The sequence below is a fragment of the Impatiens glandulifera genome, chromosome 6 (genome assembly GCF_907164915.1).
Source record: "Impatiens glandulifera chromosome 6, dImpGla2.1, whole genome shotgun sequence".
In the NCBI taxonomy this organism is placed as follows: Eukaryota; Viridiplantae; Streptophyta; class Magnoliopsida; order Ericales; family Balsaminaceae; genus Impatiens; species Impatiens glandulifera.
Genome location: NC_061867.1, coordinates 16468335 through 16540423, shown reverse-complemented (window position 1 = coordinate 16540423; position 72089 = coordinate 16468335). Strand labels below are relative to the sequence as shown.

Sequence of the window (72089 nt, the reverse complement as noted above, 5' to 3'; positions counted from 1 at the left end):
GTTCAATCAAGCTGAGAAATGAAGACGGATCCACCAGAATTATTAGAGATGTTCGGTACATACCGAATATGAAAAAGAATCTCATTTCTTTGGGGGCCTTGGAGTCGAAAGGCCTACATGTGAAATTGGAAAATGGAGTTCTTAGGGTAATATCTGGAGCGCTAGTGATGTTGAAAGCTATCAGGAAGAGTAATAATTTGTATTATTATCAAGGTAGTACAGTTAATGGGACATCATGTGTATCAACTTCCGGGAGCAGTAAGGAGTTAGAGGCAACAAAGCTATGGCATATGCGATTGGGGCATGCTGGTGAGAAATCTATGCAAACTCTTGTCAAGCAAGGATTGTTGAAAGGTACAAAAGTTTGTAAGTTAGATTTTTGTGAACATTGTATTCTGGGAAAACAAAGGCGAGTAAAATTTGGCACTGCTATTCATAACACCGAGGGTATTTTGGATTATGTGCACTCAGATGTCTGGGGACCTGCCAAGACTCCTTCTCTTGGAGGTAGACATTATTTTGTTACTTTTATTGATGATTTTTCCAGAAGAGTTTGGGTGTTTACTATGAAGAACAAAGATGAAGTGTTTGAGATTTTTCTTAAATGGAAAACTCAAGTTGAAGACGAGACGGGAAGAAAGATCAAAGTTCTCCGGACTGATAACGGTGGAGAATACAAGAATGATCCATTCCAGAAGTTATGCCAAGAGTGTGGCATAGTTCGACACTTCACAGTCAGAAAAACACCACAGCAGAATGGAGTATCGGAACGTATGAACAGGATATTGGTGGAGAAAGTTCGATGTATGTTGTCTAATGCTGGGTTAGACAGAAAATTTTGGGCAGAAGCTGTGTCATACGCTCAACATTTGGTAAATCGCCTACCATCATCTGCACTTGGTGGCAAGACTCCATTAGAGGTATGGTCTGGAAAACCTGCAACTGATTATGATTCTTTACATATTTTTGGTTCTACTGCATATTATCATGTAGTTGAATCAAAGTTGGATCCACGAGGAAAGAAGGCTCTTTTTATGGGATTTACTACGGGAGTTAAAGAGTATCGCCTCTGGTGTTTGGATGCAAAGAAAACCATTATCAGTAGAGATGTTACTTTTGATGATTATTCAATGTTGAATAAGGTAACACCAGACAAAATTGATTGTACTCCACGACAGGTGGAGTTTGAGCAGATAAAGATAAGCCCAATTAGAAGTGACTCTCCGACGACAGACGAAGAGTTAAATGAGGAAGAGGTTCTGACCCAAGAACCTTCAGAACAAAGTGAATCAATTGTTGTGAATAGGCCAAGACGAGTTATTCAAAAACCAGGTCGGTTTGTTGACATGGCGGCCTATGCACTTCTAGTCGTAGATGATGTTCCATCAACTTTTCCAGATGTTAGTCGAAATACTGAAAATGGAAAAAGGAGAGGTGTTATGGAAGATGAAATGCAATCTATTCAGAAGAATGAGACATGCAAGTTGAAGCATCTACGAAAAGAGAAGAAGGTTATTGGTTGTAAATGGATCTTTGCTAAGAAAGAAGAATTTCCTGAAAAATTTGATGTTCGCTACAAGGAAAAATTGGTAGTTAAAGACTACGCTCAGAAGGAAGGAGGTGATTATAATGAGGTACTTTCTCCTATTGTTAAACACTCTTCCATTAGAATTTTGTTGGCCTTGGTAGCGAAGATGAATTTGGAGCTAGCTCAACCAGATGTGAAGACCGCAGACATACACGGTCATTTGAATGAGGAAATCTACATTTATCAACCAGATGGATTCAAAGTTGCTGATAAAGAAAATCGGGTTTGCAAGTTGAACAGATCATTGTACAGGTTGAAGCAATCGTCGAGACAATGGTACAAGCGACTTGACAAGTTTATGATGGAGCACAGGTACACAAGAAGCAGATTCAGTTCATGTGTGTATCTGCGCAAGTTGCAAGATGAGTATTACATCTATCTACTCTTGTACGTTGATGATATGTTGATAGCATCAAAGAGCCAATATGAAGTTGACAAATTGAAGGCTCAATTGGGTAAAGAGTTCGAGATGAAAGACATGGGGAAAACCAAATCTAATTGTTTAGATTTGGTAAACAGCTTCCGCGTTTGAGTCGGCGCTGAAGAGCGCCAATTGGAAGCATTGAAGGTTTATTTTTAATATTGAAGATTAGTATTTGGATATTGTGCCAAGGTGGAGATTTGTTGGTTTTGGCACAATTAGAATCCCACATCGGAAGATGATGGGAGTGAAAGAAGTTTCTTAGTATATAAAAGAAACTATATTCACAATTAGCAGAAATCCCACATCGGAAGATGATGGGAGTTGGGGAAGTTTCTTAGTGTATAAAAGAAACTCTCCCCTCTTTGGTTTATTGCACCCAAATTTGTATCTCTTCTTCCTTATTAATTGATAGCCTTAGTGCTCGGAGACGTAGGCAATATTTTGGCCGAACTCCGTTATCAAATTCTGTTAGTGTTCTTTCGTTTGGTTTTTTCTTCTTTTGTGGTTCTGTCAGGGTTTTCCCCAACAGAACCTACCTAATAATCAAGATGAGGAGAAAGAAGCACTGAAAAGTTTTAGAGATCTCTACTCAAATGAAGAAAGTTTCTTCAAGCAGAAGTTTAGAGAAAGTTGGCTTTCTTTGGGAAACAAAAATACTTCCTTTTTCTACAGAAAATGCACTCGAAACTTCAGGAACTAAGTCTTAAGATTGAAAGATTGTAATGGAAAATTCTTCAAGGACAGGAAGCAATTCAAAAGGAAACTATCAGTTATTATAAGGGTATGATTGGAACAAAACTAAAGGGATGCTTGGTATGTGGTTTTTGTACTCAAAATGGGAAAGGGAATAAAATGAAGTAAATGAAGTGTGGAATAAAATGAAGTAAATAAAGTATTTGGTTGATGGGTTTCATTCCAGAATATTGATTTGATTCCCGGATACTCGGGAATCATCCATTCCTCCCTAAAGTTGGAGGAATGAATCTCATTCCCTTGTAATGAATTTTATCATTCATGATGTTCACTCTCTCACGTTTTCTTTCATAATTATAATTATAATATTATATATATATATTCTTTTATAATTATATTAGTCATTCTTTTACCATTAAAATAATAAGATTTTTTTAAAATTTATTTATTAAAATAGATTATTTCAATTATTTAAATAATATTGAGAAATTATTTAAAATAAAATATAAAGAATAAAATAAAAAAAAATTATAATAATTATAATAACTAATAATAATAAAATTATTTTTATATAATTAATTTATATTTTATATATTAATAATAAAATTATAATAAATTAATTAAAATATAAAAACTTAAAAATAAAATAACAATTTTTATATAAAATAAATATTTAAAAAATATTAGAAAAGTTAAATATAAAATATTTTAATAAAAAATGTTATTAAAAATATTATGCAATGTTATAATATATATTATTAAGTAAAATATTATATTTAATTTAATTATTTATTAATATATAATATTTTAAAATTTTTATTTTTTTGATAAATAATTTTATTTATAAATAAAAAAAATTGAATCATTCAATTATTTTTTTTATAAAATAATATAATAAAATATTATATGTTTATATTTTATTAAATTAGAATATATTTCAATATTTTATATATATTAAACAATTATAATATAAAATAATAATATTTTGTATTTTTAATTAAATAAAACATAATCATAAAAAATTAAAAATATTAATCTAATTCAATTACAAAAAATATATTAATAATTTTCTCTAATAAATCTAAACATTATCAATAAAATGGAAATATCCAAACACTATCAATGGGAGATTGAGATTGATTAATACTCATAATCAAATACTACACTTCTATTAATCATACTCATTCTCATTCCACACATCTATCAATCTCATTCCTATTCCGATTCCCTTATTTGAACCAAGCGCCCCCTAAGTAACAAAAGACTCGATGCCAGACTTGGGGTGTTGCAACAAATTTTTCTAAAAAGAGTCGACAATGAGGATGCTGATAAGTTGGTAGCAAGGGTTAGTCAAAAAGAGATCAAGAATGCTTTGTTTACGATGAAAGGAGGTAAAAGTCCAAAGCGAGATGAATACAATGCAAATTTCTTCAAGGAAAACTAGGATGTAGTTGGGAAAGATGTAAGTGAAGGGGTCCTGGAATTCTTTCAAAACAGAAAAATGCTTAAGCAATGGAACGTTACAGTATTGAATCTAATTCCCAAAATCTCACATCCGGAAAAAAAAATCAGGACTTTCGTCATATTTCATATTATAATGTAATTTATAAAATCATCTCTAAAATCCTTTTGCAAAGGTTTAAAACTGTTATTTCCAAATTAATGAGTTTAGGGCAATCAACTTTTATTCCGAATTTTTATATATTCCATAATATACTTCTTATGCAGAGTTTATTGAAAAGTTATAGGAAGAAAGCTGTATTTCCGAGAGTGGTTTTCAAAATTGACATTCGAAAAGCTTTTGACTCCATAAGATGAGAATCTAATCATGAATTCTTTTATGTTGTCGGTTTCCCTAACATTTTTATCGAGTGGTTAATGCAGTGTGTTTCGACCCCTCACTTCATTGTTAGCGTGAATGTCATGCATAGTGACTTTTTTAAGTGTGAAAGGGGAGTAAGTCAAGGAGATCCTCTCTCACCTTACCTCTTTGTTCTTATTATGGATATTTTAAAATGCTCTTAAGGAACCATAAATTCAAATTTCACCCCTACTACAAGGAACAAGCAATAACACATATTTGTTTCGCTGATTATCTATTCTTAGTGGCTCGCGTAGATGTTGAATCTGTTAGTACAATCAAGGAAGCACTAACAATGTTTTCTAGTATTACAGGTTTATTCATTAATGAAGACAAAAGTCATGATTTCTATGGAGGAGGAGTGAAAGAGAATTTGAAGTAGGATATATTTAATATCATGGGGATAAAAGAAGTAACGCTTCCAGTCAAATATCTTGGAGTCCCCTTCTCTACAAATCAACTTCAAAGCTCACATTTTCGCCCACTTATTGAAAAGGTCAAAAATTCTATCTTAGGCTAGGTACAAAAAAACTGTCTTACGAATGAAGAATAGAGCTTGTGAAAAGAGTGACTAGGGAAATCATTGGCTACTGGACACAACAAATAGTCATTCCCAAAAAGTTACGGTTGAACTAGATAAACTGATGAAAGACTTCATTTGGGGTACTCAAGGAAGAGGAGGAAAAAAGGTCAAATGATAAATTGTATGTACCCCAAAGGAAGTAGGAGAAATTGGCATTAAAAATTGTTCATATGAAATCGAGCGCTCACAATCAGGCATGTATGGGCCCTTAAGATGAAGGCAGATTCATTATGGGTCAAATGGGTTCATACGAGATTCATGAAAGGAGAAGCTAGCATATGGACATGCCAAATAAAAAATAAAATGGCATGGTCCTTGAAGAAAATCCTAAGAACCAGAGGAGAGGCATATCAGATGATGAAGTTCAGAATCAGGAATGGAAATGGAATATTATTCTAGCACGATCCATGGTTAGAGAATAATCCCATAATTTTTCGGGAGGAATTTCAATCTATTAGAGTCAGAATCAGAAGAAAATGTCTTTTGTACTCAATTAGAGATATTCAAAAAAGAAAATGCAACTTTATTCTTAGAAGTATTACAGAAGGAGTCAGAATTCTAAATCTGATCAATAATATACAATTCAATGAAAACATTGATACAAAGAGTTGGAATACTTTTATGAATGAAAAATTCGTGGCAGTAAAGCATGGGAGATCATTAGAACAAAGGAGGTGGTGGTCGATTGGCACAAAATAGTATGGTCTTCAAAGGTTATATCTCGAAACCAATTCATTCTTGGCTGACATTCAGGAAAAGATTGGCGACAAGGGACATAATTAAGAAGTATAGGAATATTTCAGATGTCAATTGCCCAATCTGCACAGAAAAAGAGGAAAGCATTGATCATTTGTTTGGGGAGTGCGCAATTGCATCTAAGTTGTGGATCAATTTTGCTCAGAACATGAAAATCACTAAATTTCCAGATACATGGAACGAAATCATAGAGCTTGTAAAGAAAAAGGCTAAGGGAGATAGCTTTTATGCGAATGTTTTCAAATGCTTCTTTGGAGTCTACAATACCTGGAGAGAAAGTAATACAAGAATTCATAGCACGAATAAGAGAACGGAAGGAAAAGTTTGGGATGATATTTTTCTGATGGCAACGCTCTCATACATACATGGAGGGGAATTTCGATTAATGAAGATAGTTGGAAGCTCAGTCAAAGATGGAATATCCCCTATAAAATCATTACAATGAAAGGAATGGTCAAATAGTTCTTGTTTGATGACTTGTTTGTAATTCAATTGTTTGTTGTTCTATTTATTCTGTAATTCAGTTGTTTGAAACTCATTTGGTTTATTCAACAAAGCTAGGGCCTGTCTAGCTTTATTTCTTGAAACTCATTTCCCCTCTTTTGGGTTTTTTAATGAAATGGCACTAAGCCGTTAAACCAAAAAAAAAAATCTTTTATGATCAAATCTGATTATGCTATTAAAAGAGATTTTTGCAAGTAAATTAAAAAAGTTGACTAAGTTTTCATTAAAATAAATTTAATTAATATTAATATTTAATAAAATTATTATATAATTTCTGCATTAATTAAAAAAGGTGAGTGTTCTTGAACCATAGGCTTGTACTGGTATTCAATACCAAGCGCTCCGAGAATTTCTTCGGAACCTGGGCCGAGTAATATCTCAGCCATTTTAGTTTATAACAAACCCGAATTCATTCATTTACGGGAAATGTTACAATAATCCTCCATTTCAACTATTCCATTAATTGAAATGGGTACACAAGCCCAAATTATCTTTTAAAATTAAGCAAGCACAAGTTCAGTCACCTTAATACTCCCAGCAACGGTTTACAGGCTTACACTACCAAGCCCAGCGAACTATTCATCACCGTGTTTAATCATATACACCTTTCTTCTATTTTGAAATCTCAATGTGGGATCACTAGACAGATATAATAAATACAACGAATAGTCTCCAAGTGAGAATTCTGTAGGTACATGCATGGGTATATTTGGGTTGTTATCCTTGAATACAAATTAACTGAGACATGGACAAGAACCAGACAGACAGACAGGTTATATTTTCATTATATATATATAAAGGTGACAAGAAATCTTCCAGAAAGCAAACTCAATGCTCTAGTTCAATATATATGAATTCCCCAACAATGGCCGCATTTTCAGATTACTGCATGCACTTTTTCACTGTTTTATATCTCCATCCTAACTAATTAATTGTTGTTTATATTGGTGACGAATATCATATTGAATTCAGATGATAACAATTTTGGTGGTGAAGATGTAATTGGAGAGCTGCCATATAGATAAAGAACCATTAGTAAAAGGTTTTTACTCGAATTATTTACTTTTGTAATTACTTAATTCATGTTAAGGTACGTAATTATCTATTTTATGTGTTGATGATTTGGCATTGCAGTGCCTATGGTTATCGAAACTGTCTCCAAATCCCACTACCCAATAGAACCGCTCAGGCTTGTGTTCAGGAATCGATTTGATTTTTTATTGTAGAGATTGGTTGCATCTTCTTCTTCTAATGTATATTTATTATCTCCGATTCTAGTTCTAACCATGGTTAAACTCATCTTTCTCCCCAACATACTATAACTTATGGCTACACAAAATTTCTTTAGTAAAAAAACCACTAAAAATATGGTAATGAAGTAATTAAACAAAAGTTCAATTTACTAAACAAAAGACAAAATAAAATATTGTATGGGAAGGCAAGCCAACAAAAAAATAAAAAGTTCCATATGGAATAGAAAGTCTACTTAGACTTGAAATGAGCGCATCAATATATATTGGCTCATAGTCAATTGGATGAATATTAATTTGGCTTATCGTGTACATGAAGTGTTTGCACAAAATAGTCTCATATGCCTATGATGACACTTTTTACAAGTTCAATTTTGCTTGTATAGGAGAGCCTTTTTGAAGCCAACTCTGAGACCGAATTCATCACGAATTCGCTTCATTGTGAGTGGGACTCTCGGGTATCGCATCGGGACTAGCCTTCATGTATGCCAATAATCCCATTGATGATCCTATTGGTTTCATTGTCAACTCCCCATAGAATGCTCGACTTTTTTAATTGTCAACTCCACACTAGAATCTTAAATTAAAGTCCTCTAAGACTATAAAAATGAAAGCTTATTTTAGGACACTAATCAATTCCATATCAACATAAGCCACAATAAACAAAATAAACATTAATAATTCATTACTCTCTCCAATATGGATGTATGAACTATTTCATCAACAATTTAAATAGTATACCATTAATAAACTTCCTGAAAAAGATAAGAATATATAATCTCGTTGCATAATCCAATCAATAAATTAAAAAAAGTTAGCATTAATAATAAAGAACATCAATGATATTAGTCAAAATTCTTCTTAAGATTAATTTTCAAGAGCACAAAAATTTATCCCAAAACTTGGATATAAATAAATAAAATATGTTTAGTTTTGTTTTTAATCACTATTTTATTTTATTGAGGCCTAGTTTGAATTTGATTATTTAAATAACCCATTTTGTTGAGATTAAAATTATGAAAAGTTGTGATATTTTGTAAAGATATTAATATATAATAAAAAAAATTAAATTGATTTTTTAATTTTTAAAATGGAGTTTTTTAATATTTTAATTAACAATTTAATTAATTAGAATATTAGAATATATTTAAAGATTTTACAAATACATTAATTTCTAAAATCAATGCATATTTCTCGTATAGAATAATGTCTTGTATTAAATTTTGGATTCTTTTGATTTATTTAATTTGTTTTTGTAACCTAACATCTCATTGTGTTTTATCTCACTTTTAATTTAGATATTTGTAATAAGAATAAAAAACTTGAGAGATCCACCATACTCTTTGATCTTGATCTTGATATGACCTCTTTAATGAATGATGTTGTTTTGACAAAAATAAAATAAAAATAAAAAACAGGTCCAATTTGCAACTAGGGTCTAAGATGGCTCTACATTTAATAACCCATTTGCAATAATGGTTTATGGGTCACAACACCGGACCAATATATAATGGTTTATGTGGTCAAAAACATAGGTTACACAAATGATAATAAAAGAGATATTTTACAGAAATACAAATATGCTATAATCTATGTTCCAACATAAAAAAAACAAAAATTATCATGTACGATTCTCACAAAAAAATCACTATGGTTTAAATCAATGTCATTGTAGCGACGGAAATTCTAGCTTCCCAAGAAATTTTTATTTTTAACAAATTGATTTTGATTTGGATGAGGTTAAATATAGTGGTGGGTTGTTTATAGAAAGAACTGGACATTAAAAGTGTTAAGTTAGTTTAGCAAAGATAAAAAATAAAAAAATAAAAAAATAGGTGTTTGGTAGGTATTACCCTGTTGGGATAGTATAATTATACCAATAGTAAAATTATATAGGTGTTTGGTTTGATTAATTTTATACTAACAATAAAATTATTGGTATACCTTAAACCTTAAAAAGGTATAATTTAGTAACACCAAATACTTGTTATAACAAGTATTAAATTCTTAATCTTTTTAATTGTATTTTTTTAATATTAACCTTATTAGATTGAAATTTAATCTTTCATTAAATTTTAATTATTAAAATTTAAATATTTTTTAATTTAAGTATTTATTATACTATTTTTTAAAAATCAAATTATTTTATATTTACTTTTATTTTTATTTTTAAAAAGAATTTTAATGTTTGTTTTATAATTAATAATATAAAAAATAATAATAATATAATTATTATATCTTATATTAAATACTTATTAATTTAATAATTAAAAAAAATTATCTTTCATATTTTAAACTAAATTATAAAATAATTATTATTATTTATTTTAAAATAATTTATCTCTACAGCAAACAAAATGGAAGGCTTAAACAAATTATTCATTTTCATTAATTTATTTGTGATTTTATTGTTATATATTTATTAATATTAATTATTAATAAATATTTATTTAATTATAGAAATTTAAATATATATATATTATATATAATTATATAGAATTATTATTCATTATTTAAAATATTTATACGATAATTAAATATATTTTTATTAATTTAAATATAATTAATAATAAAATTAAATAAGATATATATTAAAATATTTTACTATTTTTACTATTTTCTTATATTATTAACCAAACACAAAATTATATAATATATATAATTAATACTCATTTTTATCATTCTAACCAAACACTAATAATATATATAATTTATTCATTTATACAATTTATACTTATATTTATACAGTAACCACACCAAACGCCACCTAGTGTATTATATTATGAAAATATAATTAGTGTAGAATCACATCTTCTTGGTGTAGAGCGCACCATTTAGATAATAATAGAAATATGTCAATTGTTTTTTAAGGTATGAATTTGAACCGTTTTATTGAATGGAGTTTGAATTTTAAATTATGTCCTACGAGCTCAAACTATCACAATTTTATATATTTAAAATTTTCTCACGAACAAACGAATATTCGTCTTTTTATTTAAATCGTAGTATTTTATTTGTTTTAATTAATTTATTAAATTTATAAAAAAATAATTACTAATCTTTTTATTTTTCAACTATTTTTACACATTACACGTATTTTAATGCATAAAACTCGCATTCTAGAATTTGAAACGCGTATATTTAAAAAAAAAAATCTAAAATAAATACGTCCAAATTAATAAATCGTACACAACGTTAGGTCATTCCAAAGTTTTTTAAAAAATAAATATCAAATCTATTAATTATATTCAAAATTTTCAAAACTTTCCTTAAATCACACATTTTTTAGTTACCCAAATCAATTTCAACAAATTAGAATGTGTAAATTTTAAAAAAATACTCATTTTAAAAAAGTTAGGTCCAAACCATCCGTAAATATCATTTATTTTTAAATGTTGTACATAAATTAGAAAAATGAAAATGATACTTTAGAATAAGAAGACAGACATTTTGTCCATTCGAAAAAAACTCAAATTACTAAAAATGTGATAGTTCGAGTTTTATACAACACAAATCAAAGTTCGATTTTCATTTAATAAAACCGATCTAAGTTCGAACCTAAAATAGCATTATTTTTACCATACAAAAATATTAAAAAAATAATTCAATTAATTAAGTGATAATTTAGGTCATCATAGCCTAACTTAATACTCTATTAATAATATGTTAGGTAGGCCGATAACAAGAGTTCATTAAACAAATGCATGCTCTAGTTGACCATGAGAGAATAGTTAGTGAAAAACACAAGTATAAATCACAATAGTGAGTGTCATAACTCATAAGATTCGCTATAAAAGTCTTCCATGGATTTGTTTTTGAGTGGTCAATAAAATTTATACATACAAAAAAAATAGTCTATTCACATCTAAAATGTCTTAAATTAAAGTGAAAGTCATTCTTATGAGGTCATTCTAGTTTCTTTCGTTCGAAAAAACAAATATTTTAAAATTTTGTAAACAAATTATTTAAATTATTAATAAAATGGTTCCTTATTCCCCAAAAATAAATGTTACATTTTAAAAAATATATTAAAAAATAAAATAAAATAAAAGAGGAAAATAAGTTAAAAGATTATACTAACACCAATCAAGCAAAAACAAAATGCTCAACCCCATCGAGATTGCAAGAAACTTTCTTGCAATAAAGACAAGTTTCTTAGTAGTGATTCCTATCTTCATAGTGATTTCAATATACAAATTTAATTTTTTCTTAAACATTAACATAGCGATTTTCAATATCTTTACTGTCTCATCAAGACTCACAAAAACGTCTAAGTAGAAACAAAAAGGATGATCGTATCATTGATTTGGAAGACTAGATTAATTCAAATAAATTTGACATAATGATTAATTTTAAACAATAACCATAACCTAATACTTGAAATGTTAAATATGTAATTCATTTTTTTTTATCACTTCAAAATAATTATTCAACAAGTTTACCAAAAACTAAGTTGGAAATTAGTCTGGTAAGTTTATTAACCCATTTGGCACGATGAATTTATTTTTAATTTGATAGAAAATGTAAGTATATTTTTTTTCTCTTTTCCTTTCCTTTTAATTACGATTTCATTTAAATAATATATATTAATTTCACTAAATATAATCATGTAGAAGAGTAGTTGAGGATCCTATAAACTAATACTAAATCATTTTTCAATTAATATTATATGATACATTAGATCATGAGATTCATGACCTTATAACTTTTTTATAAAATCTAATTGTTAAAATCTACCAAACTATAATAATTAGGGGACAAACTTCTAATATTCAACAATAAACTAGCTGTGTGTACGGATGGATATATTAATTAATAGAGAGTTTAGAACAGCTATGATTTGAGCTTTTATTTTTAATAAAATTGAGTAAGAACATCTCTATTCAAAATTCTATTGAGGGGATTAATAAAATAATTGTAACCAATAATTTTATTAGATAAAGATTAATTAACCTTCAAAATGCAACAATATATATATATATATATATATATATAGCAAAACTAAGTCAGTCACAAAACAAAATAATTTAGATCAAAGTTCCTTATCATAATTGATCTACCCTAAGTTGGAATCAATAATTAATAAAACTTGGTTAATTTGAAAACTTAAGGTAGTAAGTATAAAGAATACCAATATCGACTATTAGGCATTGTTTGATGTGGATTAATTATTTGATCATATTTTTAAATAACCACTATTCAAACAACCAAGTGAGCCAATAAAAATATTATCACTGAATAAAATATATTTTTTTATTGTTTGTTATCTAGGTAATTACTGTGTAGATAAAAAATATTCTTGGTATTTTCATTTCAATAAGAAAATAGATTGAGAACGGTATCAACACAATTTTACATCGATTGAGGTCGTAACTCGTTTTGAGGAGAATCAATAATAAAAAGAAAGATACTCTACCTGTTACACGTCTGAATCTACGCGGATGACTCATAATTGGATGAATAAGATGGGGTGTCGCCACTAGATATCAAGCTTCGAGTACAAGTTGACAAAGAGGTTCTTATCTGTTATGAAATGAAACCCATGAATTGGTGGCACAGATGTTGAAGGCCGAAAAACTTACAACTTTAAGAAGTCGGATCACGTTATTCAAAATGGATGTTTCAGAAAATTACCCCAGTGAACAAGTTTAAATCATTAAAAAGATTGTGAAAAATAAAGAAGGGCTTAGAAAATTGAAAATCAAGGACGTAAATAAATGTATAAAATTTACAATAATTAGGCCTGCAATTAAAAGGGTAGGCAGGCATGCATACAAGAAATATGAAAATGACTTGGTAGATTTAATGATTTCTTTTGGTGAGTTAGGTTGTGTTTTGTATTGTGTTTTCTTCTCTATGATCATAAATGTTGGTAATTTATAACAATTTTGTAGATGTGACCGGATAATTTTGACATATCATATGACAATTGAAAATAATGGTCATTTCCGAGTTTTTAACTTTTATTTTATTGTGAGATTGGAAAAAAGAAAAATATACCTACAATTAAATGGTTTATCTTTTAAAAAAAAAATTAGAGATTAGTTTAGTCATTTTATCACAACAATGTATGTATTTTACCCTTCTAATAACTATTTCATTAGTCTAGCACTCTAGTCTTTTATTTTTACCAAAACTTAAAGGCTTTGTTTTCGGAATTTTTTAAATAATCCACAAAATTAAATCTCACTTCTCTTTCCCCCTCTCTCTCATCCATTAAATCTATTCATTCATTAACTAAAATATTAAAATACTCTTTATTATAAATTATTATTATTTATTTTATTTATATATATCAATACCTTTAAGTCTTTTTACCAAAAACAAAATATCATCGTTACATCAAAATCATCAGCAATGTATTTTTCTCTCTCCAACAAGGCCTTAAAAAGAATTGCAATATGTGGATGAACATTTAGAGGTTGTTAGATTTAGTGTTATTTAGGTTATTTTTAAATAATCTATTATCATTTCATATCAGATTATTTCAAAATTCAAAATATTTAATTAATTTCAAATTTTTATTATAAATAGTATTTTATTAAATTTAATTCAAATAATCAACTAGATGAAAAAAAATTATTGCATAACTCTTTTTTTCTTCATCAAATAACCCAAGATCAAACAAGTTCTTGATGTTTGGATTAGATTGTCACCAATATTGACGATTGCCTTAGAAAATTAAAACAAAACTTAAGAATGACAAGACAAAGGGCGTCAAAAAAACAATTATGCAATTAATGAGACCCCTACGGTAACAAGGAAATGTGATAGGCAAGAGAATTCGGAAAAAACGATAAAAACTAATATTTCATTTTAACTTAAGTCATTCTAAATAAGAATTGAACTCGTTATTTTTGTTCCCTCAGACACCGACTCTAACCTATAAGCGACTATTTTAAGCAACCCTAGTGAAGTATTAATTTTGATATTATTAAAATATTGACTATAAAAAAATATTTAGATTGATTTAAATATTACACTATATATATTACAATTTTGAATTCAATGTTTTGATCTTTACAAATTAGTTATATAATTATTATAATTTTATAAAACATTTTATTATTATTATTATTATTATTATTACTTAAAATCGAGATATTAACAATTTGTGTGAGTTGTATGGATATGCATTTCAGAAAATGGAATGGTATTAATGAAGCTAAGGCAGTTGGGCAGTAAAGGGCCCTGAAGAGAAGTCTAGAGAGAACCCTTCTTGAATGGATGACGTGGGCCCTAAGCTGATTTGGACAACAACCTCTCAATCTGATGTGGCAAACTCATCGCCTAATTTATTCATTTCTAAATTTCTAAAAAATCCCTTTTTATTATATCCAAGGGTAAAGTAGCAAGGCCATTCAATTTTATATTCATAAAAAATTATTTGATAAAATTTAATAGAATAATTATGACATGGATTGATAAGGCTGTCTACGTGTACCCATGTGCTCAACACTTTATCAATATCCATAGACAACTTATCTAATTTATTTGATGGATATACACTTGTAATGAAATACAAAATTGAATAAATTGAATAAATTGAGAATTTGTATCTTTCTTTTTAGGTAAAAAAAAAATAGCTATTCAAGTCACTATCATGTTTTCTTTTTTGATTTCGTGTTAAAATACCGTTATTTACATATAAATTAAATTATTAACCGAAAAAAATCAATTGTTGGGTGTGTTTGATTCAACGTTTTTGTTTAAAATTTGCGTAATAATATGTTATAATAATTTTGTGTGATAAGTTAACATAAACAAATTATAATCCAACTCATTTTATATTTAAACGCAATTTTCTCTACTTCCCTCGTCTGACGAATAAGTTAAGTATAAGCTCAATTCTATCGAAACGGAATCAAACTTACTCACTATGTTTTTAAATTTTGATAAGAGAATTATTATTCAAAACCAAATAAGGACTGGGTTGTCTTTGCTTTTGATGAAGGATAAGATTAGTAATACTTATGTGTCATCCTCATCTTCCAACTTGTTGGAAGGCTTACATTGATTGTTATCTTGATTCATTAAAGATTGATTTTTTATTTTTATTGTAATTTAACATATTTTTTATGAGATATTTGTTTGTGTTTAAAATTTTAATTGTGGGTGTCTATTTTTTTCACTTATATAGTCTAATTTAATAAGAATAAAATTTGAGACATGTGAATTTGTTTGGAAACGTCTGGATCGGGACCGGATTGAGGTTTGAACCAATAATTTATAAAGATTTTTTTTTAAATATTTTATTATATAAAACTATATATATATATATTAATAAATGTATTAAAAAAAATTCTTCAAATTCAGATAAACCCGGGAGCTTTAGGTGTTTTCAAATAGGCCCATTTTGTTAGTCAGAATTTATTATCATTACTTTATAATAAACAAATTAAACTAGGTTTATTCTAAAATAATTTATAATTATATGTTATCTTATGATTAAAATGAAACAGCTAGTCCTTCAAAAGAAAATTGATCTAATTTTTTTGCCACTAAACTCTATGTATGTATAAAATAATTAGTGATGTGCCTTAAATGTGTATTGATCCATGAATTAAATTTATTAGGTTGGGACTTGGGATTTGAAAATAATCTTTAATAGTTTTGTTTATCCAAATATGATTATATTATTATAAGAAATAAAAATGATTTTTTAATAATAAAAAGTTATTATATAAAGTAAATTAACAAGATCATTCATAATGTAATTTATCAACAAAATATAAACCTAAACAAACAAATTGTTATTTGTTTGTTTCCAAAATCATGTTTTGTGGCTAACTATTAATAATGATGACACTGACTTTAATTAGATGGAAGCAATTGATCTTATTATTATTGATTTAAGTTCAAGTTGCCATATTTTATTTATTTAATTTATAGCAAAGTTCCAAAGAACAGATGAATAATTGTATACATTCAAAAAATAAACTTTATCCATTGTTTCATTGTTATTATTTATTTTTAATCTATTTTTTTATTTAAATAATAATTGAGTGTTATGCTTATATGATTATAGTTATGAATTGGAGTTTTTTTTCAATAATATTATTTTAAAAAACATACGGTTAAAAAGTTGATATTTAATGATGAGTCAGCAGGTGAATAACACTTTGGGAGAAAACAGAGTATGATGGGGCGGGCCTTTTGCTTATGTCAGCGTACTGTTAGTTTTGATTACTGTCCTTGCTGGCGAATGAACTTTTTTTTTTTTTTATTTAGCTCACATGACATTCTCATCTTCTTAGATTTGAAGAGATGTGATTTATGTTGTAAACATATTTTGCATTTAAATGTAATTTTCTAATCGAGTATTTAATTATATCACAGATACTTATAAATAAGGCATTGTTCGGAGAATAGTTTCCCAAAGTAACCTTGTTTGTAGTTCACTTTCCCAAACTAACCTAGTTTGTTCATTTATTCCCAAACTAACCTAGTTTACTATTCAAACTCAATTTTTATTTATTTTTTTAATTTTTACCATTAAAATTCATTATATATAAAACTAAATTATTTATATTTTGATATATAATTTAAATTATTATTTTTATAAACTAAATTATTTATATTTTTGATATATATTTTAAATTATTATTTTTATAAATTTAATTACTTATATTTTGATATATAATTTAAATATAATTATTTTTTTAAATTTAATTATTTATATTTTAATATATATATATATATATTTTTATATTTTAATTATTATTTATATATATATTTTCTTTAACATTCTAATAAATAATTGATAAATACTAATAAATTTAAAATATTTTAACTATACTAATATAATAATTATATATTCATAAAAATAAAAACGTTTTTAAATTTATCAATTATTTATTAAATATAATAACATTTTTAATTAATATTTTAACCCTAGAAATATGGTAATCTTTTTATTATATTTAATAAATAATTGATAAATTTAAAAACGCGAATATTTAATTATTATATTGTTATGTGTTATGGTTAAAATATTTTAAATTTATTAGTATCCATCAATTATTTATTAAAATTATTTAATATTTATTACACTATATAAATAATAATTGAAATGTAAATATATATATATTAAAATACAAATAATTAAATTTATAAATAATAATTATATTTAAATTATATATCAAAATATAAATAATTTAATTTATAAAAATAATAATTTAAAATATATATCAAAATATAAATAATTTAATTTATATAAATAATAATTTAAAATATATATCAAAATATAAACTTTTATATATAATAAATTTTAAATGTAAAAAAATAAATAAATAAATAAATAAAACTGAGTTTGAATAGTAAACTAGGTTAGTTTGGGAATGAATGAACAAACTAGGTTACTTTGGGAAAGTGAACGCCAAACAAGGTTACTTTGGGAAACTGTTCCTTGTTCGGATTGGGATTATTGTAATAACTTAGAGGGGGAAAATGAGTAATGATTAGTGATGATTTTGAGAATATGGAAATATTTTTGGTAAAACTACTTAAGGGTATTGATATATAATAATAAAATAATAAATAATAATTTAAAATAAAAAATATTTTAGTATTTTAGGTAATGAATTGATTGATGTGATGGATGAGGAGGAGAGTGGAAATATGTTTGAATGAGTTTGATTATTTAAATAACTCCAACCGACCTAAGTTGGAGCGACTAAGTTAAGTCTTACCCTAAATTTTTACATTATGACCTTGAATAATAATAGTTAATAAATTATGTAATATAATTAGTATAAAAAAATAAAAATAAAAGTAATGTTTCCTAGTGGTTGAATCTAAAAATAGAATAAAAAATGTATACGATAAAAAGTGATTTGCAAGTTTAAGGCAGGGCTGACTCTATGTAAGACCAGCTAGGCAGCCACTTAAGGTTACTCACACACATCAAAATCAGAAAAATAAAAATAAAAATATTTACTTCAACAAGATTTAATCTATAAATCAGTATATGTGTTAACATAAATTTAACTAATTAAACTAAGTTGTTATTGTTAAAAATAATAAACTCATTATATTTATTTAATAAAATATAAAATATAACATTTTAACTAAAAAAATAAGAATAATTATTTTTTCCGCTTAGAACATCTCCAGTGCATGACATGTGCCCGCATTAGACAGCGTGGAAAAGGGCAGGTCATTGCTTTTTTTCATTTTCTGCATTGGAGATAAAAGAAAAAAGAGGACAGTGCCCTCTATGTCGGTCATGCCTCTCTGACATTTTCATAATTATATAATATAATATACTCTATAATATAGGAATATCAATTATATATTTAATTATAATATTTTTTCTTATTTTTAAATAACATTAAATAAATATATATTTTAAAATTTTACTATAATATAAGAATATTAATTATATATTAAATTATAATTATATTTTAAATTATAAAAATATTTTATATTTTATTATAATATAGAGATATTAGTTATATATTATCAAATTTATTCTAATGTTTTTAATATTATAATATATTTTAAATTATAAAAATATTTTATATTTCAATTTATTTAATATTAATTATATATATATATATTTAATTAATAAATATATATTTCAAATAAATTAATATATTTTTCTATTAATTATATTAACATGTTTTTAAGGATGAAATTCTCAAATTTTCCTAAAATATATATAATATAAGAATATTACTTATATATTTAATTAATAAATATATATTTTAAATAAATTAATATATTTTTTTATTAATTATATTAACACGTTTTAAAAGTTTAAATTTTCAAATTTTCTTAATAATATATAGGAATATTAGTTATAATAGTATAAATTAGTTATTTATTTAAAATAATATAAATAAAATTCATTTTTAAATTATTTAGATAAGAGGGCAGGCGGAAGCATTGGAGTGTTTTGCCCAAGTACAATGTGTGCCCGCTTTTTGCTGAGGTGGAATATAGATTTAACAAAATAAGGGCAGAAGTCTTATGCGCTGCTGATGCTCTTAGGATACCCAATTCAGTGCCGCTATTGACTAGAGATTCATACAATATCTTTATAATTAATAATTCATTCAATGCCCTTCTAGTGAGAATCCTATCGGTAACATTTTAGTCGGTTAAAAGTCGTTCCCCTAGATCACTCGATTAGGTAATATATATATATATATATAAAATTATTATTATTATTATTTATGAATTAGTATAGACTTTTAATTTAGTGATAAAACTCATGTACTTAACTAAATCCGAACCATTTAAATATATTAAATTCTTAATTTAAAAATAAAATAAAAAATTATTATAGTTTTAAATGAACCTTTCTTTTTCTTTTCTTTTTTTCTTAAAAGAAGGGATAGAAAGGAATAAACGCGTGATATGATACGGTGCAAATGGAACACAGCAATAATATAAAGTTGCGTTTAATTCAAAAATTCTGAAATAGAAATGATTAATTGTGTTACTTACTTCATAGGGCAGTTCATGTAAATGAAATTAATGCTATATTACTGGTCTTTGCTGAAAGCAACAACAAAATGATTATACCATAGAAATTAAAACACCTTCATCCCCATTATTATACAATATTATTATTTTTAAACAAACTTGTAAAAAAATAAAACTTTACCATATCCAATGTGACTGTTGCATTTTCCTATGGTTAAATTTTATATTATATAAACTACACTTTTTTTTTGTAATTTGAAGGGCATATCCCTAAATAAATCCATGTTAATGTAAAAAGTATATATAATTATTAGTAATTAAACAAATGACAAAAGTATCAATTTTCTAACCTACCCATAACTTGTTTGAATCTTCCTTTTTTTTTATAATTGAAATGAGAATTAGAATATTATGATTAATTCATTCAACATGTTCTTGTTTGGTTTGTGTGCCAATAGGATATTAATTATTCACATTCACGGAAATTTATACAAGAGGTCGTTTGATGTTTGATTATCAGGGGATAAAACTTGATTTTTATAATAGTTTTTAAAATAGTTATTTACTTAACTATCCTTAAATAACAGTACACTACAATTATAGAATATTTAAATTATAAGGAATTTTGGTATTTTATAAATTTAAAAAGATGATTTAATTGAGAAAAGATTGTAGATGTTTTGATTATAGAATATTTAAATTATAAGAAATTTTGGTATTTTATAAATATAAACAGATGATTTAATTGAGAAAAGATTGTAGATGTTTTGATTATAGAATATTTAAATTATAAGAAATTTTGGTATTTTATAAATTTAAAAAGATGATTTAATTGAGAAAAGATTGTAGATGTTTTGATTTTTTTTGGTAAAATCTAAAAAAAAACAATATGGAACAAGCTCTAAGAGTATTTTGATGTTTGTTATTTGAGGATAAAACTTGATTTTTATATAAAAAAAAAACTTTGTTTGATTTAAAAGTTAAAAAGCTATTTTTTAAAGGGTTATTACTTATTTACCCTTAAATAATAGTACAATAAAATTATAAAATAAGCAGACGAAGTATTTTGATATTTTTTATATTTAAAATGACGATTTAATTGATGAAAAGATGGTACATGAGATATTTAAATTTTTGGATAAAATCGAAAAAAAAAACTAGATATTATTTAAATTAGTGAATAAAACGAAAAATTATAATGTCAAAAGTAGAAATTATTAATAATCCTTAACAGTTATTTTGTTAAAAACAAGTAAATTACTTTTATTTTGACAAACTCTAGAGAGATTTTTGTGTGTATATATATATATCCTTTGTATTTTGTCGGTTCCAAACATGTCCTAACTTAACCTTATTAATTATAATTCATATGGTAGTAAATTGGTAGTTGATGTGTCTCTAACAAAAATTAAATAATTAAAGAATAAATGATATCATCAAATTATTAAATAAAAAATTAATTTAATGATTATAAAATAAATTAGGATTAATTTAATTAATCATGTTTTGTCTCACTCATTAGATCTGTAATGTTATGCATACTGAAAAGTGGTCACTGTGAATGACCCTCCCAACCTAACTAATTATGTTTTAAATTTCAAATATTTAATTAAGAAAACAATTAGTCCGCTAATTATAGTAATCAACGGTATATTGTTTCCAACGCACGTAGGAGGAGCGTGAAACATACGGGTGGTCAGATTGAGGAGCGTGAATATAACGTGCTAATAAGTAGGTGGATAAACTATATAATTAGACAAACATATCGTATCGAGTTGGATATAAAGCTGGAGCCGACCATCTTGAGGACTGTGTGGAGAATCTTTGTGCATACATTCAAACAAAAAAAAAAATTATATATATATATATATATATATATATATATATATATATATATATATATATATATATAAATAAATAACGGTTCAACTTACCCATTTTTATTTTTTAAAGTTTTTTATTTACTAAATATATTTAGACTTGGGCCTAAAATTTTAATATTATTGTTCTTTATACAAGTCTTATGCTTTGCAAGACAAAACAAATTTAACGAAATGACCTTAAAAAATCCCTTAAATGCGCTGTGGTTAATTGCGCAAATGGCTATTTCAAAATAATTTGACGAAATTACTCTATCGCGTAATGCGAAGGACAAGATCGTCTCGCGAAAAAAAGTTTGTGAAAAGTCCAGAAAGATCGTGTCCTTCGCGTGACGATAGTGTCTTTCGCGTTACGCGACGAGGGTAATTTCACAGGTTTTCCTTTCGCGTGACAATCCTGTCATTCGCGTTACGCGACGTGAGTAATTTCGTTAAAACATTTTGAAATAGTCATTTACACAATTAAATTTATGCGCTGATCACCTGCGCATTTAAGACTTTTTTTAGATCATTTCGTCAAATTTTCCCATTGCATATCTTTACTAGTGATATTCTCTTTGTTTTTATTATATTTTTAAAAAATATTACAAATTCAAAATCATTATTCTTCTCTTTAATATATATTAAATAATCAAATTAGGTTTTTTTAGTCAAAATCTTTAATTCATTCAAATTTATTTGAATTTTTTAATTAAACTAGTTATATCTATTTTTTTATTTTTTATTTATAAATGTCACGTAAATAATAAATTAACGGACGTTTAAAACTGTTATGACATGACTCAAATTGTAATGATTGAAAGAAAATAATTAAAAACCATTTAAATATAATTGCAAAATAGGACATTAGAATAAAATAAAATCATAAAACTAAAAATACAAACGTACCTCAAAAATTGCCCTCGCCAAAAATCACAAACTTATAATAAACTCTCTAATCGACCCCAACGATTTTTCACGACAAATCTAAAAAATTATCTTAATAATAATATTAAGACATTTTGCACAAGAGTATACCATCATTCAAGGTACATCAATTCCTTTTTAGTTTTATAGTTAAAAATAAAAAATAAACTTGTAATATTAGTTGTTTCCATCCAAACTTTTCAATAATTATTTGAGAACTCCACGTCACTCAATCTTATTTATACTACACATTAGACTCCATATATAAGCTAGTCCCTACAATGAATTATTGGTGCTACATTTTATTTTTGACATGATAAAAGAATGATAAAAGAAGTGAGACACCAATTTCATTTTTATAAGAAACATCTAACAAAGATTTGTTATAATATAATAATTTCCATGTATGTGCCCATCTAACATAATTTCACTAAAATAATGTTTTCACCAAATAAATTTTCAAACATAAATTATAGGAAAACAAATTAGCCAACAAATTGTAACACAATTTTTTTTATATAGAATATTCATAATATTTAATGGATCACGCCGAAGACCATCTAAGTCTTCTTGAATTCTTCGATTAATTTGTTCAAATGTGTCCTATCTATAAATTATTATTTTTTCGGAAACATTGTAAAATTAAAATAATCATAAAATTGTTGATAATAAAATTAGAAATGAATTATAACTTATTCAAATAGTTTATCTCGCGTTAAAAATAGATAACAATTATTGTGAGATTATGCTCGCCACTCCACCAAAATAAAATAAATAAATAGTGATTGATAAATTTAATTTCTCTTGATTTCTTTTTTTCATTCAAATATCATTTAAATAAATGAAAATAAATTGAATAAATAGATTTGTGAAAATCTTAAAAAAACAAAAGAAATCAATTTATTTTTGATTGATAATGGACCCACTATCCTTTCATACCATCCATGGGTTAGATTGGATGCTTAAACCATCTGTATAAAGCTCAAACCTTTGCTAGTAATATTCAAAGACATTTCCCCCACATTAAATCCACTCTCTATTCAAACTGGTTATCATCAACATTTTTCTCCACCCACTAAAAGTGAAGAACAAACTATACACACAGAAACCATAACATAGCTATTACCAGCTGTCCAACAGTCCCTCTATTTTTCTCTCTCTTCTTCTTCTTCTTCCTCTTCTTCCACTTTCCGCGTACACTTCTTCTATCTGCCTGTCCAAAAACTGTAATCTTCAAAGGGGAGAGGAATTAGGGAAAGCAAAAAGTGTCTAGCCATGGTTTTGAACCCTGTAATGCCGAATGTCCTGCTCCTGACGGTGGTTTTATTGTGTTTGTGGGTTTCTTCTGGAATAGCTTCTGTATCTTATGATAACAGAGCTATAGTCATCAATGGCCGACGGAGGATTCTTATTTCTGGTTCTATTCACTACCCAAGAAGCACTCCTGAGGTACTGTTTCTCTCATGCACACTCTCTTCAGAAATATATCATTTGGGTTTCTTTTCATTTTTGTGGGTTTGTTTCAGATGTGGCCTGATCTTATTCAGAAAGCTAAAGAAGGAGGTTTAGATGTAATCCAGACATATGTTTTCTGGAATGGACATGAACCAGAACAAGGCAAAGTAAATAACATTATTTCCCTTTTTTTCTCTTTTTTTTTTTGCCAATTTTGTCTATATACTTATAAAAGATGTTCTTATTCTATATATGCAGTATTATTTTGAGGATAGATATGATCTAGTCAAGTTTATCAAGCTGATTAGAGCATCAGGCCTTTATGTTCATCTTAGGGTTGGTCCTTATGCTTGTGCAGAATGGAACTTTGGGTAATACCCAGAATTTATTCATTTTTCATCATTATCAGAAGAAGATGTTTGATTTTGTTTCTTTCTTCTTCTTCTCTTCCTTCTAGAGGGTTTCCTGTTTGGCTCAAGTATGTTCCAGGTATCAGTTTCAGAACAGACAATGGTCCATTCAAGGTTAGACTTGACAGTTTTTAATTTCAGTGTGTAGAATTCTTAATTAACCTGAGATTTCTGAATGAAGGCTGCAATGGCGAAATTCACTAAGAAGATTGTGGATATGATGAAAGCTGAAGGATTATATGAATCTCAGGGTGGTCCAATCATTCTATCTCAGGTAAATTGATATAATGCTTTTTACATTGATTTATGCATAATCTAACTTTTATTATCTTTGATTATTCAGATAGAGAATGAATACGGTCCAATGGAATATGAACTCGGCTCCCCTGGTCGATCTTACGCTAAATGGGCAGCTGAAATGGCTGTGGGTCTTGGCACTGGTGTGCCATGGGTCATGTGTAAGCAAGATGATGCGCCCGATCCAATTGTAAGCAGTTATCATCAATTTTTATTCGCAATTGTATTCAAATATGACATTTTTTGTTTGTTTGTTTCAGATTAACACTTGCAATGGGTTTTACTGTGATTATTTCTCACCAAATAAAGCTTACAAACCAAAGATGTGGACTGAAGCGTGGACTGGATGGTAATTTGGTAAATTTTTGTGTAATCATCGGTTTAATTTGAATTTAAGATCCTTAAATAGTTGTTAAACTTGCAGGTTTACAGAGTTTGGAGGTGCAGTTCCTTACAGGCCTGCAGAAGACTTGGCATTCTCAGTTGCAAGATTCATACAAAAGGGTGGATCTTTCATTAACTATTATATGGTATCCCTTTATGTTTTAAACACTTTTCTTTTCTTTTTTTAAATTGATTTCCTTCAGTATATGATGTTTTTGTATTTATGCGTCGGTGTAGTATCATGGTGGAACGAACTTTGGAAGGACATCGGGTGGACCTTTTATAGCCACGAGCTACGACTATGATGCTCCACTTGATGAATATGGTATAAAAGATTCTGCTCCTTTTTGCACGTCAAATTCATATGATTGATATGTTTGTTGTTCTTTGTTTAGGACTTAAGCGAGAACCCAAGTGGGGACATTTGAAGGATCTGCATAGAGCTATAAAGCTATGCGAGCCTGCGTTAGTATCTGGAGATTCGACAGTCATTTCTCTTGGAAATTATCAAGAGGTTGGTTGATATAACACTTATTTCTCAAGATCTTATTTGAAACTTATCTTGGTACTGAAAAAACAGTGTTCTTATAATTTTTTTTTTTTGTGTAGGCACGCGTTTTCAAAACTAAATCTGGAGCTTGTGCTGCGTTTATTGCAAATTACAACTCTTATTCTTTTGCTCGGGTCACTTTTGAAAATATGCATTTCAACTTGCCTCCTTGGTCAATTAGCATTCTTCCTGACTGCAAGAACACTGTCTATAACACAGCCAGGGTAAACAACAATTTTCTTTTTTTCTTTTTTGGATTTTTCGCGATTGGCAATAGATGACATTTTTACATGAAGGTGGGAGCTCAAAGTGCGGAAATGAAGATGACAAATGTTGTTTATGGTAATGGATTCCCTTGGCAATCATTTAATGAAGAACCGGCAGGGTATAGTGACAATACATTTACGAGAACTGGATTGTTGGAGCAGATAAACACTACTTGGGATGCCACCGATTATTTATGGTACATAACAGAGTAAGTGTCAACACTCTCAACATCCATAACTGCCTTCGAATTGATCTATTTTTGCTTCAAATTGATGATACTTTTCCTCTGTCAGTGTGAATATCGATGCCAATGAAGGATTCTTGAGAAGTGGAAGATATCCTGTTCTAACTGTGTTATCTGCTGGTCATGCTTTGCATGTCTTCATCAATGGTCAGCTTTCGGGTAAGATCTATAAGCATAAGAAATTGCTAAAAATGTGATTATAATTGAGAAAAAAATAAGGGTAAGAGATCATTGCTTTGGTTTTACTCTTTTTCAGGAACTGCATATGGAAGTCTAGAGAATCCTAAACTAACATTTAGCAAAGGTGTGAATTTGAGAGCTGGTGTCAACAAGATTGCTCTTCTAAGCATTGCTGTTGGTTTACAGGTTTGTCTCTTTCTCCTCTATCAATCAATCTATCCTTTTTCTGTATTCCTCATTCTCTGTTTTTCGCTTTGATTGTCATGGAATCAGAATATTGGCCCACATTTTGAAACCTGGAATACTGGCGTTCTTGGTCCCGTTTCATTAGATGGTTTGAACAGAGGAAGAAGAGATTTAACATGGCAGAAATGGTCTTACAAGGTTCGTTCTTGTCTTGTCGTATTAAAAGTAGGCATGTTAATTCGATAAAATTTAGAACTAATGTAAAAAAAAAGTACTTAAAAGACTAATTTACCCTTATAACAGCGTAATTTGATTCAATTTCAAGGTTACTACATTATCGAGTTCAATCTAAATAATTCAAAATAATATGTCGTGTAGCTCATTCGACTCGTACTTGGCATATTTCAAAATTTTATTAAATGAACTTAAATTCGAATAAACACTTAATTATTTCGATTAAGTGATAAACTATGTTATCAATTACTAACGTTTGAGATTGTTGTCGCGAAAAACTCAGGTTGGTCTTAAAGGAGAAAAATTGAGTCTTCATTCGCTCAGTGGAAGTTCCACTGTTGAATGGGTTGAAGGTTCTTTGGTGGAAAAGAGACAGCCATTGACTTGGTACAAGGTGAATTTCCTATACCCTTTTCCTCGATCTGAAAAATAAAGACGAATGAATAATAACTTATTGTTCTGTTTTCTTAAGGCCACTTTCAATTCTCCTGGAGGAAATGATCCTTTAGCATTGGATATGAGTAGCATGGGCAAAGGCCAAGCATGGATAAACGGACAAAGTATAGGACGATATTGGCCTTCGTATAAAGCAACTGGAAAATGTAACACTTGTAATTATGCTGGTTGGTTTGATGAGAAGAAATGCTTGCGTAATTGTGGAGAGTCATCCCAGAGATGGTAAGTTAAGAAAGTAACTGTAATTATGTGTTTGTATAGTTTAGTTTGTTTAAAAAATGGGTGTTTTTTTTAAGGTATCACGTCCCACGATCATGGTTAAAACCAACGGGGAATTTGTTGGTAGTTTTCGAGGAATGGGGAGGAAACCCATATGGGATTTCATTAGCGAAAAGAGAGGTTGAAAGCGTTTGTGCTGATATTTACGAGTGGCAGCCAACTCTAGTGAATTGGCAACTACAATCTTCGGGTAAAGTCAATAAACCCCTAAGGCCTAAAGCACACCTCTCGTGTGCATTTGGGCAGAAGATCTCGTCGATAAAGTTCGCGAGCTACGGAACACCGCAAGGTGTTTGTGGAAGCTTCCGTGAAGGAAACTGTCATGCTCATCATTCTTATGATGCTTTTCAGAAGGTAAAGACATTGTTCTATAGACTATATATTATGTCGAATTTGAATAAACAAAGAAACATATTCATTTTATTTGTTGTTTTTGCAGCTATGTGTTGGGCAGCAAGCATGTTCGGTTACGGTGGCACCGGAGATGTTTGGAGGCGATCCTTGTCCAAATGTTATGAAGAAGTTGTCGGTCGAAGCCATTTGCAGCTGAATAAAGAAATCAAGATTTGATTTTTATTTTTTAAATTATCGGGGCGGGTGAAGTTGTAGAAAGATACGACACACCCGCCAATTATTTTAGTAAAGAAAGCGGTTAAGAAATCGCAGGTAATCGCAAAAGTTATTGGTTTGTGTATATTATAGGGGTTAAGCCTCAATAGAAGGGGCATGGATAATTGGTGCAGATTGAGATGCAAGAAGTTGTGTCCATTTGCAATTATTGTTGTTTCATTGTAAGTGTTGTTTCAATCTTAGAAACAATTGTTCAATTGGTTGGCTATTTAAATATGAAGTTTGTCACAAATCATGTTATTGCTTATTTATGTTTAATTGGTTAGTGTATCTTATTTTTTATTAAAAAAGTTAAAATAGTCACGTGAATAGAATATCTTTAATCTCAATAAAGTTTAATTAATCTATTACAATCCTAATTAATTAAAAATTAGTTTTATTATTCTCCTTCTATACTCTATAAATAAATGTCATAAATTATGGTTAAAATGTGAAAAAATATAATACTTAGTCACATAGAAGCCCTTCATCTTTTCTTTATTACTATTTTTTTTTTCAATTCTTTATTCATATTTTCAATTTATCTTGTTATTAGAGCAAATAAAAATTTTAAACATGATGTCAGGTGCCCTAATTTTCTTTGTCTAAGGGAGACCCAATCATCTAAGTAGGCTCAACATAAAGAATATTTTAGTTGAAGACATGCCCTATATTAGTGTGTCATTAATTGATGGTTAAAAACATATCCTATATTAGTGTGTTATTAGTTGGTAGTTGGAAGACATACCCTAAACTTATGCGTCATTAGTTGGCAATTGAAAATTATGCCCCATATTAGTACGTCATTAATGTGTAATTAAAATAAGTCCTATAAATATCTCAAAGGTATTACATTGTAATCATTTAGTATTCAAGCAATATAATATTATTCTTTGTAAGAGTTCAATCTCTCTCTCTAAAGTTCTTATGTTCATTTAAGCAAACATTAAGTGTTGCTTCAAGTAAGACTGACTAGTTATTCATTCTCACGAAGATCGTAACTTGTGCTACACAGATCGTTGATGAAAAGATCGAGCCCATGACAGTTGGTATCAAAGAGAGATGATGAAGAGATCGAATGCAAGTGCAAATGTCGTGGATGAAATTAAGAAACTTTCCCATGGGAACAGAGAGGATCTTAGGAACCCTCGCAATGTTCAAGCGGGAGGATCCAAAACTACCAAAGAAAGGGGGAGATCAAGAGATTCTATCGCTGACATTATCGCCATGTTGGAGAAGATATAACTCACAATGACTTACGGACAAGATAACTCTGGGGACCTAAAGGAACGCATGTCGAGCTTGAGAAGGAGAGAGACGAGCTCCGAGGAGGGATGTAAGGTGCCTTGAACGAGGGGTTGTCTAAATGTCAAGAGCAAACTCAAATCGTAGAACATACCCTCCTTTGTAAGATTAGTACCTTGAACGAGAAACTCGAGGGAATGGCCTTCAAGTTATAAGTCACTGAAGAGGATGTGGCGGTACTAAAAAAGGCGGTTGCACAAGAGTGTGGACGTGCACCTAGAGTCCCTAACCCGACAAGGAGAGACGTTCCAAGACGTAAAACGTATTTATGTGTGATGAACGCAAAAAAGATCGACAACTTTTTATGGGGTCTGGATCAATACTTCAAAGCACTCGGCCTAGTAGAAGAGGCGAGAAAGATAAATATTACCACGACCTACCTAAAAGACACCGCAATGTTGTGGTAGAGGCAAAGAACTAATGACATAGAAAGAGGTATATGTTCTATCAATACGGGAGAGAACTTAAGGAGGAACTCAAGAAGCAATTATATCCCGAAAACGCCATTCGGGAAGCAAAGGCTAAGTTGCGGCGACTCTCACATAGGGGGAACATCAAAGAGTATGTCAAGGAGTTCATTGCTACTCTCATTGAGATCCCTAACTACTTGGACTTGTTCACATTTACTAACGGTCTACAAATGTGGGCAAAACTAGAGTTGGAACGACGAGGTGTCCAAAATCTAAACACTGCTATTGTCGTGGTTGAATCTCTTGTCAAAATGAGAAGCCAAGACAAACCAAAGTCGACCCACGATAGGAGTGACAAATGGAAGAATGGTGGAGACCGTTTCTAAAAGAAGACCCATTTAAGTCTACTAAGCCCAATGATGGAGGAGATCGGAATGAGAATTATTTATTTTAATCCTTTGATTTTTTTTAAAATTATTTTAAGATAAAATAAGTACAACATTTATCCCAAATAATTTTATTTGTTTTGGCCATTTTTCTTAATGAATTAAATTTTAATTATCATAATAATTAATCCAATTAATTGTTTTAATTGGGCTTTGAGCTTGAGGTTAATTATTTTAATTTTATTTATTCGAAAAAAAAAATTAAAAAAATTATTTTAATTTTATAAATTGGATGTGTAGATTCTTAGTTTTTACAATATTGCTAACTATTTTTTAAACCACATAAAATGCAATCCGTCTATTAGTAAATGTTGTACAAGGTGTTAGAATTTTTATTATAATTTTTTATTCTATAAGTTTATAATTTTAATACTCAATGTTTATAAATTGAGATAAATTATAGTTATGGAAAGATATCTAGCTAGTTTGGTAATGAAGAATGATTCATTAAGTCGTTCTTCAGATCATCTCTTAATTTTGAATCATCCCAATTCTAGATCTGAATTTGAACCTAAATCGAAATGTTTAATGTGGGTGGGGTTTAAGTTTTTCAATCCTTTATCGATAACACTTGCGTGTTCTTAAGAGTGACCAAACATTTACCTTTAGTCAGATGAGAGTAACATAATAAGTATGTTATCTATATGTGTTGAGGATCCAACCCTAATATACCATTTATTATTTCGGCCTATCAACGAAATAGTAAATGATGTTTCTATTTCTACACAAATATATTCCCATATTTATTATAAATATCTAAATAAGTTCATAAATTTTATATTTTAATAGATCACTTTAATCAAACTTTAATCTTTATTATGATAACAACTAATATATAATTACTAAATAACACTAGCGAGATTTCCGTACATTTGTGCGGTTAAAAACAAAATAACAAAATAATCATAATAATATACAATTAAATAACTTCAGTCAACCAAAAATCTTATTTTCACCTACTTACCAACTTACTTACGTCAATCAAAATATTCCTTATTACACAATCATCTCCTCTTTATCGATATTTATCCATTCATTTCGATTAACCAACATATTCCTTATTTCCCAATCATCTCATTTTTATCGACCTTTATCAATCTTATTCTCACCCACTTACCAACCATCTCCTCTTTACCGACCTTTATTAACTCATTTCCGTCAAACAACAATATTATTATCACTCATTTATGAACTCACTTTCGTCAACCAACATATTCTTTATCCCCTCTTTATAATTATTACAAATTTGCACCGGGTGAGATTTGAATCATCGATCTTTATTATATATAATGAATACTTAACTATTACACCACTTAAGATTATTAATTTTTTTTTATAATTCTATGTATGAATATATAATTGATATGACTAACAATTATATATATAGAATGTTATGTATATATAATTATGAAAAAATATATATAAAAAATTTAAAATATTATTAGTTTAATTGTTTAAAATGATGCAGTTATATTGCTAAAAATATAATAAATTTATCCATTTTAAAGTTGAATTTAAAATATAAAGTGTTATTAACCTATTTGTTAAAATGTTGAACTTATATTACGAAGTTGCAAATTTGAAATTTGTGTATATCACAATTTTAATTTTAATTTTTAAGTTTATTGGTGGGCGGATCAACCCACGACCTAACTTAAGTATCAAATTATTTTCACATATATATTCAAATTAACCACAACTCTCGACTTGACAATTCAAACACTTTGAAATTAAGAATTATTATATATATAGATAAACAAAATGTTGGAATTAGTTCCAACAATCTCTCACTTGGGTCATATATATATTTCCTTAAAATCTATATGTACCGAAATGTTTGAATTAATTCCAACAATCTCTCTCTTGGGTCATATATATATTTACTTAAATTTTATATTATACCTTAAGAGATCAAAATATTGTTATTATTTTTAAATATATTTATATCAATCTCGTCCATCAATTATATCAACATAGGATTAAAACGATTTTTGTTACATTAGATTGTAACTAAACTCTCAATAGTCACATATGTCAATAAAATCAAATGACGTAGATCAAATATAGGTGAGTAGTGTGAATTAACATGTAGTGTGGTCTTTAACATGTCTAATGCCAGATGGTCCTCCTTTATTACTTATAAAGATCAATCTCAATAATTTTATAAACTTAATTTTTTAGAAACTGAATCTTTAGTGTGCACATAAATTTCAAATTATATTTATATAAACATCATAATACAAACTCTCACTAAAATTGCATATTATCTAAACTTTTAATATCCATATGAACAATATGTTCATTAAAGACCATGGTAGCAAATATTTAGAGAATAAATTCGTAATATACAAGTTTGTCCAAATATGCTAAATAGATAACTAAATATTTTGAATTATTTATTTTTCAAATAATTCGGCTTACTCGAACTAATATTACTGTTAAAATAAAAGACAGTTGTAACCCTCAGAAATCCCACAACAACGCATGTCTTTAACACGTGACATGCGGGCCGGGGTGACTCGAGATTCAATGATTTCTACATTGATTTGCGCGTCAGACATCTTTTTAAAATAAAACATTATTTTTAAAAGATTTTGATAGTACATGAAAACTTTTAAAATTAATAATGTAAAAATAATTAATTTTGTTCAAATTTTAATAATATGGAGATTTGCTATAAATTAATGACAATTTGTTTTTTGTTTTTTTTGAGAAATTCGATTTAAATTAAATAAACATAATTAATTTAATAAAAGATTATTTATTTGAATACAAAGTCTCCAATTGATTGTAGAAAAATCAATAAAAAAAAGTGTACGTGTACAAACGTATTTTTCACCAGAGTTTCGTTTGATACTCGGGAAAGGGCTTTCACGCTCATACCCATCTTAAAAATGGTCTTTACTTATAAAATTGGCTTTTTTTGAATATCTATCATATCACGTTTGAGTTATAACCGATTATTCTTCCGATCCTAATCATCTTATAAGTTTTATATTTATTTAAAATACTGAAACAACAATATTTAAATGTTTGTACATGTTGCGGATGATAACTAGGGTGAGAATACCTAAAGAATATCAGTCATTTTTTTAAAGGAATTAAATAAACAACAAATGGGCCTTTGTTAAAATATTTTTATGAAAATATCCCAAAATATTTAAAATGCATTTTATAATCTTTCTGGAATTTTTAAAAATGATTTGGAGACCCAAAATTATAAAAATAATTTTAGATTTTAAAAGTGGAACCAAACTGGCCTTAGGACCGGAGTGCTAACGTTGGGGTTTGTTTTGTCGGTCGGAGTCCGGAGATCCTTAGTATAGACTCGGGAGCTCTCGGTCGAGGTGCTAAGGACTCTCGATCCTTGGCTGATCTTACCAAACTAGGTGTAAAAACTTATCGGTCCTAGACTAGCATGGGGCTAGATTTCTCGGTCGATGTGTATAAAACTCTCGGTATGGGGCTAGCTATAGGCTAAGTTCCTCGGTCTTAGACTTAGGAGCTCTCGGTCCCAAGTTTGGAATACTCAATCCCAAGGTTAGGCCTCTTTAGTCCTAGGTCTTGAGATTTTTGGTCCCATGTTTGGATTTCTCGATCGTGGGTCTTGGGAATCTCGGTCCTAAGTCAGGCCTCTCGGTCCTAGGTCCAAAATTTATCGGTCTTAAGTCCGACCTCTCGATCCTATGTGAGAATTCTTGATCGGATTTCTCAGTCCTAGATCAAGAACATCGGTTCTAGGTCTCAGTCCTAGATCTTGGTCCTAACTTATTTTTTTAGTTCTTGGTCTCGGTCCTAGGCTAACAGGTCTCGATCCTCAAGAACACAAGGATCTAATTTTTAAAAATCATTTTTAGCTCTATTTCTTTAATCCAAGAGCTTGGGTAGCTTCACAAAGCTCCCATGAACATATTGATCATTATCTCAAGGTATAGATCGACCTAGATGATGATCAATTTGTTTAAAACAATTTATGATCAAATTTTGGGTTGATTTTAAGGTTGTTTTCAAGTGAATGAGATATTCAATACATTCCTTATACTACATATACCTGATTGGTACCAAAATAAGAATATTGCCAGTTCGTTTTGACCAAATCAAGAACTCAAATTTTATTTTTTTTGAAAATTTTGATTTTTATCAAATTTGATTGGGATGGATCAAGCATGATTCAAATAGTTGCCCAACATGTTTACAATCATGCTGGGAAGCCTTTTAGGTTGTGATTCGATCGAATTAAACAAAGAACAACAAACTCGTTTTTTTTTTTATTTTGAAATTCAAATTTGGATTTTTGTTATTTAGACCGATTAATATCCAGATAGTTTATAAATCATCTAGGGATAAATTCTTAATCATAAAACACCATAAACAACAAGCATGCACGCTTATACAATTTGAAATATAAAAATTTCAAATTTAAACTGTAATTATGAATTAGAGGTCGATTAGAACCTTACCAAAGATTGGAGAACACTCTTTGATCCTTAAGAAAGCTTTCTAGATGCTCAGATCCAAGATTTAAGGCCTTAAACAGAAAATTCGAAAAATCCGAAGCTTTGAAGCTTTAATGACGGATTTTGATTTTCTTCGATTTAAGGGTTGTGTGTCACTTTTTTAGCTTCAGAATGACTTGAGGGAGTATTTATACTCATTCTAAGTCGGTTGGAGAAGCCAAATGGGATGAATTAGTCAAAAGTCATTAATGGCTTTTGACTGTTCTTGGCATGTAGTCGTCGGAATAGGCAATGCCGAAGCCTACGGTTGTAGGGAGAATGATCATCATCGTAGGGTGATCATTTTGGTCTTTGAATCAGCTCATTTGGTTCTTCGGAGCTTATATGCTCGGCGTAGCAATGAAGACGAAGATTGAATACCAAACGATGTCATTTTGATGGCATCCTGGCGTTCCGTCTATGTTCCATCTAGCGCCGTTGGCGTTTATCCATTTTCGGCTAACGGAGTTGACGTCCTGTTAGTTGATTCGGTGCTCCTCGATGCGCGCTTCCTTCAATTACAACCAGCTACGCTGAGCGTTCCTGGGAGCTGGATAAAAATTCCGCGCTGATCCGATGGTCCTAGCATGTGCTGCAATTAATTCTTTTAGTTTCAACCACACATGACCACATAATTATATTTTTAATTAAATTCTTAAGGATTTATTTGAAATTGTTTTTTCTTTCATCTTTTCGTTTTAATTTTGAATTTTTCAAATACATAAAATACTAAAATAAATATGACAAATATTTTATCAATTTTATTTTTATATATTTTTAAGATTTAAATAAATAATCTCTTTAAATGAAATAAATACATTAATTCATCAAAATTATTTATTTTTATCCTTTTATTTTTCTAAGATTATTTTGAGACAGTATGGGTGCAACATTTATCTCAAATAATTTTATTTTTTATTTTGACTCTAACTCTTAATTAATTTGATTAATTAACACAATAATTAATCATAATTTATTGTAGGTTTTTTTGTCATGTGATTAATTATTTTAATCTTATTTTATTTAAAAATAATTCAAAATAATTATTTTAATATTATAAATTAAAGTGTAAATTTTTAGTGCTTACAACGATAAATTATTTAATTTTAATGGATTATTATCACGTAATAATTTGAGTGATTTTCTGCATCATCCATAATTTGTAATCCTGTAACAAAATTTTACAGTATAGATAACAAGACTCTTAATAAATTCTTCCATCATATTAAATATAGGAAAAAATTAGATCATAATTAATGAGAAACAATGAAAAAACAAGTAAAGTAACTATAAAAACTATTAAGTTTAAAAAAGAAAGTAAGATATTTTTAAAAATATTTTAATTATTTAAACTGTTAATATAATATAATATAATATAATATAATATAATTAATGTGTAATAATAATAATATATATGTATTATTAAATAAAAGTTTGTGAGAGGCTTTTTTTTTTTTAATAATAGATCAAAATATTTTGAGTTTTAGTTTTTTAAATTATTATTAAACATGTTCGCTTAACACGTTTTTAAACGAAAAAATGTTTACAAGTTAACAAGTTAACGAGAGGCCTTTAGATAGTGTTTGATCGGTGGTACAAAGAAGTATAACATTATTGATATAATATAAACTATATAATAGTGTTAATATAATATTTGTTTCATTTTTATTATTAGTTTAAATTTATACCTTATTTAATTTATACATTTAATTTAATATATTTGGTATAAAATATTAACTAGTCAAACTACATTACACTACGTAAAACATTTTTCTATTATATTATACTTTTTATTAATATTATATATAATTTATTATTATTTAATATATTAAATATATTTTATTTAGTTTTAATAATAATAATAATATTATTATTATATATAATCATTTTTAATATATATTTTTAAATAATTTAATATTTTAATTAAAAAATATTTATTTATTTTTATAACGATTATTTATTAATTATTATTTTCTATATTTACTTATATTATAAATAATATTGATTATTTTATATATTTTTTATTTTTATTTTATTATAATTATTAATTATATTTAAATTAAATAAATATAATTTACATTTTATATTATAATTATTTTTTAAAATTTTAATTAAAATTATGTTAATTATTAAATAATAACAGTATCATAATTTATAATAATAAGCAATATTATTTATAATATAAGTAAATATAAATAATAATAATATTATTATTATTAATAAAAATAATTTTAAATTCATATTAATACAATTTATACTACTTTTTTATAATGAATAACAAACACAAAATATAAATCATATAAAATTATAATAATTTCTTATAATTCATATCAAACAATTTTAATAACTTATAACACTTATATTACCCTATATTATTTATACTTAATTATAATTTATACTTTTATATAATTTATACCCTATATAATTTATACCATATATCAAATCGCTACCTTACTATTTAAATTTTCAAATTGGTAATAAACTCGAGTTCGAATTGTTCATATTAGCTAACGATGTTCATTAACTTCATCCTATTTAAAAAATTCAAAATATTTTATTTAAATTAAATATTATATATATAACATAACTTTTAATTATTTCTAAACCAAACTTTTGTTTAAAAATATTTTATTTCAATTTATTATTAATTTTTATAGTTAAAATTATCAATTTTAATAAATAAAATTATAATTTTAAAATACTTTATTATTTATTATTTTAAATAATATCATTAAGTGAAAATATGAAATATATATATATATATATATATATATATTATAAACATATAATATTTGACAAAATAGGTCTGGTTGATTTGTTTAATTGGAAAAGGCTTGGATTTTTAGAATGGCTTGGAGAGATATAATGACGTTTTAATAAAAAAAAAATTTATAATAAATTATCTAAGTGCCAAACAAACATTTTTAACAAAAATATTTTCTAGTATATAAAGTCTACTTTTTTTTATTAAACGATACTTTTATGAAAAAAAAATCTAACAAAAAAAGCTCTAAATAACTCAATAATAATGAAGACCAAAACAAAAGGTCTAACTTATAACTCAATAACATGCATGATAAGATGAAAAAAAAATAAAAAAATAGATATACTTTAAGCAATAGAATGATGCCAAGAAAAGCGTTATGAATATTCATTTTTAACCATGTTCGTTATTCCTTGATTATGTTATTTTTCAAATGAACACTCTTTGTTTTGTTCTGAATATGGCAAATAAAGGACTTTTAAGAATGCAAATTATTATTAAAAAAATGAAGGTAGAAAAAGACAAGAGTAAAGTAAGGAAATCAGTGAATGATCAAATCAGGGACAGAGAATTTCAGAGGTAGTAAGCCACATTGAGTGATGGATGATCAACTTTAAAAAGAACACCTTTAATTGTCCAATGAACTTTATTCCTAATACACTTTCAACAATTTACCCATAGGTTTCTCTAATTCCTCTTCACATTCTTATTTCTTTTTCTTTTTCAAACAATCACAGCCCTAGAAGCTCGTTTGATTTTGGATTTTTTTGATATCTTATATGAATTTTGATTAAAATATTTATTTGACTTAATTTGTTAAAAAAATAGCCTTTTAAAGTTTATTGACCCTTATATCCTTTAAATAGATGAGATAAAAAAAATGAGAAAAAAGATATTAAATAAAAAATATTTTGATAAATAAAATAAGTGATGAAATAAATGAGATGAAAACAGAAAAAAAAAATATATTAAGTTTTCGATAAAATCTAAAAAAATAATAATAATAAATCAATTCAACTCTAGGTTAACACCTCTTAGGCCTTGTTCTTCTTAGATTTTTTAAATAATCTATATAAAACCAAATTTTTAATCACACTTCTACCAATCATATCACTCATTTCATTAACCAAAATACTAAAATACCCTCTATTTAAAATTATTATTATTTATTTTATTTATATAAATCAATACCCTTTAAGTCTTTTTACCAAAAATAATCAACACTTCCTCAAAATCATCGATCATTATTTTTTCCCTCTCTAAGTTATTTAAATAACCCAATCCGAACGATGCCTTAATTAATGAAAGGCTTTATCAAATATTATTTAATTCTAGTTGTATCTTCACATCAATCCATTCTAATTTTATTTCAATAATAAGTATAATGTTATATATATACATTTAATTAAGTTTTAAATATTTCTTTAAGAGTTTATTTTAAATTTATTTTATTTAAAAATATTTCTTATACATTTTTTTGTGTTTGAAATAATTAAATTATTTTTATTTTATTTTAGATTAAAAAAAAACTAACATGACACCTCACAGTAATGATCCCACTTAAACTTAAAGTGTTTTCAGAAAATAGTTAAGCTATTTCAATAGTACAAAATGAAGAATTTAACTCCAATTATTAATGAATTTTATTTTATAGTCGAAATTTGAACCTCCTGACAACTAATTTAAACCATTTATCCCAAAGTTTCAATTGAATTATGTTTCTCAAATTTGGATTATAGTTTATTTTGGCTAATAAACTCATTTTAATTTTAAATCAAATTATATCCATTCTAATCCCTATTTTATTCTCAATTAAGGGGATAGTCGACTTTTAATGTTTATTTCTAGCCGACAGATTAAAAAAAATGTGACCACAAAGGGTTAAGCATATAACCCGCAAATACATTTAACCATTTAACTAGACGTAGAACTTGTCATTTAACGGGCTCGAATCCATGACTTTTCAAAAAGGCTGGGATATTCACCTCACAGATTCAAACGTATTACGTGATTTATATTACGATATTATATTTTATATTTTGTAATCTTATCATATTATTTATATTTTAATGATTATCAAACATCTTACTCTACTTCAACCTCAATATTTTTTATAATGAAATTAAAAATTAATCTAAAAAAGAAAGTGAAAAATTTGTCGTTAAGTTAATAAGACTTAGAAAAATATAAAATAAATATAATGCATATAAAAAGAATTTGTATGTATTTTCAACATAAATTAATAATTTTATAACATTTTAAATGATTTTAAATTATATATATATATATATATATAATAATAATTTCAAATAAAAATAAATGAACAATCAGCCATTTCAACATCAACTAATAATAAATTTGTAAATAATACATCGCCGAGCTTATTCATTATAAGAAGAGTCGTTAACCTAACTTGTTTGATATTGGGTTTGAGTTAACCTCTACTATTGCTAGTACCATACAAATAAATAAATATAAAGACATAACAAATTGCATTAAATAAGAACTAGAAGGTACTACAATAAAGTACATAATATTAAATATTTAATGAATAATGATTTGTACTTTATGTATTTAATGAAAAATTAAAATGATTATAACACATTCTGATTGAAATAAGTTAAATAATATGAAACATTTAAGAAATAAGCAAAAGGATGAATCAAACTAACCCTAAATCATCCTCTGTATAATTGTCAGTGATGGGGAGTGTCAGGAAACTGATACTACTTCTGTTCTGCCCAATAGAAATATACACTATTATCTATCATAGCCTGGCATGCCTGTAAATTCAAAATTATGAATGAATTTACAATAGTTTCAAAATTTTTTTTAAAAAAAACCCACAACAGTTCACTTTCTAATTAAGTGATTAACCTAGATTGAAACTGGTTTAATGATTTTATTATTCTCTTTTGTCTATAACATATCAAATGTATGTAAAGGAGAATATAAGCAGATATTACTAAATAGTATGTTATATACATTACAAAGAAATGGATCCCTTGTTTATGAAGAAACTCCATTGACAGACTGATCAAATGTCAGCCTACAAATAGTAGTGGCAGCCTTTACCTATTTCTCTCTCTAGTCTCTCTCTTTAAATAGAGCCCATCACCAATAATAATCATCATTCCATCATTTGATCTGTTGATAAAACTGTCAAACTAAGCAGAATGAAGGGTTCTTCTTCTTCTTCATTGTTACTCCTCTTTCTGTTGCTATCTTTCTTTTGCATACATGAACAGATATGGCTATGTGCTGCTAGGGTTCTGGTTGAAGAAGATGATCTGAAGAAGACAACTATTACTATTGCAGAAGAAGAAAGCTTCAAAATAGGGTCAAGACCACCAAGCTGTGCACACAAGTGCTATGGATGTCAACCATGTGAGCCCATTCAAGTTCCTACAACTACCACTACTAAATCTTCTTCACTTGGAATTCAATATGCTAACTATGAACCTGAAGGATGGAAATGCAAGTGTGGTCCTTCCTTTTACACCCCATAAATTAATGTGAATGCCAATATTACTATTGTTGTTGTTGTGTTTGTTTGTTCTTAAATTGGTTTCATTGCATAATTAAAGATAACATTATCCATTAAACAACATGAAAGAAAGAAAGAAAGAAGCAACAAAATGTGTTTTATAATTATATAAGTGAAAATAGAAGGTGGGTGATGGGTGGTTTTCAATTATAGACCATGTACTTGGGAGTAGCACTGAACTTCTGATAGCCCTTGATAACCTTGTTAACAGCATCCAAGAAATCTTTCTCTGTAACTGTCTTCCTCCTTGCTCGAATTGCATACATCCCAGCCTCTGTGCATACACTTCTTATGTCCGCTCCTGAATCAATCAAATTCAACCCATTAATCATCTAAGCATCGCAAAGAACCGATTTTTTTCATCATCAAAAGGACACATTTGATCAATAAGTGACCATTAATAATACCTGTAGAATTGGGGCAGAGTCGAGCAAGTAATTCAAAACGGATATCCCTTTCGCAGTTCATTGTCTTGGTATGGATCTTAAATATCTGGGCCCTGCTCTCTAGATCTGGTAGACCAAACTCAATTTTCCTATCCAACCGCCCAGGACGCAATAGAGCTGGGTCCAGTGTATCAGGTCTAACCAATTTCAAATAAGTCAGAACAGATAAACAGACAACGATCATCAGATTTCAAAACTATTTCATTATCATACCTGTTTGTAGCCATTAGAACTTTAATGTTTCCTCGTGCATCAAAACCATCAAGCTGGTTAACTATTTCAAGCATAGTTCTCTGGACTTCATTATCCCCACCAGCTCCATCATCAAACCGAGCACCTCCAATCGCATCAACTTCATCAAAGAATACAATACAAGCCTTTTTTGAACGAGCCATCTGCCAATATAAACCCAAACAATTCACTTTTTTTTACCTGAAACAATTCAAGAACCAATAACCCCCCCAAGAGCAAAAAGAATTCATGAACCATACCTGAAACAATTCACGAACCATACGAGCCCCCTCACCAACATATTTCTGGACAAGCTCACTTCCAATGACACGGATAAAGCAAGCATCCGTTCTGTTTGCTACAGCTCTAGCTAGAAGTGTTTTACCAGTACCAGGAGGCCCGTAGCAAAGAACACCCTTAGGAGGATCAATCCCAAGCTTCACAAACTTTTCTGGATGTAGCATGGGCAACTCAACTACCTGACAGACATAAAATATTATCAAATCAATAGTATGAAAAAGGGATTAATAAGAAAAAGATGTTCTACGAAAATGCTATCACCTCTCTCATTTTTTCAATCTGCTCTTTACATCCACCAACATCATTGTATGTAACATCTGGTTTTTCTTCCACAGTCATCATAGTTACACTTGGATCAATCTTGGGTGGCAGGGGAATCTGAATCTGATACTTATTTCGATCAACTCTGCATGACAACCACATAAATTAGGAAACGGATAAATATGTCATAACTATTGCTACCATACTAAAAGCAGCATAATTTGCACAGGCATTGTATGTCCAAATAGACTAACATGCATAATACTCAAATAAAGGTCATATAAGTGTATGGAGCCTTCACACAGAAAAAATTGGTGTGTCATCAGTAAACTATGGAAAACATAACCTCCAGAAAACAAGCTACGTCGGTACGAAATATGTCTAGTGAAGATCCAAATTATTGTGAATCTTTTTTTCTTTCGAAATGTTAACAGTTGTCGCAAAGGAAACTTCTAATAATATGAACAATGTTTAACCATGTCGTGAAAACACTGTTCATTGTAGAACACAACCATTAAGCAACATTGAGTTGGTATAACTTGTTGTGAATCTTATCAGTTAATTAATGAAATAATGTTTCTACATATACCCAACTATGAGGGTTCAAGGTAAGGGCATGTTTGTGGGGAACCCACTAAGAATTTTGAGCTCAAAGTTGAATTCAGAACTTTTGAGAATCTTAATTTGGAGCTTGGAGGTTTTAGTTTTGGGACTTGTTTTCTTTGACATTCTTGATTCTCTTTTATATTAACTTATGTCATCTCTTGTCAAAACTTGTAATAAACTTCATTTAGATGGTTTTGGATGTCTTTGAGGTTATGCACTTTCGCATTACCAAGTACTAATGAAAAGGTTCCTCCCATTCAATATAAAAAAAATGTTTTTACATATACACAACCAAAGAAATAATAAAAACATACTATACATCCTTAATAACTCTCTAACTAGCATAATTGCAAGGATTTGGGCATTAGATGTTTCTTAATTGTTGCCTTAATAATTAGGATATCTTGAGAAATAACAAGGATAGACATAATGGTAAACTTGAAGAAATGTTTGTCTAAGGGGGGAACTTCAAAGGGAAAATTTTCATCTATACTAAGGGAAAACTCATAACACAGATCGAAAAAGGATAATGAACAACTATTTTGAGATGGATAGAGTAATATGCTTTGTCTCAACTCATGAAGAAAGTGAAATCTTTAATGTGAATTGGTTTATCCAAATCTGAAGTATGCTTAGGTTTGTATCCTTAAACCCTGTTATCTTAGAAATCAAAATCTTTCATGAAATAAATAATAACAAGCATATCCATACAACATACAGTCATTACAGATAAAGTAGAAGTTAAGCAATAACTGTAAAGTAGAAAAAGGAACCTACCCAACTCTCATGCCTTCTTCAATGTCAGTTGGGGAGACTTTATCACCTAATCCAACAACAAACTGCAAGACAGAGGGAGCTTATTAACAACAGAGCTGGTACACATTTTGAATGAGCCTCGTGTAAACATTGGTGTTCCTAACTGTAGGGGAAATTACTGTCCTGTCCAGAACAGAAAATGGATGGAGATGTAACTAAAGAAAAACAAATGCATTACACATCTTGTAATGGGTATTAGAAGTTGAAAAAAAACCATTTCTTAATTAAAATATGTCATTTGCATGAGAACTACAACACAATAGCCTAAACCAGAAAACAACTCTTCCATTTCTGAAAATAACTACAAAGTAGAATCTTAATCATTTAATTTCAAACACTCTTGTCCTTAATATGTGCATTAATTTCCATTAAAACGTAATTATATATATATGTGAAAACTTCATAGATTCACTCAGCTCAAAGTGCCTGAATAAGGGAGGAAAATAACGGATACCTTTGCAATTTGCTTGACATTTATGATATACTTCGCATCTTCAGTGTTAGGATTGATAATTTTTGTGCATCTGGCCACCTGTTGTCAACAATCATTAGGTCACAAGTACAATATATGGATGATAATTAGAGAGTTATCTGACAGTACACCTGAAGGGGTTGCTCTTCCTGCATCATTTGCTTGTCAGAGACAAGGTCCCATTGACTAGGTGCAGCTAAACCTGTGTCAGACTCCTTGATACCTACACTAGGTGAAAAACATAATCAGTATATCACCTTGCCCACAAATCTGTTACAGAAACAAAAGTCTTCAGAGGATAAAAGTATTGGGTTTTATGTTCTTTTAGCCTCCATGCCTGGAGGTTATCCACCTACTAAAGGCTTTGTTCTTTTCCCCCTTTCTTCTATCCTCCAGGCTTCTTTTTTACTCAATATGAAAATTTAAGTTTTCAAACCAAAAGAAAAAACTGTGCTGGCACAGGGGAATAAAGCTATACCAAAAACCAAGGGAAAGGAAATTACACATAACCTACAATACCAAATGGATTTACTAATGAAAGATAAGCTAAACGTGACTAAGAACAGGAGCTTACCGCATAGGTCATTCACCTTCTTAGCCATGTCCTTGATCTCCTTTTCCGCTTTCTTAATGCTGGATGAGTAAGGCCCCAACCCCTGTAGAAGTCACTTCATCCATATTAACTCACAATAAACAATCTAATTCCATTTGTGAACCAAATGCTTAAGAGCACATTCATACATAAGTGATGCATTCAGGTCAAGTCTATAGACTACATTTTCCTCCACAAGAACAAAAAAATTGTTTTTTTTTTTTTGGAAAACGCTATCATTAAAGAAACCCAAAAGAGAATCCAAAATGAGTCAAGATCAAAGCTAGAAAAACCCTAGATTTGATTAAACCAAATGAGTAAAAGACTGAAAGAATACAAAACCTACAACATTAACAATTTGATTCAAAGAATTGGTCTTTAGCCTACTCTAGTCAGATGCAGTTCAAATTAACAAAATAAATCAACAATTGACATCCATAAACGAAAAAAAGATGTTCTTGAGATCTAAAGCGCCATGAACAAACTCGAGATTCGGAAATTCATAGATCCAACTGATACAATACTAGAAAACAATAAAATTCCGACATCGCTAAGTGCAAAGCTACATAAATGGAGGTCTAGTAAATAGCAGGTGAGGTGGAGTGTAGGAAAGGAAAAGAGAACATACGTAAGTCTTGAGAAGAGCGATATCGTCCTCATCGAGAGGTCTAGGGTTCTTCTCGTCCTTAATATCGTCCTCCGGTTCAGGCGCCATTGTCAATTGAACTAGAGAGGCGATGAAACGAGGAACAAGAAGAGAAGAAGAGTAAAGAAGAGGAAACCTCAGTCTTCTTCTTCGCTTCCTTTCTTATGTGCTTTTTCTATTTCTTGGACAAGAAATAAACTGTGCGTTGTCTTAAATTTATTTATTATAAATAAATCAAATCTGTTTACAAATTTATTTTTGAATAAAAAAGTTTGAGAAATGAGATATAATAATTCAATTAGAGGGTATATTTTATCTAAATAACTAAAGGAATCTAATTTGAAATATATTAATTAGACTAGGATAGATACAAATAAAATTTATAAATATTTGATATTTAGTATAATTTGTGTGAGATTGTTAGTTAATTTGATTCACACTTATATACATTTTCTTAATATTAAAATGTTAATAAGATTATACATTTTATTGGTTATACGTTTAAATGTGTTTAATTTCATTTATATACGGTAATTTATTGTTATTGTACCTATTTATCATGTAATCACGATTATTTGTGATTATAAGTTAAATCAATGTTTTTTTAATTAATTTTGATTGACTATTTATTTTAAAACCATTTTTCAACTTAAATCATCCCAAACCATTAAGTATTGACTAAGCTATGATTTTTTAAAGTTGATTTTCTTTTGAATTTCTTCTTTTAACGGTTTTATGTAGACAAAAATTCTACGGGCTGTTGCGAACAACTCAGACCACTATAGAGGTTAAGCTTGGACTTGTTGGAAATGTGAGTTAGTTAACTACAACTTTCAACTTGTTCATCAAAGTCAAGACATGTCATAAGTTCATGCATATTTCGATGGAACATTAATGGTCTCGAATTAGACATCTTGGATTATGGGCAACATAGCACGAGCTATGGGTGCTGCTTGGTATCAATTAAAAGTTAACTCAATGACATTTTTAACGATAACTCACTTGCTCTGAATAGTTGAGTAGAACAAAAGTTTTGAATTTTTGAAGTGAAACATAACGTTAGTTTGCTCCAGGAGTCAGGCTGGTACACTTGCATCGACTTGTGAGGGTATGAAAAATCTCTTAAACATTGAATGACGACATTAGACCGATACCATTCGATCGGTTCATGTCCCAGCTTTCCACGCATGGGTAAAAATTCCTTTTTGAAGCATTGTGGTTCAAATTATGGATTTAAAACCGAAGGTATGTCAATTTTGATCCAATTTTGGACACCTTGCCTTTATTTTGAAGTTGCATTACATTCAAGAGCTTCAAACTAAGATTGGGCTGAGATGTTTTATAGAGGACTCTCGCAGCTTTCCAAAACATCCAAAATCATCAAATATTGCGACATATATGTTTTTTTGAAATTTGGTGTTTTGTTAATCTTTCTCCAGCCGAAAGACACTAAATAAAGAACAAACAAATGTCTCCTCTGTGCATACGCTCCATTGATGAAGACAGTGACGTCATCCCGCGTGGTTGACTGGTCCTGGCACGGTTGATTTACGTTGACCAAATCTTGAACCGCACGAGTTTACTTGTTTTCTCCTTTTATATCTTTAGAGCACATTCTTAAAAAATTACAAAAAAAACAATATTATACTCAAAATTATAAAATTTTCAAACCGTTTATTCTAAATGTATTAGCTATTCCAAATTCTAAGTGTTTTTGCGAATTTGCGTTTGGACACGAAAACAAGCGTTTAAATAGTTGTTATGTGCATTTTTCAAAATATAAATATTATACTCAAAATTCATGATTTTCCATACCGGTCTATATGAAGGTGTTAGATCATTCACAATTTGAGTAGTTTCAAAAAGTGACATTTGAATAGTGTTAAAATAGGCCAACTAGAGCTGGTTTGTGAAATAGTTATGATATTTTTGGTATTCCGGTCAAATTATCGAGTATGATCATCATACTAGACCGATCATAGTTATTTTAATTTCGGGGTATAAAAATATGATATCTATAGGTTTATTTCATTAGTCATTTAAGGTCACACCTAAATTGAATTGTATTATTTTTTATTCAATTAGTACAACGCAAAAAGATATATCGGAGGCTCGTTTTTCGACAAAGGAGGTTGAGGGAGTTATTAAGGGGTACGTAAATGATAAAGCGCCAAGATGTGATGAATTTATTTTGACTTTTTATGAAGGTGTGGTCTTTTTTAAGACTAAAATTATGGAAACAATTAATCATTTTTATTGTTTCTCATTATTTGAAAATAGTTAGAACTCTACTTTGATATGTCTCATTCATAAAAATTTAGAACTATTGACGTGAAGAACTTTAGTCATATCATCCTTGTTTCGTCTTTCTATAAGATTGTCTCAAAATGTTTGTTCAACAAATTACAGAAGGTGTTAGAGATAGTCATATCTAATAAATAGACGACATTCATCAAATGATGACAAATCTATGATGCGGTATTTAATAACCAATGAGTGCATTGACTCATCTAATTTAAGAGGTGACAAATGTACTTTTGTCAAGATAGACATTTAAAAAGTTTACGATCACGTCAATTGAGTGTTTTTGTTTCATGTAATGGACAAAATGAGTGTGAAATTAATTGGTTCAATTAGATTTTGTCTTTCATCGATTAAATTTTCTTTCATTGTAAATGGAAGTTTTTAGAGACTTTTCAAGAGTTCTCTAGGGATTAAATATGGCGATCCACTCTCTCTTTTCTTATTTGTCATTGTTATGGAAGCCCTCTAAAAAATGATGGTTCGTAGAAAACTCGGGATTCATGCATGGAGTGAGTTGTGGGATAAGAATGTATCATTTCACCATATCACAATTGTTTGTTGTTGATAACGTCTACATAGTTCAAACCACCTACATGAATTTTAAGCATCTTCGGGATATTTTATGGTTATTTAGTGCATATTCTGGTCTTCGAGTTAATCTTAATAAGTTAGACATTTTTTTCTCATATTCTATTCGAATAGAAAAAGGATGAGGTTGACAAACTTTTTGGGTTCATAATTAGCCATTTTTCGTCAACATATCTTGGTATATCATTGAATGTTAATTTATGATTCAATGTCTCTTAAGACTCTATTATCACTAAAATGGAATGTAAGCTATCTAGATGGAAAACAATATTGAAATGGGTCGGTTAATCCTCAATTAAGAGTATGTTGTCATTTATACTCACATATATGATGTCTTTATTCACTCTCCCAAGAATGTGGTGGTGAAAATGAAGAGAATAATGTGTAAATTTTTTTGAAGATTTTTCTAACTCATCGTTTTGTCATCTAGTTAGATGGGATAATGTTAAATGTTTTACAGATTAAAGAGGTCTGAATATTTGAGATCTTATTTCCTTTAATAAGACTATTTTATCGAAATGGTGTATTAGATTTATAACGGATCGAATAGTTTTTGTGCATTGATGGTCAAATGTAAATATGGTCAAGATTGATCTAGTTGGTTCACCAAATGTCTAATTATCCAACGAGTGTATCATTTTGAGGAAATTTATTCTATGTGGAAAAAATTTGCGTACAGTCCAGATTTATTGTGTGGATGGATTTTTTATTAATCTTTGGGACGACATTTGGTGTAGTTTCAAAAGTCTATATGCGGCGTATCCTAAACTTGCTTCTATTGTTATATTTAGAAATGTCACAATTAAGAACATGTTTGATCATCAGTCTAGGGGTATCTCTAACCGAATTAGATATATAGAAGATTAAACATTATGAATAGTTCTTCCCATAATAGAGTTTTACTTTTGGTATAACGCAAGTAAGTGTCCTCTTCTAAACAAGACATTATGCGTTGACAAAACATTGATAGGTTATATGTAGGCATTACTACAATTTGTTCACTAAGATATTCTATATTATGTTTTATTGGGAGAAACTTTAAGTCAAAGATTCAATCCAAAATCTTGTTTTTTGGATGAAACGTTATTCAAGATGAAATGGATGATATGTGCATTACAAAAAAATGTATTATGATAAGTCGCATGTGTCACGAGAAGTTTGAATTGACAATTCACTTAATTTTGCATTATTGAGGTGTGACCAATATTTAAAGTCTCTTGTGAAGTATTATTGAGATTCAATAGGTGATGCCCAAAGTTTTGAGTAGTTGATAAGAAGTTTGAATTGATGCGGCTTATATGATATACCTATATATTTGGGTTAGCCGAACTTACAATAATCGTCTGATATGTATCATTTATAATGTTATTATTATGACACTTTCTGAAATTAAAATCCGACAGTGTCGATCAGTGAATTAATCGTTTTGCTCGAAAACCTACGAGCTCGATAATATATTGGAGAACGTAGTTGTATTTTATTATTTTTAATATACATAATCATTAAAACAGATTTAATAGTAGATTCGCTATCACCCATATAAACCCATTTACAAATTTTTTACATTTTAATTTAGATTTAAATGAAAAAACACAAATAAATTATTTCTAAAACTTTCTAACATTATTTTCTAATCTAAATTCATATATTGATAAGAACAAAATAAAATTATTAAAAAAAAAAGGTGAAATCTACTATTCTCAAGCTTTCCAAAGCCATCGATGTACATGTCTGCCAAATGCGCCATATATACTCGTGTTTTAACTTTTAGCTATTGATTGATGTATAAATAGATCCCTAAACTAAAAGTAAATGCAAAATTACACCATATCTTAATAATTGTCAATAATTTAACAACTTGTTAATATTTTAAAGAGACGTGGGAGTGGGTAATAATATACACATAATATTTATTATTATGTAACTGCTAAATCCGTGGGGAGCATGTAATGTAGTTCTTGATACACCTTCCTGTGGTGAATTGCAAAATATAATGTTTTAATTGAATATTTAATTATTGAATACATCTAATCGAATTACAAATATTGTAGGATCAATTAATTAATAATTCTTGGAAGAAAAACCTATAATCAACAGGTGTTGTCCACAAGTATAAAAGAGACATTTGAAAACCTACACTTTTGCATAATTTAATTCTATCATATACAATGGACGCGGCAAACAATTCATTCAAGCACTATGGAAAGATCGAAGAAGAACCGAACCAAGATCTTGGTTCCTTTCGTCGCAAGTCAAGAAAGTGCAATATTGTGTTAATCATGATCTCAACTATCTTTTTGGTGGCCATTGTGGTTGGGGTCGTGGTTGGTATCGACAAACACAAGTTGTCTACGAAAGGTTCCTCCTCGGACCTTCCCCCGGTTAGTGCCTCGATTAAGGCATTATGTGCCGTGAGTCAATATCCAGGCTCGTGTTCATCGAGTATTGAGTCGCTCAATACTGATAATTCAATTGATCCTAAAAAGCTTTTTGAGTTGTCTCTTCGTGTTGTTGCGAATGAGCTCTCAAAGTTGGCTACATTTCCCAAGTTGATGATGGCTAAGGTCGATGATGGACGGGTAAATGGTGCACTTAGTGTTTGCCAAGAGGTTATTGATGATGCTATTGGTAGGATCAACGACTCGATTTCAATTACATCCATGAACAAGGTGGAAGCTACTTCGATTGATGACTTAGAGACGTGGCTTAGTACTGCTGTTACCGACCACGAGACATGCCTAGACGCCCTAAACGAGGTGTGCAAGACTTGTCTTTTTTTTGTTCACATTTTTGTTGTAGTGATCTTATAAAATAGACCATAAAACACTAGTTTCTTAACTATATCTTAGAGCTTAATTAATGAAGGGTTACTTGAATATAAAATGACATTGTGAAGAAAAAAAAGTTATTTTGATATAAAGATTGGATTATTTGATTTATTTTGATAAACTAATTAAAATATATTATTATTAATTTAATACTTTATAAAAAAATAGATAAATGATTATTTGAACTAAACACAAATAATTTATGGTTAAATAAGACTTAATTTATAATATACAATCTTTTATGTTTGATTATATTTTTTGTATTTTATCTAAACGTCAAGAAAATAATAAAAATACACATTTTATTTTATTTTACTTCAATATATTTATATGTGGATAAACACAGATAACTTAAATTTCAATAATTTATACATTAAAAAACGTCAAATAGTCACTTCATTATTCAAATAAATTATCAAACAATGTATTATCTTCTTTCGTCTCTTAGTAATTGACTCGCTAAAAATAGGTAAACGCCACGATGTTAGAAGAAGTAAAAGGGTTGATGAGAAACTCAACCGAGTTCACGAGCAACAGTTTGGCAATTGTGTCAAAAATCCTAAGTGTATTATCATCGTACAAGATCCCAAACCGTCACTTATTAGGAGAGGAGACATCGTCATTCCCAGATTGGATGGGACACAATGACCGCAAGTTATTAACGACGACAACAAATCCAACACCAAACATTACTGTAGCTAAGGATGGGACCGGGAATGTGACAACTATTATGGCTGCGGTGGCTAAGATTCCAAAGAAAAGCAAAACAAGATACATTATTCATGTGAAGGCTGGAGAGTATGTTGAGAATGTGCAGTTGAGTTCGTCGTTCACTAACGTTATGATGTATGGCGACGGCCAACTCCTCACCGTTGTATCCGGTAGTCTCAACTTTGTCGACGGCACCTCGACATTTTCAACCGCTAGCTTTGGTAAATGCCTCAATTATAACCCATTTTATATGGTCTTGGTTCATTATTACTATTATGCTTTCTTCGTAACATTACATGAAACAAAATAATCAAATATCAACATAAATTAATATATTATTACATTTCTTTTGAACAAAAACATAAATTAGTATATTTTTTTAATATAATCTTTATCACAATTATCGTATTATTAAAAATTATAAAATTTAAAATAATTGTTTAATTATATATATAATCATGATCATATATTGCACCACAAAAAAAAGTTTGTTTTGCAAAGGAATTTACCAACCAGATAAAAAGTTACTTTCACTATCTTCATTGAATTAATGGGAACATATTGAGTTACTTTACAAACTATTATTTTATTATAATCTATTGTCATAATAATCAATATTTTAATTGAGAGTTATCAAAAACAAAATAAAATTGAATGTAGTCTTTTTTTTGTTTGAATAATTCTTTTTTTTTTTAATGAATAATGATCCAAATTAAAATATGATTTTTTTGCTGCATTTTGTTTAAATCATTCTCTAGATCATGATATTATAATATATTCATTTTTCTTTATGATTTTTCTTTTTCTTTTTAGTAAATGTGTAATTTTTTAAATCATTGTAACTAAGACAAGTCGAGATAATAATCATGGCTCTCTTCATACTTAGAATTTTTCAAATCATGATTAATATGAACACTTTCATACCAAAACAATTCTTCATCGATCTCCAAATGGGCTAATAAAGTTTTCGACATTTATTTTTATGACTAGCTGTTATGGGCACCGGTTTTATCGCAAGAGACATGGGGTTCGTGAACACAGCGGGTGCAATCAAGCAACAAGCTGTGGCTCTTATGTCGACGGCTGATCAATCCGTCTTCTATAGATGTTCATTCAATGCCTTTCAAGACACTCTTTATACATATTCCGGTCGTCAATTCTATCGCGATTGTAGTATTATTGGTACTATTGATTTCATTTTTGGTAATGCAGCTGTTGTATTTCAAAATTGTAGCATTCTCCCAAGACAACCACTTCATGGGCAATTTGTTACTTTAACCGCTCAAGGAAAAACGGATCCAAACCAAAATACCGGAATTGTAATCCAAAAATGTACATTGTCACCCTTCGATAGTCTCACGTCTCAAGCTTATTTAGGTCGACCTTGGAAAAATTATTCGACAACCGTGATTATGCAAACTCAAATTGGTTCTTTCTTAAATCCCGCCGGTTGGATTTCTTGGATTACAAATGTTGTTCCTCCTAATACAATATTCTATGCCGAGTATTTGAACACCGGTCCGGGATCTAGTAGAACTAAAAGGGTTAATTGGGCGGGATACAAGCCTCAATTGAGCACGAGCGAAGCGTCAAAATTTACGGTGAAGTCTTTTATTAGTGGTGAATCATGGCTCCCGGAAACTAATGTAACCTTTGATAACTCCTTGTGAATGCTCACAAATGAGATTGCTTTTGGTTTTGTTTCTTAAGAAATAAAGTTTGTAGTCCCGGACACTCGTATTTATTTTTATCGAACTTCACTCAATTGATTTTAACATGAATTCATATGGTTGTACGTGATACACGTATACATTATTTTAACTATTCTATTTAAAATTGTATTGTTATGGTCCTTATGGATGATGTTGCTTAAGTTTGAAGTGAATGGAATATATATATATATATTTTTTTTTTGCTTAGTGAAGAAAAAATGTCATCAATGAGTAGCACTAGTTAGTTACATCAGGCTCCTAACAAAGGAAACTAAGGCTGAAAAATAGCCACGATTACAAATGAATAACTTAATCAAAGTAAACTAACAATCCTACAAAATAGGAATTTATTCCAACTAGTCTTAAAGACTAGGACAACTACGAACTCTTTTATTCCAACTAGTCCTAAAGACTCAGACAACTACCGACTCTTTCAATCTCTCCCTTAAGCTAATGTCATGAAGAACCATTAGCTTACTTCTGCAAAATCACACATATCAAGCGAGGCTCGAAGTTTCTGAGACGCACCTTCAATGACTTGGTCATGATATCTGTAATTTGATCAGCACTTGCACAGTGAACTAATGAGATAGTTCCTTATTCTGATAAATCCCTTAAGAAGTGAAAATGAACATCGATATGCTTGCTGCGACCATACATAACTGGATTTCTGGATAACTTGACTTGTGGAACTGCTGTCACATTTTATGTTTGTACAACTCTTTCTTTCATAGATCATCACCTTGAGTATCCTCTTTATCCAAATGGCTTGACAAACACATACAGTCGTTGCCACAAATTCTGCTTCGGTAGTAGATAATATCACAATAGGTTGTTTCTTCGAACTCCAAGCTACAACTCCTGAACTGAGTAGAAATGCATATCCACTAGTACTTTTTCGATCGTCACTATCACTGACATAATCGATGTCAGTGTAGGTTTCAAGTTCCTCCGGTTGACTCTCTTTCTTGTAGAAAATTCCCAGATTCATCGTTCCTTTTAGGTATCTAAGGACCTTTTTTTGCAATTTGCAGATGAAGCATAGTGGCTTAGCCATATACCTACTTAGCAAACTTGTAGCATACATTAGATCAGGCCTCGTGGAGGTGAGGTACATAAAACTTCCTACAATTTGTTTGTAGTAAGTCTCATCCACAGGTACTCCCTCTGCATCATTGTGAATCTTCAACCCTGACGCAGTAGGATTGCTTATTGAATTTCTCTATAACATCCCAAGTCTTTTAAAAACTTCTTCTGCATACCTTTTTGATAGATAAATATCCCTTCTTTCTTTTGTAAAACTTCAATACCCAAGAAATAATTCATACATCCCAAATCTATCATGTCGAATTCCCTCATCATTGATGTTTTAAACTCCATCATCAAGGACTCATCACCACAAGTGAAAATTAAATCATCGACATAGATGTTGATGATGATAACTTTACCTTCCTTGCTTTTTTTGGTGAAGAGGGTTTGTTCACTGTGGCAGTCCTGGAATCCCTCCTTAATGAAATGAGCTTTGATTCGACTAAACCAAACTCTAGGATCTTGTTTTAGTCCATACAGTGTCTTGTGCTCTTGATACACCAGTTCTTTACTTCTTTTCTTCTCATAGCCTCTAGGTTGATCAACAAACACTTATTCGGTCAGGTCGCCGTGCAGAAACGCTAACATTATATCAATCTGGTAAATTTTCTATCCTTTATGAACTGTTGATGTTATTACCATTCTCACTATATCTAACCTAGCCACCGGAGCAAAAACCTCGGAGTAGTCGATGCCCTGTTTCTGAGAGTAACCCTTAGCTACTAGGCGAGCTTTGTGCTTTGTGATCTTCTCATTTTCGTCACGCTTTGTCTTAAAAACCCATTTGACTCCAATATTTTTGGCGCTTTTTGGTAACTTTGTGAGAGTCCGGGTGTTTGTTCTTCTCTATGGAACTGATTTCACTATCCATTTCTTGCCTCCATTTTTGTTCTTTCACTGCATCTTGAAAATGAGTTGGATCTTCAGGACCCATATCTTGCAACATATTAATGTTGTCATCATCTAACAAAGTGTCTCCACTTACAAAATCATTCATCCAAAAAGGAGGTCTTCTTACTCTCCCTAGAACTTGTGATTCTTCCTCTTCAACTTGTGGTTATTCCTCATTATCCGACTCTTCCTCTTGAATTTGTGGCAATTCCTCATTATCCTCTTCTGCGTTTTCTACCGCTTTATTACCTCTGATAGGATCAGTGCTAACAATAGAGACTAAGGTCTGACTATTGATAACAGTTTATGACAAACGATTCAATTTTAACTCTATTAGAAGTTAAAATATGTTTTTATTCTTCACAAATCCTTCGAACTCTTAAAACGATTTTAAGTGAGGAAGTGTTCGTCGGATTTGAAGCTTTGAACCAATGAAAGATGAAAGACAGGAAGTAAAGAACATCGGGAGTTGTTTATGGATGTTTGGAGCAAACCCTCCTACATCACCCCTTCTTCCACAACCGGAAGGATTTCACTAAATTCTTGGAATCAAATACAACTTACTGAACTAGCTAACACTCTGTTGAACAGAATAACTTTTGTTCAACTTACAATATTCTCAACAATATCTCTTAGTTAGACAGTGATTCTCTCTCTCTTGAACTTGAAGATTGTAAGAAATTAGTAAGAGCAAGAGTGTGAGCAATTAAGATTGGTAACCGGTAAATTGAGAGAGAGATTCGTTTGTTGTCTTTGAGCATCTATTTGTAGTAGAAGGACACCAACGCTCGAATCTTCTTCATGGACACGTGGCAAGCGTCCATTGGAAGGTCTCCCATAATATCAGAAATCTGCAGACTCTAAGCAAATGGATCGTGGCCGTACCAAAAAGGTAGTGCGCTGAATATCCTCTCTGATATTGTCTTATACTGGACAAACTGTTGGAAAGACATTTGCGTACGTGGCGTTCGTTCATTGGATACAATTATCTGGCTTGTCAGACTGCACATGAATGAGTGGAGAAGAGTAGTAGATAGCTAGTTGATTGTGGATAGACGTATGCTAACTTCAAACGGCTGTTGAAGCGAGGCATTAGGCGTGCTCCATTAGACTACCAAGTCTAAGAGAGTTAGACGTCAACGTCTAACTGCGCGTTCCATTAGACTACCACGTCTAATGGAGTTAGACTTCAACATCTAACTACGTATCTGTTAGACTTCAACGTCTAACTACGTATCAATTCAGACTTGTCTGAAGGAGTTAGACGTCAACGTCTAACTTCGCATCCCATTAGACTGCAACGTCTAACTACGCATCTTTTCAGACTTGTCTAAAGGAGTTTGATGTCAACGTCTAACTTCGCATCCCATTAGACTACCACGTCTAATGCGTTAGACTTCAATGTCTAACTAAGTGCGTTGACTTTGAAATGTCTGTTCGCGCGTTAACTTTGAGTTGTGCCTACAAATTAATAAAACTCTAATTATTAATCCTACACTTAGTGAGATTCGAACCTAGGTCACATGTGTGATAGGCGGGTATATACTTACTACTACACCACATACGATGTTGATATCCAAATATATATTTATATATTTGATATGACTAACAATTATTGAACTTAGTTTTATCCATTTATTATCAAAAACCATTTCATCAGTCATTAAAATCAAGTATGTTAAATTATTTTAAATCAATTAAAATTTTAACCTAACAATTTCTCCTTTTTTGATCATTTAAGCTAAATAAACCAGGTGAGTTCATGATTTAAACATACTTCATCATTAAAAATCTTAACCCAACAATTTCTATCTTTTTGATCATTTAAACTAAATTATCAAAACTAGGTGAGTTAATGATTTAAACATACTTCATCATTAAAAATCTTAACCCAACAATTTCTCTATTTTTTGATGATTTAAGCTAAATTATCAAAACCAGGTGAGTTCATGATTTAAACATACTTCATCATTAAAAATCTTAACCCAACAATTTCTCTCTTTTTGATTATTTCAGCTAAATTATCAAAACCAGGTGAGTTCATGATTTAAACATACTTCATCATTAAAAATCTTAACCCAACAACCTCCCTCAAGCTCATCTTCACTTCCCATGTTACCATCACCTCCCTCATTTTGTGTTTTATCAAACCATTCTAAATTAGCACCTACAAGTGTGTCGAATTCTTTTTCCCACTCCCACTACTCACTTTCTTCAAACACCACATCTTGACTCACAATAATTTGGTTAGTTTCAACATTCAGAAGTCTATAGGCTTTAGTATTCTCACTTACTCCTAAGAAAACACAAACTGAACTTTTATTATCCAGTTTACCTCTATTGACTTTGGGAACGTGAGCATGAGCTATACATCCATGGACTTTGAAGTGCTCCACTCTATGATTCGTGAGGGGTGACGTCTTTTACTTCTAAAGTGGGACATCGGTTCAGTACATGAAAGTCCAGTTTACTACTTCTGGCCAGAAAGATTTTGGAATTTTCTTTGCTGAAAGTAATGCTCGCACCATATTCATTACTATTTAGTTCTTCCTCTCGGCGATGCTATTTTGTTGAGGTGTGTAGGTATTTGTTAGTTGCCTACGAATCTCGTTCTCATTGCAAAAATCATCAAAAACAATGGAGGTTTATTCACCGCCTTATCAATTCTTAGAGACTTGAGTGACTTCCCTACTTCCTTTTCAACCAAAATCTTGAACATTTTGAAACATTCTAGGGCTTCTGATTTTTTTATAAAAAATAAACCCATCCTTTTCTGCTGAAATCGTCGATAAAACTTATAAATTACCTCTTTCCACTGTTGGATGTAGGAGTTATAATACCACAAATGTCTGAGTAAACGAGCTCCAACGGCTGAGTTTCTCTCCAAGAGACATGCTTCGGGATTGCACTTCTTGTCTGTTTTTTATTTAGGCAATCCACACATGTTACAGTTGAAGTCGAGAACTTTGGAAGACCATGTACCATATCTTTGTATTGAAGTGTGCGCAGATCTTTGTAACTGAGGTGGCCATATCGTTGGTGTCAAAGCTTAGATAGATCATCTCCATTTGTGTGAAAACAATTCACTTCTTTGTTTCTTTCTTACTGCACATTATTAACCCTTGGTGATTCTAACACAATGGTGAATATCCTGTTTACACTCTTCTCAATATGTGCAATAAAACCTCTTTGTGGGTGATATATATTGCATAGTTTTCTTTGAAATAACATTGTTAATCCCTTATATTGCATCTGGCCAATTCTCAATAGATTGTTCTTGAGATTTGGTATGAAGTAGACATCTCATATGCCGTATACAACGCCCCCTAGCTCTAGTTTAACAACTCTTTTGTCACTTACTTGCATTCTGTTGTTGTTTCCAAACTTGACTGAATGGGAGAATGTCAAGTCCAAGCTTGAAAACATATATTTGTCACTGCACATATGGTTTGAGCCCTAAATCAATGAACCAAACGTCTCTCCTTTTTCTCTCAGAATTATCTACATAGGCCATCAATAGAAGTCCATCATCTTCCAGTTCAACATAATTTTTTTCTTTGTTCCACTTAAGACACTCAAATTGATAGTGTCCCAAATTTTGACACTTAAAACACTCAATAGTGACTTTATCCACATTATATCTTCCTTTTCCTCGTCCACGGCCTCGAGATGGTCCTCTTCCTCTACCCCTTCCATACCTTACTCTTTCTTCCACCTTGAGAGTTTGGTCGTCATCTTCCTTGTGAACGCGATTGAACTTTTGCTCGTGCATCACTAGTGAGCTTTGTAGTTCATCAATGGATATGTTATCTGTGTCCTTGGATTCTTCGATGGACACTACCACACATGTGAATTTCTCAGTCAAGGTGCGCAAGATCTTCTCTACAATCTTAGAATTTGGTATGTCATCCCCATTGTTGCGCAACTTGTTTGCAATTAACATTACTCTTGCAAAGTAATCTGGGATGCTTTCTCCTTTCTTCATCTCTAGAATTTTAAAATCTCTTCTTAGAGAATTTCTCAATGACTTTTTCACTTTTTTATTTCCTCCAAAATTCTTCTTAGTGAATCCCACACCACCTTGGACGTGCGCCGATCCAGAATTTGCTTGAAAACAGTTATATATATTTCTTGAAAGAGATAATGTTTTACTTGGTGATCTTTGGTTATGGCATTGTCCAATAGTCCTTGTTGTGCATCTATGAGTAGGGTTCTTTCCGTTGGTTCTTCAAAACTGCATTCCACTAGACTCCATAGACCCTTTGTCCGCAACAGGTTTTCCATGAGTTCGCTCCAATGATCATAGTGACCATCAAAATGTGGAATTTTGGTAAGTGTTTTATCTTCACTCATTTTTCTGTGTATGAGATCTCAGGTTGGTACCTCTCAAAAACTCTCACTCTCAAACTTGTCTCTGATACCAAATGTAAAGAATAGAGAAAATGTTTAATTGTTATTCAATAAGAACTAGGCTATATATAGCATTAGTTATAACGGTTATAACGATTATAACGTTTGATTTATTAAAATTTTCATCCAAGATGGTATATGTGAAATCTAGAGCTTCTTCTTACAAAGTTTTCTTCATTATTCAAATGTAGCATAGAGTTTTCATTTTGATTATCAACTAAAATTTTAGGTAAACAAATCTCAACTTGAGTTTCAGTAGAAGATTTAGGGTGAGTTTCAGCAGAAGATTCAGGCATAAAATCACTTTCATATTCTTCTATACTTATATCTTCAAGTTCATCATGTAAATATGATGAAACATTTACTAATTTAACTTTAGAACAATCTAATAAATTTTTATTAGTTATGAATGGAAATATATTTTCATAAAAAATCACATCTCTAGAAATAGATATAATTACAGTTTCTAATTCATTTACATTGTATCATTTCTGATTCATAGGATATCCAATGAATACACATTTATTTCCTCTATGTGCAAACTTTGATTTTTGTGGAATTATATTTGTTGTATCATAACATAAATATCCAAAAATTCTTAAGGAATTATAATCTAGATTAGTTTTATTAAGCATAAAAATAGAGTTTTCCAATAAACCATTTTCATAGGAATTCGATTAATCAAATATGTAGTAGTAAGTAGCCCAAATTTAGAAGGCATGTGTGAATCAAACATAATTGACCTAGCTTCTTGAACTAGATATCTATGTTTGTTTCTACAACTTCATTTTGTTGTGGAATATATGCACAAGTTGTTTGATGAATCATTCTTAGAAATCTAAACAAATTAAAACATCTATTGTTTATGAATTTAGTCACATTATCTGTTCTAATTATATTAACTGTAGTCTCATACTAATTTTTGACAAAAACAAAAACAAAACTTAAAGTCTTCAAAAACAAAAGTTTTATTAAGAATCAAATAAATTCATGTGCATCTAGAGAAATTATCAGCAATAGTTAGCATATATGAACAATTTAAAACATATTCTTCTTTATAAGGACCCCCACAAATCTACATGAATAAGCTCAAATATTTTGTTAATTTTAGTTGTGCCATTAATAAAAGGTAATTTGTGTGATTTAGACAATGGACAATGTTTATCTCCATGAAAAGAATTTTGGTAAACTCTTTTAATGACCTCATTTGAGGGATGTCCAAATATTTTATGAAGAATTTTAGAATCATCAATTGAAATGTTTACATTATAACTAAAAATGTTATTATCAGAAACATTGTTTTTAGAATCTAAAAGAAAGAAATCAGAAATATTATTGGTAGTTCTATCATCAGAAACGAAGTACATATTCTCTATCCTCTTTCCAATTTCAACAATTGATGAAAGCTTATGGTCCTGCAAAAAACACGTTGTTTCTAAAAAATGCAATCTACTTTGTTATCATCAATAAGTCTAGTAGTTGAAATTAGATTAAATTTAGAAATATGGAGCATAAAGAACCTCATTGAGTATCAATCTATCTAAAATTATAACTGGTCATATTTCAATTATGGATTTGCATGATCCATCTGCAATGTATATTAGTCTAGGAATTTCTAACTTCTTAATGTCTTTCATTAATTTCTTATTATTGCATACATGATATGAAACTCTTGAGTTTTAGAATTGTTACTACTCATGTTAAATTCAAAAAAATGTGAAAGAACAAGAAATTGGTTTAGAACATTTACTTGTAGTTGTGCCACTTAAAGATGCTCTAAGTGTGCGTTTTTCTTTTACACCCCTCATGCTCTTCAAAAACCTCATTGTACATCCTATACTCCTCAAGTGTTGTGTTTCATATTCATCTTGATTGGAGATATAATTAGTCATGTTGACTGATCCTTTCCTTTTGTAGTTATTGTTTGATATTTCCTTTGGTTGTTTCCTCAGTTAGAATAGCGAACTATCTTGAAACAACTTTCCTTGAGGTGACTTTTTCCTCCACAATGAAGACACACCATATTCCTGGACTTAGAATTGTCTAAACTATTGTTCCTCCTATCATTTCTCTCGATCCCTTGCATACATAGAATTGTCTTGATAAACATGTCTCAAGTAGTTATTATTTTCAACATTCTATAACATAGTGAATGATACATGGCAGACCATGGTTCTTGCATCAAAATTTGATCCTTAACGTATTCATATTGTTCGTTAAGTCCCATTAGAAATTGTAACAACTTATGTTCAAGAAAGTATCCATCATAATCTGTCTTAGTTCCTCTACATCTACATCTCCTAAGTGGCTTTAAACTCGTCATTTCATCCCAAAGAAGTCTTACCTTAGAATAATATTCTTCAAGAACATTTCCTCCTTGTTGTAGGATGACGATGTCTTTCTGCAAATAGTATCTCATCGGACCGTTGTTCCCTTCATATCTAGATTTCACTTCCATCCATAGATCACGACTAGTCTTGGTCGAATGAAACCTCCTTTGAAGCCTTACATCGATCGTATTCATCATCCATGCTCTAACTATGAAGTCAATGATTCTCTACTGTCTTCCGTCTTCAAGATCCACTAGCCTCGGAAATGATACATCAATGAAACCGATCTTAATTTTTGCAAATAATGCGAGTTGGACGTTAAGGCATCACCCATAGTATGTTTTTCTATTAAGATTTTTGTCGTAAGTGTAAGTCCTGGATGATCCACCAAATGAATCACAAGAGGATCGTTGTTGTACTTTCTTTTCACTGGAAAATTCGATTGAGGAGAGGAGTGAGAGATATGCCATGTAGATGTATGGCTAGGGTTACTTGATTCTTCAACAATATTCACTATTTTGGTGTTTGCTTCTCCGATAATCTTCAATGTTATAACGATTCTTGCTCAGATACCATGTGTGATTCAACAATATTCATTAAATCAAGAAAAGATTTGAACAATTTGTAAAGAAAATATTGAGAGAAAATGAATAACACAAAATTGAGAGAAAACCCCGTAAAGAGATTTGTGATATTTTATTTGATATTTATAGTATCACAAAGTCCAATATCGGTAAAAAAAACTCTCACATATTCTAAATAAGTATCTCAACTAATTATAAGTACAAACTATACCTAAATCTTTATAATTAATATTATTTAATACAAATATGGTTATAATTGTTATTTATAAATATATATATAATAATTCTTAATTTTTAAAGTGTCCGGATTGCCGTGTCTCGAGAGCTGTAGTTAATTTGGATATGTATGTGAAAATAAATGAATACTTGGGTCGGGTCGTGGGTTGACCCGCTCACACACAAACTTGAAAAATTAAATAAAAAATGTGATACATAAGTTTTGAACTTGCAACCACACAATATAAGTTTAACATTTTAAGCAACTAGTCTAATACCACTTTATATTTTAAAATCAACTTCAAAATTGATGAACGTTTGACATTTCTAATAATATAACTTCAACATTTTAAATAATTAAACTAATAATATTTTAAATTCGTTTATATTATTTATTTTAAATATATATAATTGTTAGTCATATAAAATAAATATATACATTCATACATAAATTTATAAAACAAATCAACAATCTTTAGTGGTGTAATAGTTAAATGATTCATTATACATAATAAAGATCGAGAGTTTAAATCTCACCCGGTGCATATTTGCAATGATTATAAAGAGGGATTAATTAATATGTTGGTTGGTTGACGGAAGTTAGTTGGTAAATGAGGAATAATAATATTTTTGTTTGTCGAAAATGAGTTGATTAAGCTTGGTAAAAAAAGATGGTTGAGTAATATATATAATATGTTGACTAACGAAAGTGAGTTGGTAAGTGGGTGAAAATAAGATTGTTGGTTGACCAAAATGAGTTGATAAATCTCGGTGAAAATAAAATTAATAATGCTTAATTTTTAAAGTATCCGGATTATAGGGTCGAGAGTTGTGGTTAATTTGGATATGTATGTGAGAGTAAATTGATACTTGGGTCGGGTTTTAGGTTGACCCGCCCACCCACAAGCTTGAAAAATTAAATAAAAAATGTGATTTACACAATTTTTGAACTTCAAAATTGATGAACGTATGGCATTTCTAATAATATAACTTCAACATTTTAAATAATTAAACTAATAATTTAAAACTCGATTATATAATTTATTATATATATATATATATAACATTATATATATATAATTGTTAGTCATATCATATAATATAATATAATATAATATAATATAATATAATATATATTCATATATAAATATATAAAAAGAAATCAACAATTTTAAGTGGTGTAATTGTTAACTGTTTATTCTACATAATAAAGATCGAAGGTTCAATTGGTGCATATTTGTAATAATTATAAAGAGGGATTAATGAATATGTTGGTTGGTTGACGAAAGTTAGTTGGTAAGTGGGTGATAATAATATTTTTGTTTGTCGGAAATGAGTTGATTAATTTATCTAAAGTAAAGATGGTTGGGTAATATATAGAATATGTTGACTAACTAAAGTAAGAGGGTGAAAATAAGATTTTTAGTTGACCAAAAGTGAGTCGATAAAGTTGGGTGAAAATAAAATTAAATAAATGGGACAACGGATTAAGTATAGAATATGTATTAATAATTTTTAGTCAATCATTAATACACACCAACATTTTCACCATTTTAGGACTTAAACTGTTCCTAAAAAGATCTACTATCTTTTTTTAATTAAATAAATGGGACAACGGATTAAGTATGTAACTTGCAAACACACTTAACCATTTAACTAGGTGCAGAACTTGCTGTCTGACGAGCTCAAACCTAGAACCTTAGGGTGAATATCCATCTCTTATTGTTGCTAGGCTAGAAGAGGGGATGATCTACTATCTTTTTACCCAAGATGAAAGAAGACTCACTAACATCCGTTAAAGATGAGATTGCAAAAATATCATTGACAATAATTGAAAGGATTGAATACATAGTTTCACTTTCATTATTCCTCAACTCGAAGAGATTAAAATTTTGGTTGGATTTTTTTTCTATCACATTGATAAGGTATAGATTACATATATTTTGAATAATATTTTAGTATAATTATATTATGATACTATTTTCAAAAATTATATTTCTATAATTAAATTAATATTAAATATATTTATTTCCTTATAAATATTATATATATATATATATATATATTATACTTTAATTTATAAAATACTATTTCGGTATATCTCGATATACCAAAATTTTAAAAATATTATACATTTATTATACTAATAATTTTGGTATCGGTATCATACTTTACCTTTTTGGTATACCTTCAAAATCAATATTTTCGATATATTACGGTACGATATTTTTAATATATCGATAATATTATAATTTTTCACCGTAGGTAAATATAACTAATAAAAATAGACTAGATGGAGCAGTGCAATTTGTAAGTCTATCATAAGATTGATATTTCAGTACAAAAATTATATACTTTTTCACTCTTTTAATTCTTTAGCTTTTCACTCAGTAAAATTTTATCGAAATAAATTTCATTTTTATTTAGCAATTAATTCTCAAATGAGATGTGAAAAAGCTCATTCCTTCCAAAATTAGCTAATTTTATTTTTTGTAAAGAATGATATGTTGATCATTAAAATATGATAATTAATTGTTGATTTAATAATTAAGAAGTAAAGTATTAAGCTTAAAGTCTTGGGATATAATTAAGTCATATACATTTTAGAAACTTTCTTAATAATAATTTTAATAAGAAAATCATTTTCTCAAAACAAAAATTCACATTTCATATCTTTAACCTGATTTGGACTTCTTCATTTTTTAAGAAAAACTCAAATATTGGAAAGGGGTACTAATATTTTTGATTAAGTTAAAAATCTTGAAATATCAAAACCCTGTGTAAAAATAACAATTGAATATTAATAATGCATAAACCTCGTAAAAAAATTAATGATTAATGTAAATTAGTTAATGAAAAATGCTTTGAATAAATCAAACAAAAGCAGAAGTCTCAATAAAAATCTTATTATACATAAAAAAATCTTATTAACTTTTAATCATTTATTTACTTAATTTATCAAATAAAGTAAAAATATTAAAATACTCTTACTTTCTTTTTATAAAATTTAAGTTTTAATTAAAAAAATTATAATAATTTAACCAATTAAAACTTAAAAATAACTTATTATTTTATTAAACAACTTTTTTTTCTATAAAAATCTTAAATAAACTAACACCAAACAAGCCAATATCTCAGATTTTATAGGCATAACTAAATCTTCACTATAATAATATCTCTGGATATTTAATTTATTGTAAATACATATTAAAGAATTTGTTAAATATTTACATGATAACCTATTCTAAGACCAAACGGACTGTTCATGTTTTGCCAGATGCCACAGCTAGAATTATACCTATATTTTAAGCAGACGTGGGAGTGGGTAATAACAATATATATAAATATAATTTGTATAAGTTATTTTAAGCAACCATTTTATGGTAGAAAAATCTGATTTAATTGATTTTTTATTGAATATCTTCACATTATCAGATTTGATATTCATACAAGTCATCATCAACAAGTCTTAGGATCAATTAAACATGCCCACTACTTAATTAGTATAAAATGACATTTTGAAACATACAATTTTGGCAGGCACACACCATTTTGATTGTATCATAAGATGGACGCGGCATGCAATTCCTTCCAAGACTATGGGAAGATCGGTGAACCAGATCATGGTCATGATGATTCCTTCCGTTGCAAGTCACGAAATCGTAAAATCACTCTAATTGTCTCGTCGGCTATCTTTTTGGTGGCGGTGGCGGTTGGGGTTGTGGCAGGTACTTTCGTACATAAGTCATTCAAGGAAGGAGCCTCCTCGGGTCCTCCCCCTATTGATGCATCGGTCAAGGCATTATCGGGTCCTCTCCCTATCGATGCATCGGTCAAGACATTATGTAGCGTGACTCAGTACCCAAGCTCATGTTCATCGAGCATTGAGTCATTGAACACTAACAATTGCACAAGCCATAAAGAGCTCTTTAAGTTGTCTCTTTATGTTGCTGCGAATGATCTCGCAAAGTTGGCCACATTTCTGAAGTCAATGATCTCCAATATCGATGATGAACGAGTGCATGGTGCACTTGGGGTTTGCCAAGAAGTTATTAATGGTGCTATTGGCAAGCTCAACGACTCGATTTCAACTACAACGAATAAGGTGGAGAGCTTGTTAACACTACGGTCGATTGATGACTTGGTGACATGGCTTAGTGCTGCCATTACCGATCACGAGACATGCCTAGATGCTCTAAGCGAGGTGTGTGTGCAAAACTTGTTATGTCCCATTTTAATGCGTTTTTTTTGGTTGAAGTGATAGTTTAAATGCAATGATGATAGAACATATTTTTTATTACTATGTCTTATTTATAATACATTCAAATATCTCACTATCCAATCAACAACCTATTCATCGTCGCACCATTCCAAAATAACCTGATTTTTAATATTTTATAACAAGGTGATTAGGAAATAACCATTTAATTATTCAAACCTCATTTCACATGATCACTTAAATAGGTAAACGCCACCAAAGTGTTGGACAAAGTAAGAGAGTTGATGAGGAACTCAACCGAGTTCACCAGCAACAGCTTGGCAATCGTATCGAAGGTCCTTGGCATACCACTATCAACGTACAAGATCCCCATCCACCACAACCGGCGTCTCTTGGGAGAGGGATCATCACTATTCCCAAAATGGATGGGGCACACAGACCACAAGTTGTTAGAGACGGCGAACCCTACACCAGACATAATTGTAGCAAAGGATGGGACTGGCAATGTGACGACCATTATGGAGGGTGTGGCTAAGATCCCGAAGAAAAGCAACACAAGGTTTATCATTTACGTGAAGGCTGGAGAATATGTGGAGAACGTGAAGTTGGATAAGTCCCTTACAAACGTTATGATGTATGGAGACGGAAACCTCAAGACCATAGTATCTGGTAGCCTCAATTTTGTCGACGGTACCCCGACATTCTCAACCGCCACTTTCGGTAAATGTCACATATCTACTTTTATATGGTCATGTTTTATTTTTACTATTTAAAAATTAGTATTATCTAATTTGGTATAACATTTTTTTCATCATGATTCATAGTGACTATTTATTTGATATGATCAAATTATAATGCCATTTTTTTGTGTTGATTCATTTTGTACATAAATAATTTTCTAGACTATGATTCAAATTATATTTCAATATTTTTCTGGTTGATTATCATATTTTTAGATCTTTATAATTATTGGTAAACATAATAAACATATATAGATTTTTGTATAGTGATCAACGTCCCAAATGTAAATCAAAACACGCTATTAATGAGTTTTTCAACATTTTTGATTTGCATGAATAGCTGTTATGGGTGGTGGCTTTATCGCAAGGGACATAGGGTTCGTGAACACGGCTGGTGCCGCCAAGCACCAAGCAGTGGCTCTTATTTCTGGGGCTGATCAATCCGTCTTCTATAGATGCTCATTCAATGCCTTCCAAGACACCCTTTATACATATTCCGGTCGCCAATTCTATCGCGATTGTAGTATTATTGGTACTGTTGATTTCATTTTTGGTAATGCAGCCGTCGTCTTTCAAAATTGTAGTATTCTTCCAAGGCAACCGCTCCCTGGCCAATTTGTCGCCTTAACAGCTCAAGGAAAAACAGATCCTAATCAAAATACCGGAATTGTCATCCAAAAATGTACCTTGACACCATTTGATAGTCTCACTTCTCAAGCTTATCTAGGTCGGCCTTGGAAGAATTATTCGACAACCGTGTTTATGCAAACTCAAATTGGTTCATTCTTGAATCCTGCCGGTTGGATCTCTTGGGATACAAATGTTGATCCACCCGATACAATATTATATGCTGAGTATATGAATGAAGGCCCGGGATCTGATACAACTAAAAGGGTTACATGGGCAGGATACAAACCTAACTTGAGCACAAACGAAGCCTCAAAATTTACGGTGAAGTCCTTTATCGATGGCACATCTTGGCTACCGGAAACTAATGTAACCTTTGACGATTCCTTGTGATTTGATGATGACAAATATCTATCAAGATTGTTTTTTTTCATGTTTCTTAATTTATAAGCACATTTATATAGTGTGGGATATTCACATTTATTCTATTGATTTGCAATCAATTGATTTTGGCATGAAATCATAAGGTTGTGCATAGTAAACTATATGTTCCTTTAATGATTCTATTTAAAATTGTGATGTTAGTGATGCGTTGCTTAAGTTCAATGAATAATGAATAATATTTTGAGTTTTTATGATCAAATAAGAAAACAATTAGAGTTTAAAGAAAAAATTTCTCAACAACTACCCAAAGACTCGGATATCACCTAATTAATATCAATGATACTTCATAAAAGACTTTAAATACTAACCTCGAAAATGCAAAAGGAAGTGAGTTATTATCGATTCAACCTCCTCGTGACACATACAATAACGATTAACCATAATACAATATTTTTTCATGCACGTGTCATTCGTTAGAATTACACCGTGAATAATGTTTTATCCAAAGAACGAGATATTAGATGGAATCTTTGACTTCTAAACATTTTCCAACAAAAATCCAAAGAACGAGATATTAGATGGAATCTTTGACTTCTAAACATTTTCCAACAAAAATATTATATGAACTCATCTCAGCGAATGTAATTATGATTATTAACACATATTTCTCAACACTTTTCTATAGCAGGCATAAGAAAATCATAATTGATCCTAGGACTTGAAGTTACTAACCATTGAAGAGGATGGGAACTTGTGAAAATAAATCTTCTTGATGGGTTGACTTGGACTTGAATCCACGATTGCAGCAATCGGTTTTGTCTCACTTTCTATATGTCCGCCACCACCTGGACTTGGTCCAGAACCTCGCACAATAAAATTGAGAGAAGCTAGTCGATCGAGAAGTATATCAAGTCCATGATCAACCGGTTTAACTTGCATTACATGTTTTGACACATTGATAGGCCTTGCATGTATCGGAGAAAGCACAAAGATCAATAGAAAATGAAAATAGATACAAAGATAGCGGGCAAATGTTTTTACCATATTTAAAGAAAGAGATGAATCACAACAAACAAAGATATAGATGGAAGAATTGAACCTATATTTATATATGAAGATTTGCTATTCTAAGAACCATGGTTCCTATAGAGAATTTTGAGGCATAGCACAAGGCCAATAAATAGAACTTTTCAAATATTTTAAAATATGACCTTAATTATACCGCACATTGTGGATCTTAGAATTAAAATTTAAAACAAGTAAAAAACTTGTTTTCAATCTAATTAACTTTGTGTGTGTGGAATGGGCTGTTGAGGCAAGAAAGCTTGTTTAGGTTGTCCATGTTTAATTATTTTAGTGATCATAAAGTGAATTTTTGTTAATAAAAAAAATGTGAATAATTTTTTTTTATTAATAGTTAGTTTTATTTTTATAAACTCCTATAGCAAAGTTAGTTAAACAGCAAAAAAAAAATAGTTTTTATATTTTATTTTATTTAAAATAATAATTTTTTTATTGAAAAAAATTAATAAGTATAGAAACAAGTGTTCCCATCTGAACAAGACGTTATTCGTTGACAATATATGAATAGTTTTCATGTGAGTCATTGTTACAAGTTGTTCGTTAAGATGTGTTCATATAATTTTTGTTAGGATAAACTTTTAGAGTAAAAAATTTCATTCAATATCTCGTTTTTTGAATGAAGCGCCATTCATAGTGGAATTCTTACGAATGATATATGCATGAAAAAATGTTGTATTATGGTTAATCGGTGTCATATGTGCTACGAGAAGGTTGAATCGATAACTCACTTACTTTTGTATTGTCGAGGAGTGACTAGTATCTAAAATTTTTTGTAGAGTATCACTGAGATTCATTGGGTGATGCCTGAGTCTTTGGATAGTTATTGGGAAATTAGAGAAGACCTACATAATTGAATTACCATCCCAATTAATTTTTGATGGACTATCTAGTTGAAGAGAAATTGTCGAATTTGCACCAATCGTAGTTGTCCGATGCATATCATTCATAATGTTTTCTTATAATAATTTTGAAAAATTGGTAGAGTTCATCGGGAGTTAATCGATCTTTTCGAAGACTTACGAGCTCTATTGAGTAAATTTTTTTATTTTTTTATTTTTATTTATTTTTCTTTTAATGTCATCTTATGTCGTTGTTATTAAACGATTTTTATCATTTTTAATATATGTAGACTTTTTAAAAAAAAATAATCATAATTTATATTTTATTTGAATTAATTGCATATTTTTTAGTCAAGAATATATAATTTATTATTTATATTTATTTTTTTTAATTATGTCAGTCATGTAAAATTATCTCTTTTTTACTATACATTTTTATAATATATATTTATAATAGACTTATAAAAAATTGACCAGGATATCTAGGTAACTTTTAAAAGAATTATCATAAAAATAATGAAAATTAGGCAGATCAATGTATTGTTGAGATGGGCTTATGACCTAACTCAAAATGAATATAAGCCCAAAAAGTACAGCCCAACCCTAAAAACACACTTTATATATAAACCCTTCTTATGAAAAAACTCTCCCTAGACACATTCAGCCGCTTCGCAATCCAATCGTCGATTCAGGTTTTCTTCTTCATTCCATGTTCTTAATGTCTGTAATCATGAATTCTCTCTGTTCGATCTTTCTCTACGTTTCAGC

General features: G+C 29.5%; 5 protein-coding genes across 5 annotated transcripts; 3 read left to right on the top strand and 2 right to left on the bottom strand.

The window, feature by feature from the left end:
* Positions 1-23882: 23882 nt before the first annotated feature.
* LOC124941327 (beta-galactosidase-like) lies at positions 23883-28646 on the top strand. Its single transcript, XM_047481628.1, has 19 exons — positions 23883-24326; positions 24404-24499; positions 24591-24703; positions 24790-24856; positions 24924-25016; positions 25086-25229; positions 25300-25388; positions 25464-25569; positions 25661-25748; positions 25819-25937; positions 26033-26197; positions 26270-26448; positions 26534-26643; positions 26741-26850; positions 26938-27048; positions 27368-27478; positions 27557-27762; positions 27837-28173; positions 28259-28646. The coding sequence occupies exons 1-19, from the start codon at positions 24153-24155 to the stop codon at positions 28367-28369; spliced, it is 2529 nt and encodes an 842-aa protein (XP_047337584.1). The 5' UTR covers positions 23883-24152; the 3' UTR covers positions 28370-28646.
* Positions 28647-41399: 12753 nt separating this feature from the next.
* On the bottom strand, positions 41400-45945 carry LOC124942316 (26S proteasome regulatory subunit 7-like). The gene is made up of 10 exons (XM_047482795.1): positions 45749-45945; positions 45103-45184; positions 44660-44751; positions 44511-44588; positions 44018-44079; positions 42635-42779; positions 42334-42552; positions 42056-42237; positions 41804-41979; positions 41400-41697 (listed from the first exon to the last, which is right to left on the bottom strand). Exons 1-10 carry the CDS (start codon positions 45833-45835, stop codon positions 41540-41542), a joined length of 1281 nt encoding a protein of 426 aa, XP_047338751.1. The 5' UTR covers positions 45836-45945; the 3' UTR covers positions 41400-41539.
* Positions 45946-50826: 4881 nt separating this feature from the next.
* Positions 50827-53867, top strand: LOC124941119 (pectinesterase 3-like). The gene is made up of 3 exons (XM_047481385.1): positions 50827-51414; positions 51956-52418; positions 53188-53867. Exons 1-3 carry the CDS (start codon positions 50827-50829, stop codon positions 53865-53867), a joined length of 1731 nt encoding a protein of 576 aa, XP_047337341.1.
* Positions 53868-54471: 604 nt separating this feature from the next.
* On the bottom strand, positions 54472-55268 carry LOC124943260 (secreted RxLR effector protein 161-like). The gene is made up of 2 exons (XM_047483799.1): positions 55172-55268; positions 54472-55100 (listed from the first exon to the last, which is right to left on the bottom strand). The coding sequence occupies exons 1-2, from the start codon at positions 55266-55268 to the stop codon at positions 54472-54474; spliced, it is 726 nt and encodes a 241-aa protein (XP_047339755.1).
* An 11729-nt stretch (positions 55269-66997) lies between these two features.
* LOC124943259 (pectinesterase 3-like) lies at positions 66998-69408 on the top strand. Its single transcript, XM_047483798.1, has 3 exons — positions 66998-67633; positions 67894-68368; positions 68729-69408. Exons 1-3 carry the CDS (start codon positions 66998-67000, stop codon positions 69406-69408), a joined length of 1791 nt encoding a protein of 596 aa, XP_047339754.1.
* The last annotated feature ends 2681 nt before the right edge of the window (positions 69409-72089 follow it).

Excerpts from the sequence above, each read along its gene's own strand:
- LOC124941327 (XM_047481628.1), top strand. The coding sequence starts at position 24,153 with ATGGTTTTGAACCCTGTAATGCCGAATGTCCTGCTCCTGACGGTGGTT. Across the intron at positions 25,938-26,032 it reads CTCTTGGAAATTATCAAGAG|GCACGCGTTTTCAAAACTAA; the intron begins GTTGGTTGATAT and ends TTTTTTGTGTAG. Across the intron at positions 26,644-26,740 it reads CATCAATGGTCAGCTTTCGG|GAACTGCATATGGAAGTCTA; the intron begins GTAAGATCTATA and ends ACTCTTTTTCAG.
- LOC124942316 (XM_047482795.1), bottom strand. The coding sequence starts at position 45,835 with ATGGCGCCTGAACCGGAGGACGATATTAAGGACGAGAAGAACCCTAGA. Across the intron at positions 44,080-44,510 it reads ATGTCAAGCAAATTGCAAAG|TTTGTTGTTGGATTAGGTGA; the intron begins GTATCCGTTATT and ends TCTGTCTTGCAG. Across the intron at positions 42,553-42,634 it reads AGATTGAAAAAATGAGAGAG|GTAGTTGAGTTGCCCATGCT; the intron begins GTGATAGCATTT and ends TATGTCTGTCAG.
- LOC124941119 (XM_047481385.1), top strand. The coding sequence starts at position 50,827 with ATGGACGCGGCAAACAATTCATTCAAGCACTATGGAAAGATCGAAGAA. Across the intron at positions 51,415-51,955 it reads GCCTAGACGCCCTAAACGAG|GTAAACGCCACGATGTTAGA; the intron begins GTGTGCAAGACT and ends CGCTAAAAATAG. Across the intron at positions 52,419-53,187 it reads ATTTTCAACCGCTAGCTTTG|CTGTTATGGGCACCGGTTTT; the intron begins GTAAATGCCTCA and ends TTTTATGACTAG.
- LOC124943260 (XM_047483799.1), bottom strand. The coding sequence starts at position 55,268 with ATGAGGGAATTCGACATGATAGATTTGGGATGTATGAATTATTTCTTG. Across the intron at positions 55,101-55,171 it reads GATATTTATCTATCAAAAAG|GGTTGAAGATTCACAATGAT; the intron begins GTATGCAGAAGA and ends CTACTGCGTCAG.
- LOC124943259 (XM_047483798.1), top strand. The coding sequence starts at position 66,998 with ATGGACGCGGCATGCAATTCCTTCCAAGACTATGGGAAGATCGGTGAA. Across the intron at positions 67,634-67,893 it reads GCCTAGATGCTCTAAGCGAG|GTAAACGCCACCAAAGTGTT; the intron begins GTGTGTGTGCAA and ends TCACTTAAATAG. Across the intron at positions 68,369-68,728 it reads ATTCTCAACCGCCACTTTCG|CTGTTATGGGTGGTGGCTTT; the intron begins GTAAATGTCACA and ends TTGCATGAATAG.